Below are 68,207 nucleotides of genomic sequence, written 5' to 3'. Positions count from 1 at the left end.
CTGCGGGGCACAGGTGGGCGCCGGGCTGTCACCTGGGTCGCGTTGCGGATGCCGGGGTGCGGGCGCCGGCGGAGAGACCGCGGGCTGCGGGACTGCCGCACCCCGCAACCTCCGGCCTCCGCGGGCAGCTTGGGCAGGGTTATGCGGGGCAGGGACTAGGAAGTTGGGACGCGCTCGAAGTTCAAACCTGAAAGGAAACCACTTGGCTTTGTTTGAGAGGCGCGTCCATCCGCGGCCGCGGTCGCTCTGCAGGGTCGGTGAGCCGGGCGGGGGCTGGCTCTCCACGTGCCCTGGCACGGAGCACACTGGCGTCAGCCCTGCTGGGCTTTGCGCTTGCCTTTCTTTTCTTTTCTCGGCTCTGGGAGATCTTGTAGTTCTGACCTTTCTCCCGTAGTCTGAAGGCCGAGCATTGTCTACCCTCGTTATAGTCCCAAAACTGACTTGGATTCTGATATCCCCAGAGGTTTCTTAGACACGAAGGCTACTCTAGTGCGTGGTTACATAAAATATTTTGCTTTTCATGCAAAATAAATTCTTACTACTCAGCACAAAATCCAGTTAACAATCTGTACACTTTACAATGGGGGAAGTTTGTGGTATGTAAATTCTATCTTAAGAAGGCTGATTTTTGAAAAAGTCAACAGCAGTTTTTTTTTTTCTTCAGAAGTGTTGACCTTTGCTTTCCAAAACAGAACCTATTTTGAAACTCATTTTGAAGCCCGTGTAGATAGAAATAATGCCTGCACAAAATTTTTAAAAAGGTGGCTGAGGGGCGGGGAGGGATTGGAAACAGAATAGAAGTGCCTAAAATAAAAAGCGAAGTCCTCTTTCATTCCTTGTCTTCATTCCATTCTTCAGAGGGCAACAGTGTGTTTCCTTATAGAAGTGTTTACTTATGTACAAGCACATATATGTGCATCCTTTATTTTATGTAATATGTAATTATAATATATACATACTCGGCACAGTATTTTTTCACTTTATATCTGGGATACTTTTCCACATGTGGTCATAGAAATCCATTCATTCTGTTTGTAGGTATCTATTTTCATAATAGCTTTTATTTAACCAGTACCCTCTTTTTTTTTTGAGTTGGATTCTCACTCTGTCACCCAGGCTGAAGTGCAGTGGCACGATCCCGGCCAACCTACCCTTGATCTGTTGGGCTCAGGCCATCCTTCCACCTCTGCCTTCCAAGTAGCTGGAACTACAGGCGCATGCCACCACACCCGGCTAATTTTTTTTTTTTTAATCGTAGAGAAGAGGTCTCACCAAGTTGCCTAGGCTGATCTCAAACCCCTGAGCTCAGGCAATCCTCTCGCCTCTGCCTCCCAAAGTGCTGGGATTACAGCTGTGAGCCACCATGTCTGACCAACCAGTCCCCTCTTAATGAACATTTAGGTTTTTTCCAGGTGCGGTTGTTTGTCTGTTTAAAAACTACTGACACTTAAATGGGGGGAGAAGATCAGCCCCAGCCCAGTGTTTTTAGTTTTTCTCTTGGAGTTATTTGGTTTGGTATTACTGCTTTTTTTTTTTTTTTTTTTTTTTTTTTTAGTTGGCGTCTCATTCTGTTGCTCAGGCTAGAGTGCAATGTCACCCTCACGGCTAGGCAGCCTCAACCTGCTGGGCTCAGGTGATTCTTCTGCCTTAGGCTTCCAAGTAGCTGGAACTACAGGCATGCACCACGATGCATGGCTAATTTTTTTGATTTATTGTAGAGATGAGGTCTCGCCACGTTGCCCACGTTGGTCTTGAACCCTTGGGCTCAGGTAATCCTCTTGCCTCGGTCTCCTAAAATGCTGGGATTACAGGCGTGAGGCACTGTCCCCCGCTAACATTGATCTTTAAGAGTAGTAAAGTGACCAAGCATGGTGGCTTACACCTGTAATTCCAGCATTTTGGGAGTTGGAGGTGAGAGGATTGTCTGAGCGCTTGGGTTTCAGACCGGCCTGGGGCAACATGGTGAGACCTCTTCTCTATGAATAAAAAGAAATTAGCTGTGCATGGTGGCACGCCTGTAGTTCCAGCTACTTGGAACTCTGAGATGGAAGGATCACTTGAACCCAGCAGACTGAGGCTGCGGTGGCTGCAAGCATGCCACTGCACTCCAGCCGGGGCGATATAGTGAGATTCCAACTCAAATAAATAAATAAATAGCAAAGTGTCTTGTAGTAATTAAACTTCTTCAAATGGTTAAATTGTTCCACTGACTTGCTAAATGTTCTTGATGCAACACAGTGAAGTAGTTAGGTAACGGTAAACAGTCCTCAATCCTGCTATGGGGTAAGGTGATGCAAAGTGCAGGGGAGTAAAAAATCCTTATAGGAGTCTCTGAAAAATTACTGAGCGGTGAGGCAGTGAAGGTGTTGGGGAACACCTTTGGTGAAGACCCAAGGATATGTTAGTTTGTGAAACAAAATATTTTTAAAATGTCAGGTAGGCCGGGCTCCATGGCTCAGCCTGTAATCCCAGCACTTTGGGAGGACGAGGCGAGTGGGTTGCCTGAGCCTGCGGGTTCGAGAGCTGCCTGGACAACTTGGCAAGACCTCGTCTCTACACTAAATCAAAAATAAAAATAAAAATAAAGATAAAACATCATGTAAATGCCAGTTAAATAAACTTTTTAAAAAATTAAGAAATAATGCTTCTTGTTGATGATCCTTACCACTTGCTGACATTCCATTCTTGCTGTCCTCTTGCCTTCAGTTCTGCAGCACGAACGAGGCTCAAGGAAGGGAGGAAAGGAACACCTACAGCTATTTAGCTTGGCCCAGATGGTGCCCATCCTGGAGTCTTTCTGGGCAATTCTTTTTCTTTTTAATTTTGTATTATTGTGTGCACACACACACACATACACATATATTCTTTTATGAGCAATTCTTTAACAAGGAGAACTGAAAATGAAGCTTTGGGGAGGGAGGGGCGTCATGAGATTGCTATTACAGATGTTCTATACCTCAGGACTAAAAATGCATTCTCAATAAATATTTGTAAATGTATTGAATTATCAGAGCCAAAATCGAGGTGTAATCATTGTTTTTTTTTTTTTTGAGTCGGAGTCTCACTCTGTTGCCCCGGCTGGAGTGCAGTGGCATGCTCATGGCCACCACAGTCTCGACCGGTTGGACTCAGGAGATCCTTCCGCTTCAGCCTCCCAAGTAGCTGGAGCTACAGGCATGCACCACCATGCCCGGCTAATTTTTTTATATTTATTGTAGAGACGAGGTCTCACCAAGTTGCCCAAGCTGGTCTCAAACCCATGGGCTCAGGCAATCTTCTCTTTTTTTTTTTTGAGTTGGGTTCTTACTCGGTCACCCAGGCTGGTATGCAGTGGCACGCTCATGGCCACCACCGCCTCAGCCTGCTGGGCTCAGGTGATCCTTTGCCTCAGCCTTCCAAGTAGCTGGAACTACAGGCATACGCCACCACGCCCGGCTAATTTTTTTTGATTTATTGTAGAGATGAGGTCTCGCCAAGTTGCCCAGGCTGGTCTCGAATCCGTGGACTCAGGCAATCCTCTCACCTTGGCCTTCCAAAGTGGTGGGATTATAGGTGTGAGCCACCACGTCCGGCCTATATATATATATATTTTTTAGCAAATTTTTTAGCAAATTAAGTTAGGCCTTTTAAAGTCCCATGGCTAGAATCCAGAAGAATTCAGGCAACTTGTCTCCTCATTCATCTGTTCATTCACCCATTCTTCCATTCATCCATCCGTGGATCCATCAAGCACCTGATATATGCTAGGTAGTAGAGATACAGAAATGAATCAGCATGGGGGGCGTGCAGGTGGGCAAACAGGTATGTGTATTCGTCAGTTCAGGTGCCATAACAATACCATACACTGGGGGGCTTAAACAGATGTTTCTTTTCTTACAGTTCTGGAGGCTAGAAGTGCAAGATCAAGGTGCTGGCTGAATCGGTTTCTGGTTTCTGGCTTGTAGACAGCCACCTTCTCCCTTTGTTCTCACTGGGCCTTTCCTCTGTGAGCACACATTCCTGATGGCTCTTCATCTTCTTATAAGGATACCAGTCTTAGTGGATTAAGGCCCCACCCTTATGACCTCATTTACTCTTAATTACCTCCTTAAAGGCCCCATCTCTAAATACAGTCATACCGGGGGCTAGGGTTTCACCATACAGCTTTACGGGCACACAGTTGAGTTCATAGCAGTATGTAAACACGTAGTCAGCAGTGTGATACATGTCCCAATAGAGATAAGTTTGTTACATATGGAAGTCCAGAGGAGGAACTTCTGGTTGCCAAAGAGGCTGCGGGCCCTTTACAATGTTTGTTGAAAGATGAGTAAGAGTTTAACAGGCAAAACCGTGGGGCCTGGTACTTGTGCAAAGGCCAGGAGGGTCCAAAGTACATAGAGCTTCTTGCTGGGGTTACAAGTATAAGCCACTGTACCTGACCTCTCCTACTTTTATTTTGTCTTATTTTGACACATTTTAAAAGTAAATTTTATGTAGTTTATTATGTAATGATGCTAGAAATGATTTGGCAGAATCTAGTTTAATACTCTCTAGACCTTCCTCTTGGCACATGTAAAAGAGAGTTTTACAGGTTAGTCTTTTGTACTTGACAGCTGGTCAGACAATAAGCTTGACTAAGCTCATTCAGATAGGAGGTGATGGGTAATGTTGTGATAATGACCAGACTTTAAAAGGGGATACAAAATTTTTAAAATTGTTTTATATAATGCAAGCACTTATTTCTCATACTAATGTCTTCATGTTTTAGGATTTCTGGTTATTATTCATAAGAATTGTTTATGACCTTCTCTATTTCTTTTTCCACTTCTCCACTTTTTTTCCTTTTCCACTTTTTGTTTATAACTTTATAGAAAATTAGCTTATTATAAGCAATTTACTTTTAAACTAGGTTTTGTGTGTGTGTTTTTAAGCTGGAATTTCACTCTGTTGCCCAAGCTGGAGTGCAGTGGCATGCTCACGACTACCGCAGCCTCAACCTACTGGGCTCAGGTGATCCTTCCGCCTCAGCCTTTCAAGTAGCTGGAATTATATGCATGTACCACTACGCCTGGCTAATTTTTTTATTTATTGTAGAGATGAGGTCTCGCCAAGTTGCCCAAGCTGGTCTCAAACCCGCAGGCTCAGGCAATTTTCTCACCACGGCCTCCCAAAGTGCTAGTATTATAGGTGTGATCCACTGCACCCAGCCTTCTTTTTGTGTTTTATAGGTGTAGAAGTTCTCAAACATGTAATTTGTTTTAAATTTCCTTTATTTTTATCTATTTATTTATTCATTTTATTATTTTTTTTTAGTTGGAATCTCACTCTGTCACCCAGACTGGAGTGCAGTGGCCGCTCCCGGCCACCGCAGCCTCAACCTGCTGGGCTCAGGCAATCCTTCCGCCTCAGCCTTCCAAGTAGCTGGAACTACAGGCGTGCGCTACCACGCCCGGCTTATTTTGATTTATTGTAGAGATGAAGTCTCACCAAGTTGCCCAGGTGGGTCTCAAACCCACAGGCTCAGGCAATCCACTCACCTCTTTTTTATTTATTTTTATTATTATATTTTGAGTCGGAGTCTCACCCTGTCACCCAGGCTGGAGTGCAGTCGCACAATCAGGGCTCACTGCAGCCTTGACCTGCTGGGCTCAGGTGATCCTTCCACCTCAACATACTGAGTAGCTGGGGCTACAGGTGCGCACCACCACGCTAGGCTAATTTGTTGATTTTTTTGTAGAGACAAGATCTTGCTCCATTGTCTACAGTGATCTCGAATTCCTGGGCTCAAGCAATCCTCCCACCTTAGCCTCCTAAAGTGCTGGGGTTACAGGCATGAGCCACCACTCCTGGCCCCAAATATGTAGTTTTTTTTTAAATCAGAAAAGAAAATTCAGCTGATTCTTGAGCACTATAGGGGGTTAGGGGCACTGATTCTCATGCAGTTAAAAACCCACATATAACTTTTGATTCCCTGAAAACTTAACTACTAGTAGCCTACTGTTGATAGGACCAATAACATAAACAGTCAGTTAATACATATTTTGTGTGTTACATGTATATATTTTTTTTAGTTAGAGTTTCACTCTGTCGCCCAGGCTAGAGTGCAGTGGCACACTCACAGCCACCACAACCTCCACCTACTGGGCTCCGACGATCCTTCCACCTCAGCCTTCCAAATAGCTGGGACTACAGGCACATGCCACCATACCTGGCTAGTTTTTTTTTATTTATTGTAGTGATGAGGTCTTGCCAAGTTGCCCGGGCTGGTCTTGAACCCTTGGGTTCAGGCAATCCTCTCATCTTGGCCTCCCAAAGTGCTGGGATTATAGGCATGAGCTACCACACCCAACCGTTACATGTATTATATACTGTATTCTTAAAATGAAGTGAACTAGAGAAAAGAAAATGTTATTTAAAAATTATAAAGAAGAGAAAATATATTTACTATTCGTGAAGTGGAAGAGGATCATCATAAAGGTCTTCATCCTCTTCATCTTTGTGTTGAGTAGGGTGAGGAGGAGGGAGAATAGGAGGAATTGGTTTTGCTGTCTCAGGGTGGCAGAGGCAGAAGAGCCATGTATAAGTGGACCTTGTAGTTAAGACCTGTGTTGTTCAAGGGTCAACTGCAGTATTTTTATGAGGAGTCTATTAAGATATAATATTAAGCTACAGCCAATCAAGCAAATAAAAATTTACCAAATGTCCAAAGGTCTTACTGGGTGAAAGTCTTTGGATATAATTTTGAGAGGAAGTAAATATTTGAAATGTAATAAACAAACTGCTTAGATTTTGAAGTAGGGAGTTGAGTCATTTTTTAAAAAGTAAGCTTCCATTGAAGCATTACAGGTTCCAGGTTTTAATAAATATTGTGGATAAATGTTTATTGATGTAGAAATTTCATGATAATGAAAAACAAATTATTAGATAATAGCATTGTATCTATTATTAAATTATGTATAAAATATATTATTTTAAAACATTATATTTTAAATAATTTTATTATATATAATCTATATATACACAAAACTCAAAATATCTGGAAGTTTTTACATTACCTTTTACATTATTAGTTTCAACAGTAATTATCTATTAGTAGTTATGGGATTATGGGTGACTTTTTGTATTTTGCTTTTTTGTATTTTTGCTTACCAGGAATTTTTCATTCGTTCTTTAAAAAAAAAAAATCTATATTGAGATTTAATTCATATACCACAAAATTAACTTTTTTTTTTTTTTGAGCCAGATTATCACTCTGTTGCCCAGGCTGAAGTGCAGTGGCACAGTCACGGCTCACTGAAGCCTCGACCTCCTAGACTCTGGTGATCGTTTTGCCTCAGTCTCCCAAATTTCTAGGGCTACAGAGGTGCACCACCATGCACAGCTAATTTTTTTAATTTTTTGTAGTGACAGGATCTCAGTATGTTGCCTAGGCTGGTCTCAAACTTCTGGACTCAAATAATCCTCCTGCCTTGGCCTCCCAAAGTGTTGAGATCATGACGTTAGTCTCTGGACTTGGCCAGAATTAACCCTTTTAAAGTGTATGTATGGCTCAGTGGTTTTTAGTGGACCCAAAGCTGTACAACCATTGTTACAATCAATCTGAGAACATTTTTATCATCTCAAAAAAAAAAAATACCCTATTTTCATTATCCATCACTACCCATTTTTCCCTAACACTCCCAGACCTAGGAAACTACTAATTTTTATTTTGTCTTTATAGATTTTCTTCTTCTGGATATTTTATGTAAATTAAATCATGCAGTATGTTGTCTTTTGTGTCTAGCTTCTTTCACTGAACATAATGTTTTCAAAATTCATTCACATTATAACATATGTCAGTATTTCATTTCTTTTTACTGCTGAATAATATTCTGTTGTATGATATACTATATTTTATTTATCTATTTATCAGTTGATAGATATTTACGTTTTTTCCTACTTCTTGGCTATTTTGAGTAATGCCACTATGAACATCCATGTACAAGTTTTTGGGTGGACATGTTTTTATTTCCCTTGGTTAAACACCTACAAAAGAGTGGGGTTGCTAGGTCACACAGTAACTTTCTTCAACCTTTTGACAATTGCCACACTGTTTTACAAATGGGCTACACCAGCAGTCCCCAACCTTTTTGGCATCAGGGACTAGTTTTGTGGAAGATAGTTTTTTCATGGACAGGAGTGGAGGGATGTGCAGTCAAACCTCACTGCTAATGTTAATCTGTATGTGCAGCCACTCCCCAGTGCTAGCATCACCGCCTCTGCCGCACCTCAGATCATCAGGCATTAGATTCTCTTTTTATTTATTTATTTATTTTATTTATTTATTTATTTATTTATTTTTTGAGTTGGAGTCTCACTCTGTCGCCCAGACTGGAGTGCAGTGGCCGCTCCCGGCCACCGCAGCCTCGACCTGCTGGGCTCTGGCGATCCTTCCGCCTCAGCCTTCCAAGTAGCCAGAATTACAGGCGCGCGCTACCACGCCCAGCTGATTTTTTGATTTATTGTAGAGATGAGGTCTCGCTGCCCAGGCGGGTCTTGAACCCGCGGGCTCAGGCAATCCACTCACCTCAGCCTCCCAAAGGCGCGGGATTACAGGCTGAGCCACCGAGCCCGGCGGCATTAGATTCTCATAAGGAATGTGCAACCTAGATCCCTCACATGTGCAGGTCAAAATAGGGATCACATGCCTATGAGACTCTAATGCTGCAGCTGATCTGACAAGAGGTGGTGCTTAGGCAGCAATTCAAGTGATGAGGAGCAGTGTAAACACAGATGAAGCTTTACTCACTTGCCTGCCGCTCACCTCCTGCTGTGCAGCCCAGGTCCTAACAGACCACCAGCTGGTACTGGTTCATGGCCTGGGGGTTGAGGACTCCTGGGCTTCACTATTTTATAATCCTACCAGCAGTGTATAAGGATTGCAGTTTCGCCACATTCTTGCCAACACTTGTTATTAGAGGAATACTTTGTTTTCTTATGCTTTGCAGATATTGTATTTTTTATAAATTAAAGGTGGCAACCCTGCTTGAACAAGTCTATTGGTCCCATTTTTTCAACATGTGCCCACTTTACATTTCTCTGTCACATTTTGGTAATATCTGTAATATTTAAAATGTTTTCATTATTATTATATCTGTTATGGTGATCTGTGATTAGTGATCTTTGATGTTACTATTGTAATAGTTTTGGGGTACCGAGAACTGCATCCATATAAGACAGCAAGCTTACTGATAAATATGTGTGTTCTGTCTGCTCCACCAACCAGCCATTCCCCTGTCTCTCCTCCTCTCCTCAGGCTTACTAAGACACAACAATATTGAAATTAGGCCAATTATAACCCTACAATGGCTTCTAAATGTTCAAGTGAAAGAAAGTCACATAACTCTCACTTTAAATCAAAAGCTAGAAAGGCACGAGGAAGGCATGTTGACCAAGATAGGCTAAAAGCTAGACTCCTTGTGCAAAACAGTTAACCTAGTTGTAAATGCAAAAGAAAAGTCCTTGAAGGAAATTAAAAGGGCTACTCAGTGAACACAGAAATGGTATGAAAGTGAAACAACTGTATTGCTGATATGGAGAAAGTTTGAGTGATCTGAATAGATCAAACCACAACATTTTCTTAAGCCAAAGCCTAATCTAGAGCAAGACCCTAACTCTCTTTAATTCTATGAAGGCATAGAGAGGTGAGAAAGCTGCAGAAGAAAAGTTAGAAAGTTAGAAGCTAGCAGAAATTGGTTCATAAGTTTTGTTTTGTTTTGTTTTGGGTTGGAGTCTTACTCTGTTGCCCAGACTGGAGTGCAGTGGCATACTCATGGCCACCATAGCATCAACTTGCTGGGCTCTGGCGATCCTTCCACCTCAGCCTTCCAAGTGGCCAGAACTACAGGTGCGTGCTACCATGCCCGGCTATTTTTTTATTTATTGTAGAGACAAAGTCTCACCAAGTTGCCCGGACTGATCTTGAACCTGTGGGCTCAGGCAATCCACTCGCCCTGGCCTACCAAAATGCTGGAATTACAGGCTGAGCCACCGAGCCCAGCCGGCAGATGTTTCTATGTGCTGGAAGCCTGAGGCGGAAGGATTGCCTGAGCCCTGCAAATCAAGGTTGCAGTAGCCATGAGCGTGCCACTGTATTCCATCCTGGGCGACAGAGTGAGACTCCAACTCAAAAGGAAAAAAAATTGCAAGGTGAAGCAGCAAGTGCTGATGGAGAAGCTGCAGCAAGTTATCAAGAGAATCTAGCTAAGATCATTGATGAAGGTGGCTACACAAAACAACAGATTTCTCAGTGTGATGAAACAGCCTTCTATTGGAAAAAGACGCCATCTAAGACTTCTGTAGCTAGAGAGAAGTCAGTGCCTGGCTTCAAAGCTTTAAAGGATTGGATAACTCTCTTGTTAGGGCCTAATGAAGTTGATGGCTTTAAGTTGAAGCCAGTGCTCATTTACCATCTCAAAAGTCCTAGAATTCTTAAGAATTATGCTAAATCTACCCTGCCTGTGCTCTATAAATAGAACAACAAAGCCTGGGTGACAGCACATCTGTTTACAACATGGTTAACTGAATTTTTCAAGCTCACTTTTGAGAACTACTGCTCAGAAGGAAAGATTTCTTTCAAAATTTTACTGCTCATTGACAATGCACCTGTTCACTTAAGAGCTCTGATGGGCCGGGTGTGGTGGCTCACACCTATAATCCCAGCACTTTGGGAGGCCAGGGTGAGAGAATTGCCTGAGTCACGCTTTCAAGACCAGCCTGGGCAACTTGGCGAGATCTCATCTCTACAGTAAATAAAAAAATTAGCCGGGCATGATTGCGTGTGCCTGTAGTTCCAGCTACTTGGAAGACTAAGGCGGAAGGATCGCCTGAGCCCAGCAGGTCAAGGCTGCAGTGGCTGTGAGTGCCACTGCCCTCCAGTTTGGGTGACAGAGTGAGACTCTGACTCAGAAAAAAAAAAGAGCTCTGATGGAGAGGTACAAGGAGATTAACATTGTTTTCGTGTCTGCAAATACAATATCTGTTCTGTAGCCCATGGATGAAGGACTAATTTCAACTTTTAAGTCTTATTATTTAAGAAAATATGTTTTGTAAGGCTATAACTGCCATAGATAGTGATTCCTTTGCTGTACCTGGGCAAAGTTAGTTGAGAACTTCTGAGAAGAATTCACATTTTAGATGCCATTTAGAACATCTGTGGTTCATGGGAAGAGGTCAAAATGTCAACGGGAATTTGGAAGAAGTTGATTCCAACACTCATGGATGACCTTGAGGGGTTCAAGACTTCAGTGGATGAAGTCACTGCAGATATAGTGGAAATAGCAAGATATAGCTAGAATTAGAGATGGAACTTGAGAATGTAACTGAATTGTTGCAATCTTATTATAGAACATTAATCAATGAGGAGTTGCTTCTTACAGATGAGCAAAGAAAGTGGTTTCTTGATATGGAATCACTCCCAAGACACTGTAAAGAAAGATGTATCATTTATTGTTGAAACGACAACAAAGAATTTATACTATTCCATATAACTAGTTTATAAAACAGCAGCAGCATTTTAGATAATTGACTCCAATTTTGAAACAAGTTTCACTGTGGGTAAAATGCTATCAAACAGCACCACATGCTACAGAGAAGTCTTTTGTGAAAGAGTCAGTTGATGAGGCAAGCTTCATTATTGCCTTATTTTAAGAAATTTCCACAGCCACCCTAGTATTCAGCAACCACTACCCTGTTCAGTCAGCAGCCATCCACAATGAGGCAACACTCTCCACCAACAAAAAGATTAAGACTCACTGAAAGCTCAGGTGATAGTTAAAATTTTAGCAAACAAGTATTTTTAAGAAGTATATACACTTTTTTAGACAATGCTATTGCACACTAAATAGACTACTATATACTTTCTTCACAGTACAGTATATAAACATAACTTTTATGTGCACTGGGAAACCAGAAAATGTTTGTGACTCACTTTATTGCCATATATGCTTCTTGCAGTTATCTGGAACCAACCACCCAGTATATCCAGGGTAGGCTTGTCTTTTTTTTTTTTTTTTTTCCAGTTGGAGTTTCACTCTGTCACCCAGACTGGAGTGCAGTGGCCGTTCCCGGCCACCGCAGCCTTGACCTGCTGGACTCCGGCGATCCTTCCGCCTCAGCCTTCCAAGCAGCCAGAACTACAGGCGTGCGCTACCACACCCGGCTGATTTTTTGATTTATCGTAGAGATGAGGTCTCGCTGCCCAGGCGGGTCTCGAACCCTCAGGCTCAGGCAATCCACTCACCTCAGCCTCCCAAAGGCGTGGGATTATAGGCTGAGCCACCAAGCCCGGCTTGTCTTTTTTATTATAGCCATTTTTGTGAGTGTGAAGTGCTATCTATTTGTGATTTTTTAGTTGGAGTCTCACTCCGTCTCCCAGGGTGGAGTGCAATGGCACGCTCATGGCCACCACAATTTCAACCTACTGGGCTCAGGTGATCCTTCTGTGTCAGCCTTCCAAGTAGCTGGAACCACAGGCATGCACCATGGTGCCTGGCTAATTTTTTGATTTATTGTAGAGATGAGGTCTCGCCAAGTTGCCCAGGCTGGTCTCGAACCTGTGGGCTCAGGCAGTCCTCTCACCTCGGCCTTGCAAAGTGCTGGGATTATAGGCATGAGCCATCATGCCCAGCTCATTGTGATTTTTGTTTGCATTTTCCTAATGACTAATGTGGTTGAGCAGTTTTTCATGGGTTTTTTGTACGTCTTCATTGGAGAAATATGTAGTCAGATCCTGTGACCATTTTAAATGCTTTTTAAAATTGTTGAGTTGTAAAAGTTGTTTAGATATTCTAGACATAAGTTCCCTGTCAGATACGTAGTTTGCAACTTTCTTTCCCATTCCATGTATTTTTTCACTTTCTTGATATTGTTCTTTGAAGCACAAAGGTTTCTAATTTTAGTGAAACCTAATTTATCTATGTTTTCCATTGTTGGTTGTGCTCTTGTATCTAAGAAACCAGTGCCTAATGCAAAGTGATGAAGATTTACACCTATGTTTTGAGTTTTATAGTGTTACCTACTACATTTAGGTCTATATGTTGAGTTAATTTTTATATATGGTATAGGGTAGAGATCCAACTTCATTCTTTTGCATCTGGATATCCAGTTGGTCCAGCAGCATTTGTTGAAAAGACTATTTTTCCCCCATTGATTTATTTTGACATCCTTATTGAAAGTCAATTGACTGCAAATTTGTGGGGTTACTTCCAGACTCTTAATTCTTTTTTTTTTGTTTTGAGTTGGAGTCTCACTCTGTTACCCAGACTGGAGTGCAGTGGCACGCTCTCGGCCATTGCAGCCTCAACCTGCTGGGCTCTGGCGATCCTTCCGCCTCAGCTTTCCAAGTAGCTGGAACTACAGGCGCGTATTACCACACCCAGCTAAATTTTTTGATTTATTGTAGAGATGAGGTCTTGCCAAGTTGCCCAGGCGGGTCTTGAACCCTCGGGCTCAGGCAATTCACTCACCTCGGCCTCCCAAAGCGCAGGATTACAGGCTGAGCCACCGAGCCTGGCCAGACTCTCAATTCTAATGCATTAATTTATGTATCTATTCTTATGCTAGTGCCACGTAGTCTTGATTGCTGCTTTGAAATCAGAAGGGTGTATCTTCCAACTTTTTTTTTTTTAAAGATGTAGGGTACAATTCAGGCTTAGATATACAAATGGTCATTGTGTAGGTAAAGTTTGGGCCTCACTTGGTCCCCACTTCACCTGGTTTGAGATCAGGTACGCTTATTGATGAGGTGTGTGTCCCCCCCGCCCCCGCCCCAGCAGTTTTCCACTACTGCCAATTCCCTTCTTATAGTTTTATGATAATTTTTCAGGGTCCGCTTGTGAGTGAGAACATGTGTCTCCTTCAACTTAATCTTTTTTTCAAGATTGTTTTGGGTCCCTTGCATTTTCTTTTTCTTTTCTTTTTTTTTTTTTTGAATTGGAATCTCACTCTGTTGCCCAGGCTGGAGTGCAGTGGCACACTCAAGGCCACTGCAGCCTCGACTTGCTGGACTCAGATGATCCTTTGCCTCAGCCTTCCAAGTAGCTGGAACTACAGGTACATGCCACCATGCCCAGCTAATTTTTTTGATTTATTGTAGAGATGAGGTCTCACCAAATTGTCTAGGCTGGTCGTGAACCCCTGAGCTCAGGCAATCCTATCACTTCGGCCTCTCAAAGTGCTGGGATTGATTACAGACTTGAGTCACTGCGCCCGGTCCCCCTTGCATTTTCATATGAATTTTAGAATCTGCTTGCCAATTTCTGCAAAGACAGCAACTAGAATTTTGATAAGATGGCATTGAATCTGTGGATCATTTTCTGAGATAATTGCTATCTTAACAATGTTAACTCTCATGAGGCATGAATATGACATTTAGTTAAGTCTTTAATTTCATTTAGCTATTATAGTTTTCAGATTTAAAATTTTTAAAAGTGTTTTACTAATTTCTTATTCTTTTATGCAATTATTTTCTTAGCTTTTGAGATTGTTTATTGCTAGATTTTTATATATCGATCTTATACCCTGCAACTTTGCTGGACTCATGTATTAGTTCTAGTATTTTTTTTAGTGGATTTCTTAGGATTTTCTATGTACAAGATCACGCCATCTAGAGATAGGCTTACTTCTCTCTTTTTGAATGCTTTTGTTTCTTTTTTTGAATGAATTGTCCTGGCTAGAATCTCTAGTACACTATTAAATAGAAGTGACAAGAGATCATCTTTCTTTAAGGCTGTTTGTATATAGGCAAAATTAAATACTTTATTAATTAATCCCATCATCTAAATCCATTAGTTGCTCTTGGTTAGGGGTTTAGAAGAGGGTTTGCCCTATAGAGTGAGAAGTGAGTGGAGGAAACAATACCAGTTATTTTAGGACTCCACCATGGAAGATTGCAAGTTTTTATAGTTTTTTTCCCCAAATGCTGTTGAAAAGGTTGGAGTTCCACCTCTCCAGAGCTGTGATCAAAAGCCTGGAGACAGAGAGGTCCACACATTAAGCACATGAACTTTTCCAAAAGGCTATTTTAGTGAGTTCTGAGAGCTCTCTCTCGTACCCAGACCCTTTTCCAAAAGCAATCTGCTAAACCTGGGAGTACACCAGCAGCCAGTTTTCATGTAGTTAACGTTCTTGGTTTAAAATATAAAGTTTAATGAATTTGACAATTTAGAATCTGCTTTGAGGTCACTCATGAGGTATGGCAGTTCATACCAAGAGTTATGAAAATGTTCCTATGTACCATGATCTTTTATTCTGATTCCTGGGAGTTCATACATTAGAAATAATTAAGAAGAACAAAAAAAAAGAAAGGAAAGAAAGGTGCTAAGTTATTTAAAAGCATCAGTTATGGGCAACCCCCTCGGGTCCCCTCCCACTGTGGGAGCTTTTCTGTCCTCTCAATAAATCCTGCTTTCAAAAATAAAAAAATAAAAGCATCAGTTATGCAGAAAAACCAAATTCACATAATTTAAATGTCCAATAGTACCGTTGTGATAGTGCATTGTGTTTTACATATTTGTTTTATATGTTGATAGGGTGTAATATAGTTACCAAAAATTACTATATAAGATCACTGAATATTATTTACAAAATAATGCTAAATGAAAAAAATAATATACAATTTTATGTATACAGATTATATTAGTTATAATTCTGAATGGATATAAATAGTTTGGTAAGGGATCATAAGGAAATTAAAGTATTGTTGCATAAGAATGACATATAGTTGTGGGCAATATTTTTAAGTCTTTCATAAATCCTTTTCCAGGGTGTTTTATTACTAAAAATATAATATGATAACTGTACTAACCTGGTCAAAAATTGAATTGTATTATGACAGTGGCACCTATTTTACAGGATTGGAAAAAATCTCTACAGTGACATATGATAGCAGGCACTTAAACTGAGCCACTTCTGCTGGGCACAGTGGCTCATGCTTGTAATCTCAGCACTTTGGGAGGCAGAGGCAAGAGGACTGCCAAGCTCAGGGGTTCAAGACCAGTCTCAGAAACATGGCGAGACCTCGCCTCTACAATAAATCATAAAATTAGACAGGTGTGGTGGCACACGCCTGTAGTTCCAGCTACTTGGAAGGCTGAGGCAGAAGGATTGCCTGAGCCCAGCATGTCGAGGTTGCAGGCCGTGAGCATGCCACTGCACTCCAGCCTGGGCAACAGAGTAAGATTCTGACTTAAACAAAAGAAAACAAATAAAAAACTGAGCCACTTCAAAAAATTACTATTTCAAATTCTTATTTAAGAAGAAAATAATCTCAGTTATTTCATATATTTTTTCTGATAGAAAATGTAGAAAATACAGAAAAATGCAAATATGTAAAAAAAAATCACCATAATTCTGTCACACAGAGTTGACCACTATTAACAATTGGTCTATAGCTCTGTGTTATTTTTTTCTGTCTATACATTTACATTTATGCATTTTTCTCTAATGGAGAATTTGCAATAAGTTTAGATTATTTTGTAACCTGTTTTTATCAGAACAGTTAATTAATGATGCACATTTTCATATTGTTGTGCCATCCAGATGTTTCCACTTACTTATTTTTCCCCCCTTTGGTGTAGAAATTGGTGTTTTAGCCAAGGCTTTCATTGACCAGGGGAAACTCATCCCAGATGATGTCATGACTCGGTTGGCCCTTCATGAGCTGAAAAATCTCACGCAATATAGCTGGCTGTTGGATGGTAAGTGGATGTCATGAGCATTTCAGGTGCCCAAAATTATGAGTGCTGGCAGGAAAAGGAGCATTTCATGGACTTCATCAAGGATGGCAGACAGAGTGCTGAGTTCTGTCATTACTCTGAGACATCGTGCCTGTCATCTTCTCTGAATCTGGTTCTTTATCCAGATGGAGAAAGGGAAGTGGACTGCATGATTTCTAAGCTCCCTTCAGATGTAACTTTCGTTCCTTCCTCCTTTTGAGAATATTCTGTGATGAGGAAGGATCAGATCTAAAAGGAATTTATAGTAAGCTATGAGCTTTCCCTAGCCAAAGGTATGGTAGAATCCTTGAGGATAGGTTGATTTTCAGTTTTGTTATATAGAGTGGATACAAAAGAGATTTGTTTTATAAAATTGGCATAAGCCCTTTTCTTTAAGAAGATCTAAGTCATAATATTCTTCTTTTTAAGATGAGGGTACGCTGATCTATTTTTGCTATTTACATATTCTTCTCTCCTGCTCAATGCCATTCCCCCACCTTCATGCACACACACACATACTCACCACTTTCACGCACACACACACACATACTCAGTGTTAGCCTCACTAAGCGCTGCAGCCCTGTCGCCCGCTTTATCTAAGAAGAAGGCTCTAAAGTCCTTGCTCTCATGGAAAGTGCATTCTAGTAGGAAGCAAGTAGTATGCAAGTAAACAAAAACTTGGATAAGTGCAGATACTAAGTATTTGCGGTAAATTAAAAGTGGATGTGAATAGAGAGTAATGTGGTAGGGAAGTAGGCACTTTGTTACCTATTCTCTCTTTTTAAGATAGAAAGTACAGTTGCATGGTTTAGAATTCAAAATTTTATTTTATTTTATTTACTTAATTTTTTTTTGAGTTGGAGTCTCACTCTGTCACCCAGACTGGAGTACAGTGGCCGCTCCCAGCCACCGCAGCCTTGACCTACTGGGCTCCAGTGATCCTTCTGCCTCAGCCTTCCAAATAGCTGGAACTACAGGCACGTGCTACCATGCCCAGCTAATTTTTTATTTATTGTAGAGATGAGGTCTTGCCAAGTTGCCCAGGCGGGTCTCGAACCCACAGGCTCAGGCAATCCACTCACCTCAGACTCCCAAAGCACTGGGATTACAGGCTGAGCCACCGAGCCCAACTCAAAATTTTATTTTAAAACGTTGAATGAAAAGTCTTGCTTCTGTAAGAGAAGGGAGGGATTGAGGAACATTCCGATTTGTGGGTGGTCCTGAGGAATGAGTAGAATTACATGAGTGGAGAAATAGGTCAGTTTAAGCTGCAGGAACAGGACAAACAAAGGCAGAATGTTGATGCTGCCCAGCACAGGAAAGTGGAGAGTCATCCTTGAGACCCACCCACAGTAATCACTAGAGGGTGTAGGGGGAATAAGCCAAAGACCAGGCCAGATGGGAAGGCCCTGGAATGTGGAACATTTATTGTTTTGGTTCTATTGCAAAAATACCTTTTCCTTTTAAAAATTAAACAGGATATAAATGTATCAGAGAGAAACTCAAAGTCCTCAATGATCACATCCCTCAGGAACAACTGCTTTTAATTGCTTGGTATGTAACTCCAATAGACATTTTTTTTGAGTCAGAGTCTCACTCTGTCTCCCAGGCTGGAGTGCAGTGGCATGCTCATAGCTACCGCAGCCTCAATCTGCTGGGCTCAGGCAATCCCTCCACCTCAGCCTTCCAAGCAGCTGGAACTACAGACGCGCACCACCACACCCAGCTAATTTTTTTGATTCATTGTAAAGATGAGATCTCACCAAATTGCCCAGGCTGGTCTTGAATCCCTGGGCTCAGGCAATCCTCTCACCTCTGCCTTCCAAAGTGCTAGGATTACAGGTGTGAGCCACCATGCCCAGCTGGATTTTTTTCTAAAGTTAGTGATTTACATACATATACACACACATACTTGAAAGTATAGCAGTCCTCAGTATCCTCAGGGAGATTGGTTCCACAAATCCCCCCGCCCTTCTGCACGTGGCAAAATCCATGGATGCTCAAATCCTATGTAACATGGTGTAGTATTTGCATATAACTCCTGCACATCCTCCCATGTATTTTAAGTCATCTCTAGCTTACTTATAATACCTAATGCAATTAAATGCTATGGAAATAGTTTGTTGTAATTTATTGTTTAGGTAATAATGACAAGAAGAAAAGTACATGTACTACTATCTTCTTTTTCCCAAATATTTTTGTTCTGAAGTTGGTTGACTCCATGGATGTAGAACCCACCAATGCAACTATATTTGGTATAAGATGTTAGTTAAAGTTCTCTCTCTAATATTATATTTTTTTCTTTATATAATACACACACATGCACTTATACTACTTTTTACGTTTTGCTTTTTCATTGAATTTCTTTTTTTTTTTTTTCAGTTAGGGTTTCACTGTGTCTCCCAGGCTGAAATGCAGTGGCACCATAACATCTCACCGAAGCCTTGACCTTCTGGACTCAGGTGATCCTTCTATCACAGCCTCCCAAGTAGCTAGGACTACAGATACCTGTCACCATGCCAGGTCTGGCTATGTTGCCCAGGCTGGTCTCAAACTCCTGGGCTTAATCCTCTCGCCTCTATCTCCCAAAGTGCCTGGATTACAGGCATGAGCCAATGTGTATGGCCTCATTGAATATATTTAACAGATGAATTTGCCTCATTGAAATAAAGATGCATAGGCTTGCATTTTAAGTCTGTATCGTAATTTAAGTAATTTCCTACTGAGGAACATTTAGGTTAGACAGCTTGTGTTTCACTCCCACCTGCAGCCAGGCGTGGTGGCTCTTGGCTCATGGCTATAATCCCACCACTTTCAGAGGCAGAGCCGAGAAGATGGCCTGAATCCAGGTGTTCAAGACCAGCCTGGGCAACTTGGTGAGACCTTGTCTCTACAAGAAAAATTTTTAAAATTAGCTGAGCATAGTGGTATGCACCTGAAGTTCTGGCTACTTGGAAGGCTGTGGCGGAAGGATCACCTGAACCTCACAGGTTGAAGCTGCTGTGGCTGGTGCCACTTCTCTCCACCTGCACAACAGAGTGAGACTCTGACTCAAAACAAAACAAACAACCATAACAACAAAAAACCCCCACTTCCATCACTTAATTAATAGGTCTGTGAGCTAGAAAAAGTTACCTAACCTCACCGTGCCTCAGTTTCCTCATTTGTATAATGAGAATAATAGTACCTCTCTTAGGATAGTTATGATGGTTAACGGAGAAGTGATCCTTATAAAACATTTGGCAGGCTGGGCTTGGTGGCTCAGCCTGTAATCCCAGCGCTTTGGGAGGCTGGGGTGAGTGGATTGCCTGAGGCAGTGGGTTCGAGACCCACCTGGGCAACTTGGCGAGATCTCATCTCTACAATAAATCAAAAATTAGCTGGGCATGGTAGTACACGCCTGTAGTTCCAGCTATTTGGAAGGCCGAGGTGGAAGGATCGCCGGAGCCCAGCAGGTCAAGGCTGCAGTGGCCGGGAGCAGCCACTGCACTCTAGTCTGGGCGACAGAGTGAGACACCAGCTAAAAAAAAAAACAAAAAACTTGGCATACAGTGCCTGGCATCTAGAAAACTCTCAAGAGATTTAGCAATTACATTCTAGTTGTTCTCATTAATTGTACTAAAATTGTTTTCACCAGGATAATTACTTAAGTGTATATTTTATAATAAATACTTTATTTTGTATTTATTTCAGGGGCTATATATAATTTTAAAGACTGCACTTTTGCCATTATAAGCTTTCCCTGAGGGCTGTTTTTCTCCCAAATCCAAGTTTTAATATAGTTTTAGATTTTTTTTTTTTTTTTTTGAGTTGGAGTCTCACTCCGTCGCCCAGGCTGGAGTGTACTGGCACGCTCCCGGCCACCGTAGCCTCGACCAGCTGGACTCTGGTGATCCTTCCGCCTCAGCCTTCCAAGTAACCAGAACTACTACAAGTCTCGAACCGTGGGCTCAGGCAATCCAATCACCTCAGCCTCCCAAAGTGCTGGGATTACAAGCTGAACCACCAAGCCCGGCCGAGTTTTAGATATTTCCATTGTTATTTTAGCACATTATAAGGTCTAGGTCACTAGCAAATTTTTTCACATTTTCATTGTTAACAAGAAAATGTAATTTTTCAGACAGTATTTTTAACTCTAACAAATTAGAATATGTACAGTTTTAACCTTTGTCACTTTTGAAAATAATTATTTCTACCAATTTTAATTTTTCCCAGTGTCCTGGACAAAATGTCCTTAGAAACAACTTGCAGAGTCAAAAACTTGGGAACAAAGTATTAAATTCCCCAATATACATGATGGGTCTATTTCTGGATTCACTAATCAGCATTTGCCTGTCTCTGTATTTTTGAACCACACTATTTAGCTATATAATACGTCTATTTATGTGTCAGAGTTTGTTCTTTTGCATTAATAGTTTTCTATTAACTGAATTTTAATATTATTTTGTCATATTCCAAAAATAGACTCTTGAGTTTGAGTGATACTGATTAGCTCACTTTGAGTCCAAAGGCAAGAAAAAGTGCATGTCCCAGTTAGAAAGTAGTCATGCAAAAGGAATTCTCCCTTATTTGGGAGAAGGGTGAGCCTTTTGTTCTATCCAGATCTTAAAACTTAATTCAGGCCCACCCACGTTAGGAAGGGCAATTTGCATTACTCAGTCTACCTATACATGTTAAGCTCCTACAAAAACACCCTGACAGACACAGCCAGAATAATATTTGACCAAATATCCAAGTACCTCATGGCCCAGTCAGGTTAGCACATAGTTGAACTACAGCTGTGATCAACCTGCCTGGTGTTACTCATTTTGTTCAGATTGCCCAACATTAAGTTTTTACTTTATTCTCTCTGTCTCTTTTCCTTCTCTTCCTCCTTTGCTTCCTTTTCTTTCTTTTATTTTTTAAAAAACTTTATATAGGTTTTCCAAGGACACTTCCACAGGCAGAAGCCTTAGATAGAACTTATCAGATAGACACAGTGATTAACCTGAATGTGCCCTTTGAGGTCATTAAACAACGCCTCACTGCTCGCTGGATTCATCCTGCCAGTGGCCGAGTCTACAACATTGAGTTCAACCCTCCCAAAACTGTGGTGAGTAGTTGTCATACAACTGGCACGTAGCAGACTGTTCCCAAGTCTTCTTGCCTGCACAGACATATTTGTGAACCTGGGAATCCATACTTCTCCCTGACCAAAATTCCTGGAGATGTAATCCCAGGGTACTTGGATAGTTGACTGGTCTAGTCCACTCAACTTGGTGGCAAAGGTGCCCCAGGAGCAACAGGGGTATTCATTCAAAAACATTTACTGGTTTCCTACTCTATGCCAGGGAGTGTATTAGGGGTTGGGATGTGAGAGATTTATAACACCTTGGCTTACTTAGGGCTTTCAGTTAAGATTCCTGGTCTATAGCTGAATTTACTTAGAAGTTGGTTAGAAAGCCTTTTTATTAATGTTTATTTTTAAATAGAAATGAGATCTCTCTCTGTTGCCCAGGCAGGTCTCAAATTCCTGGGCTCAAGCAATTCTCCCACCTCAGCCACCCAAAGTGCTGGGGTTACAGACACGAGCCATCACACTCAGTTGGAAAGCCTTTTAATCTAGGGAGGAGGTGACTGATAACTATGAAAATGATACTGGGATGTCTCATCTCTGGGTTGCAATGATCTGTCTGTAGATTGGATTCTGTTTCTTTAATAAGCCCATTTTTGTGCTTGGTGCTGGCACAGAGAAGTCTGTTTAAAAAATAATTGAACTGCTTATAAAAGTATCCTTCAAAAATATGACATTTGACATCAGTCTCTTCTAACCCCCGTTTAGGGCATTGATGATCTGACTGGGGAGCCTCTGGTTCAGCGTGAGGATGATAAACCAGAGACGGTTGTCAAGAGACTAAAGGCTTATGAAGCCCAAACGGAGCCAGTCCTGGAGTATTACCAGTGAGTTTTTGCTTTTCTGACCTTCTCTTGTATACTGAAGCTTTACAGCTGAAATGCTAAAATACCAGAAGACTCCATTCAGATTAGCTTAAGCAACAAAGGAAACGTATCAGCTGGTGTATCAGAAGCCTAGAAGGTAGGGTGGGTGTCAGTCACTACTAGGCTCTATCAAGAGTTTTGCCACTCTCTTGGCTTTGCCTTCCTGTGTGTTGACTTTGTCCTCAGGCTTCCTGCATGGTTGCAGACATTAGCAGGAACAGCCCTCTTTTCTGAAAGGCTAAGGGTAACCTTTCTCCCAGTGAAATAAGCTCCAAGCATCACTCAGATTGAACCACATGAACATCCTTGTAGTCAGGGAGTGCCTGGCATTCACTGTTTTGAGCCAGAATTACTACCCATTACTGAACCAATCACTGAGGTGGGAAGGTTACAGTGATTATACTGCTTGGTTCACACCCAGAGCTGGGGTGGGTCAATCTCATTCAAACTCTGCTATGTACAGATAGATACCCCTCAATTTACAGTGGAATTACATCCTGATAAACCCATTGCAATTTGAAAATACCGAACATCATCGCTTAGCTTTTTCTACCTTAAAAGTGCTCAGAGCGCTCACATTAGCCTACAGTTGGCCAAGATCATCCAACACAAAGCCTGTTTTATAATACAGTGTTAAATAGCCCATGTAATTGAATACTGGACTGAAGGTAAAAAGCAGAATGGTTGTATGGGTACTCGAAGTACTCCTGAATGGGGATTGCTTTTGCACCAACTTTAAGCCGAGAAATCTTAAATCAAATAATCCTAAATCGGGGATCGTCTGTAGGGGAGGGAGGGCTAGAGTGAATGCTGGAGAGGAAGACCTAATAATGCCCCCACATCTGCCCATAGAGGGCGCCATAGCACAGAAAAATTTCAAATGGCAGCTAACCCCTAAGATCATGTATTTGGCTAGTAGTCTCTAAGCTTATATTCTAACATTGTTTTATCTGCTCTGCAGAGAATTCATATCAAACAACAAATATGAGAACCATATTGCCGTTAATACTTGACTCAGGCTAAAAACAGTGCAGTTTTTTACTCAGCCTTCTGTCTCTTTCCCAAAGACTGATTGCCTCTTTCATTCATTTGCTTAATGAATGATTCAGTGTCATGTTAGTGTTGTGGGCAAAGCATAGAATCTGGAGCCAGAATGCCTAAGTCCCAACTGACTACTTTTGCCTTTACCTCTTGCTTACTTCTGCCTGTTATCCCCTCTATAAATTGAGGGTGAGAATAAAGGGTTGAGAGATTGTGTTAGTATGTGTAACACTTAGAATTGTGCATGATACAATAAGCACTATACAAATGTTACCTATTATTATTATGGTTGTAATAGGGTAAGTATGCAGTAAAAATCTGAAGCAATAGTCTCCAAACTGTTTTAATGGTAATTTCTGGAGGGTGAAATTATAAGGGAGGTAGCAATTCATTTTTTACAGTAGCTGTTACTATAATTTTGTGATTGGTATAATGAGCCTGGCTCCGCAAATTACCAGCTTTGTGGCCCTGGGAAAAGTATTTAACCTCCATGCCCTAAATTACTTATTTGTAAAATCAGGCAATATTAAATAGTACCCGTATTGCAGGGTTGTTAAAGGAATTAATTGAGAGACCCTGGAAAGACAACAGACCTGGCGTCTATTCAGTCACTCAGCGTCAGCGATTATTATTTACTCTGTTGACACTGTGCTAGGCCTTTAATCCATATAGACAATTCGACCCAGTCCTTATCAAGCCCCATGAAACTCACCTTCTGTTTGTAAGGCAGTGAGCTAGGTAAATAGTATTTATCATACAATGTGGTACATGCTATCAGGAACCTAATTCACTCTTGTTTAAGTGCAAGGGGAACGTATGGGGCATGTAACTAAAAAGTCCAAAAGTAGATGGCTAGGTCTAGGTGTCCAAAAAGTGTCACCAGGCCTCAGCCACTCCTCTCCACTGTCCTGTGTTGGCTTCTGTCTCAGGTGGATTCTCCCTGTGTGGCAGCCCCTCAACACTCCAGCTTGTCTCCTACCAGTTCAGGGAGCCCAGAGAAAAGAGCCTTATTTGCCAACAAAAGTCCTGGGGTTGGTTGGCGCCAATTAGCTCTGATTGTGTTCTTCCTTGAAGATGAGGCGTGGAGGCACTCTCAGCTGAATTTACTACGGACTGAGTTTGGCAGAGAGATTGTTTCCCAAAAGTAACCAGGAGAAGGGGGAATGCATTGTTCCTGGGCAGGGTAACACCATTGCAAGGCTATGAATAGAGGTAATCCCCTGTATAGTGGAAGTATCAGGCCTGATTGGGATTAGTTCTATCAAAATGTGGGAAGGTTAGCCGGGCATGGTGACACGTGCCAATAGTCCCAGCTATTTGGGAGGCTGAGATGGGAGGATGACAGTGCTATAAATTCAACCTCCTGGGCTCAGGTCATCCTTCTGCCTCTGAACCAGGAGTTCGAGGCTACAGTGAGCTATGATTGCACCACTGTGCTCCAGCCTGGGCTACAGAGTGAGACCCTGTCTCAAAAAAAAAAAAAAAATTTTTTTTTTTTAAAATACGCGAAGGGAAGTTGGAGAAGGTTGCAGAAATGAAAAGAAGGATTCGGATGACTTTGTGTTTTTAGGCTTCCTCAAGTCTTTCTTTCTAAGCTCTCATGCACAGAACCAGGGTTGGATTTAACTAAACACTGAAAGTGGTATTTGCAAGAAACTTAGTAATAGTCAGGATTGTTATTTTAATGCTGACAGTTGCGTTATTGGCTTTTAAAAATCTCAGCTGTGGGACATTCATAGAGTAATTGGTCTATGTTTATCAAAACTTGATGCTCTCACTCTTTGGAGGACCAATTGTTGAAGTTGGTTCCATTTTATTACACAGAAATTAAAATGACAAATGTTCATCCATGATACAGCTTTGAGATTGAATAGGTGCCTGCAGTTGTGCCCTCAGTAATTAATCCACTTGTGACACTGGCTTGATTTTAAGTGGCTCTTCAAGAGGCTTTCAACAGTTAAGAAGCTTGTTCTTTTCAAAGCTTTACCAGGGGCTTTAGTGAATTTAGAAGCAGGAGGCTTTCTGATAGCCAAAGAGTACTGTATATGCATAATTCTCTCCTTAGCAGATGTTTCTTACCAAGAAAATAGTGGGTGTTAACTGTGGTAAATTTTTTAAGGTATCAAGAAAAAAATGCTTTTGTCCCCAGTGAAACCTCTGGAAACCTAGTAGGAAGGGTTGCAAAGGTATGACGGATCCTGTTTTCAAAAAGTAATAAACCAGAGTTCTTGGGTTGCTGCCCTGCAGCCTTTAAGCCCGTGTGTGTTAAGTGTGGGTGTGTGCATGGGTTGGAGGGAGGGCGGTTAGCAAGAGGAAGGCCAGAATCTCTGGAGGGAATCTGTGTGGCTTGAAAGGCAGCCCCAGGACCTTGATCCTCACTCCTCACCATGGACCCACAGGAAACTGGAATAAATAAGATAGACTTTGGCTGCTGTCTTGTGAAAAGGCAGACAAATTTGCCAAGGGAGAAATGGAGAAACTTAATAGGAAAATCAATAAAACCAATACTTTATTCCACTTTCTGTTAAAATTCAAAAAGGGAGAATAGAGGAAAAAATAAACCTAATTGAAAAGGAAGAATATGAAGTATTAGAAAGCTGTTCCTGCAAAGGAGTACGTAGGCAAGGAAAGCCAAGGGGGTGTCCGGGTGTCTCACGGCTTCTGTTTGGAAATCTACCAACTTAGTGATTTGGGCTAACGTACTTTACAGAAGAGACAGTTTTATCAGTAATAGAAGAAAATGTCAGCTTTGGGAAAGGATTAGATGAACTGTTATGTGTAAAGCACTTAGCAGGGGGTTGAACACAGTACATGCTCAATAAATGATAGGTGCTATTATTATTGAGTTTGGGTCTCACTCTGTCACCCAGGCCGGAGTACAGTGGCACAGTACAGCTCACCACAGCCTCAACCTCCTGGGCTCAGGCAACCCTTCCACCTCAGCTTCCCGAGTAGCTGTGGCTACAGGCGTATACCACCATGCTCGGTTAACATTTTTATTTCTTTTGTAGAGACAAGCTCTTGCTATGTTGCCCTGGTTGCTGGCCTTGAACTCCTGGGCTCACAATCCTCCCACCTCAGCCTCCCAAGTGCCGGGATTACAGGTGTAAGCCACCGCACCCAGCCTCAGTGCTATTAAGTGCCCACTTTTTTTTTTTTTTTGAGTTGGAGTCTCACTCTGTCACCCAGACTGGAGTACAATGGCATGCTCTCGGCCACCACAGCTTCGACCTGCTGGGCTCTGGCGATCCTTCCGCCTCAGCCTTCCAAGTAGCTGGATCTACAGGCGCGCACTACCACACCCGGCTGGTTTTTGATTTATTGTAGAGATGAGGTCTCGCCAAGTTGCCCAGGCGGGTCTCGAACCCGCAGGCTCAGGCAGTCTACTCACCTCGGCCTCCCAAGCGCTGGTATTACAGGCTGAGCCACCGAGTCCAGCCAGATGCCCACTTCTGTATGCTAGAAGTCACAACTGAAACCAAAATCTAGATTGTCCAATGCCTAGGCTTTCTCTCGGGATCACACAGCCCTACCCTTACAGATTCCTAAATCCACATTATCATCACTTACGGAAGAGTTGTGAAAAATTCATTAGGAAGACTCAGACCTGTGTTTATTTTTGTTTTGTTTCTTTGTTTTTCATCTTTAGGAGAAAAGGGGTGTTGGAAACATTCTCTGGAACAGAAACCAACAAGATTTGGCCCCATGTATATGCTTTTCTACAAACTAAAGTTCCACAAATAAACCAGAAAGCTTCAGTTTCCCCATGAGGAGAAATGCGTGGAACTAGTAAGATGGGCAGAGCCTCCTTGTCCTTGCAGTTAGAAGCTCCTTTTCCTAAGACTACAGCATGTAGGAATTATATGAAAATTATGTTACTTTTATTTCTACTGATTTTATTCTGGATACTAAGGATGTGCCAAATGAGTCAGCTACTAAGATTCATTTTTTGAAATGATCTAGTGTTTTATCCAGTTATCTTCCATGGATGTTCAATTCAAAAACATCAGAGCTATCTAAATTTTTAAAACATCTGTTAAGGCAAAATTAAAAGAGCAATTGGTAGTAATCTAACTTTTTGTTCAGTAAGAATAAGTGTTTGATAAACATTCCTATATTTTTCTGGAAAAGTTTTTTTAAAATTACATGTCACTTGGGGAAAATATCTCATGAGGTTTTTGCATAGACTGATGCCAAAAAAGACATTTCCAGCACTGTGTATTATGGTTTTGTGATGAGACACTATATACAATTCCAGAAAAAAACTGTATTATCTTTGTTGCGAGATACAAATTCACTGCTGCCTTTACACTAAAAAATGTATAATCTAGCCATATCTTGTTGTATAACCTAGTCATATTTTGTTGTTACACATACCTTCAGTTTACTCAGAAGTCTCAGTTTGCTATAAAAATGTATCAATTAGCATATAGGAAAAATATTGTTTTAAAATTTGTTTTCTTTTGAAAATACATACATACTGAGGGATATCACTTGTGTCATAAATGGACATTATAAGTTCTTGGGTAAGCACCAAAGTTGGATGAATTTTCAACAGAAAGATGTTACTCAGATTAATAAATGTTTTAGGATTTACTTGCCAGTTTCTCTATTTGATTCAAATGTATGATCTGCCTCGATAAATAACAAGTTACAGTACTGACAGATAGATAAGCAAAGGAAAACAGAAAGAGTAAGAGAAAACCTATGGCATTAAGCATACTTTGTCCTTAGGCAATAGACCAGGTATGCCTGGGGCATACTCCCTTGGCATAAATAGCCATAATAGGCATAAACAAGTATAGCAATAAAAAGAATTTACATGATAGGTTAACAAGGATAAATAACTGAATTTGCTGAAGGGGTTTTTTTTTATTCCCAAAGAAACTGATACGTACTAGTATTCACCTGCTCTGTCATAAGGGGAAAGAGCTCTGCTGGTGTCATCTGAGCAGCCATTTAAAAAACAATCCTTTTAGATTCATTAGAGGGGCAACAAGGATGCATGCTTATGTACTTTGGCCTGGTATAAGTGGGGCAATATGAGAGCTGGAAGAAAAATCCAACTATGACTTCTGTGGCATATTTACTTTTACTTCACTTGGTGCTAAAGCAAATGAAACAACCCTTGTACAAGCTGTTATTAGTTGCCTTTGAAAATGTGGCCCTATTGGGCGCAGTGGCTTACGCCTGTAATCCCAGCACTTTAGGAGGCTGAAGTGAGAGGATTGGCTGAGCCCACAGACTTGAGACCAACCTGGGCAACTTTGCAAGACCTTGTCCCTACAATAAATTAAAAAATTAGCTGGGCATGGTGGCACATGTCTGTAGTTCCAGCTACCTGGAAGGCTGAGGTGGAAGGATTGCCTGAGCCCAGCAGGTTGAGACTGCAGTGGCCATGAACATGCCACAGCACTCCAGCCTGGGCAAGAGTGAGACTCTAACTCAAAAAAAGAAAAAAAGAAAAAGAAAACGTGATCCATTTTATTCCAAGCACTTAAAATACAAATGCCAGCAAGTGGTTCTTAGTATTTTGGGGGGAAAAGCTTTTCCATTTCTTTAGATTTTAAAAAAATTCATTGGTCTTTCAAAACGAACCAAGGTTTTTAAGAAGAATTATAGTCAACACTTCTTTATAGAACTTTCTGTAATGCCTTAATTGAATCTTAGCATTGTGCTTTCTAAAAATGTTGTGAACTACTAAATGTATGGATTATCACTAGCTTATTGGGTATACAGTAGTCTTTATCAGAATACAATGAAATTTCCTAACTGTGGCTATTACTTTGTCTTTGGTCCTTCACAGGGCCTCCTCCATCCCACTTCCTTTCTGCCACTCTGATGTCTCACTGGTTTCTAAATGAATGACTGTGTTCTAATAAATTGTCTTAAAACAGTACTTTGGCTGATTTCATTTTATGCAATACTTGATCTCCTGTTACAGTAGCCATACTGGCCTTCTTGGTACCCTAAGGAGATTTGGAAAGCAAAGGGAGGAGTGGAAGAATATGGGTATGAAAAATAAGGCTCTTCCCTATAACCATTCCCTCCCCAGTCCCAAAACACTTAGCCTAAGGGTTTGCACATACATTCGTTACTTTGGGAAATGCCTATGACTTTTTTTTTTTTTTTGAGTTGGAGTCTCACTCCGTGGCCCTGGCCGGAGTGCAGTGGCACGTGCACGGCCACCCCAGCGTTGACCTCAGGGCTCAGGTGATCCTTCCACTCCAGCCTTCCACGTAGCCAGAGCTACAGACGCGCGACCACACCCAGCTAATTTTTTATTTATTGTAGAGACGAGGTCTGGTCAAGTTGCCCAGGCTGGTCTCAAACCCGCGGGCTCAGGCAATACACTCACCTTAGCCTCCTGAAGTGTTGGGATTACAGGCTGAACCACCAAGCCCAGCTGATGGTTTTTTTTTTTTTTCCTTTATTAAAACAGTAAAGAATTTGTTTTCTGCTGAATGTGTTGATGTCACAGACATCAACTGCCTAAGAATACTATTGCTGAGGGTATCTTGCTTTTTAAAAAAAAAAGGCTGGGCGCGGTGGCTCAAGCCTGTAATCCCAGCACTTTGGGAGGCTGAGGCGGGTGGATTTGCCTGAGCCCGCGGGTTCGAGACCTGCCGGGGGAGCTTGGTGAGACCTCGTCTCTACAATAAATCAAAAAAATTAGCTGGGCATGATGGCGTGTACCTGTAGTTCCAGCTACTTGGAAGGCTGAGGCGAAGGATCATGAGTCCAGCAAGTCGAGGCTGTGGTGGCCTTGAGCGTGCCACTGCACTCCAGTCTGGGCGACAGAGTGAGACTCCAATGCCCCCCCAACAAAAAGGCCGGGCTTGGTGGCTCAAGCCTGTAATCCCAACATTTTGGGAGGCCAAGGCCAGAGGATTGCCTGAGTCTAGGGGTTCGAGACCAGCCCAGACAACTTGGTGAGACTACAATAAGTCAAGAAAAATTAGCTGAGTGTGGTGGCGTGGTGGCGCATACTTGTCGTTCCAGCTACTTGAAAGGCTTAGGTGGAAGGGTTGCCTGAGTCCAGCAGGTCGAGGCTGCGGTGGCCATGAGAGTGTCACTGCACACCAACCTGGGCGACAGAGTTGAGACTCTGAGTCAAAAAAAAGAAAAAAGAAAAGCTGTAATGACCATAATTATGATTTATGATAATCATATGGAAATACACATCTGGAGCTAAATATCACAGCTGGGAGAAACTACTATGCATTAAAGGCTAATAAGAATAGTACCTTAAATCATTACCCTATTTTGTGAAGTAACAGTTATTTTGATACACCTTTTCTAAGCAGAAGTGTGCTATGGGACCTGCAAATTGGCAGTCATTAGTATCATCCAGAAACGTTACTTCAGCTCCCAATTCTATCTGAAATAGGTTAATACTGGCTCAAGTTTTTAAACCCCAGCCCTGTGGCTACTTTCCCTCAAGCTACATATAATGGCATTCCAACAAAATATTTTAGACCCTCGTAGCTTGTGACAAATTGCCCTATACTTAGCAAATCATTGTAATTACAGACCTCAAATTATATTAAATTGCTGTAATACTTGCAACCAACAGCAAAAATAAGTTTGTATTTTAAAACATGCTTATAAGTTGTGTCTTCTCATTGACAAAATAAATATCCTCGGACACTGATATCTTTGTCATTAAATATTTTCATCTTGGAACTTATGATTTAAAAAATTTTTTTTTTTTCCCATTGGAGTCTCACTCTCGCCCAGACTGGAGTGCGGTGGCCGCTCCTGGTCACCGCAGCCTCGACCAGCGGGGCTCCAACAATCCTTCCACCTCAGTCTTCCAAGTAGCTGGAACTACAGGTGCGCGCTACCACACCTGGCTAATTTTTTGATTTATTGTAGAGATGAGGTCTCACCAAGTTGCCCAGGTGGGTCTCGAACCCGCGGGCTCAGGCAGTCCACTCACCTCAGCCTCCCAAGGTGTGGGATTACAGTTTAAGCCACCGAGCCCAGCTGATTTAAAATTTTTTAACAAGTTAAAATATTCCAGCTGTGCTTAAACTTTCTAGTAAAAGTCAATATGCTTAGTAGAGTTCTTATCTTTTTTTTTTTTAGCCCACTATTGATGAGTTTTCCATATATAGCACTGAGTAAAGTTAAATTGTCACGCCAAAGTATAAATCACGCCAGCATTGTGTCATTTTTTTCCCAAAGGATTTCAAGTAAGTGTCTGAATTGTAAATAGCATGAATCATGCTGTCTAAAGAAACGAAGTGAAAGATGTGGGAATTTAAAAAATCATATTCTATATTTAGAAAAGACCAAACTTCAGGTCTCATTCTCCCAGGCTTATGAGAACTGTTTCAAATTCAAATTAAATGGTAAGCAATCCATAATCAACTGATATTCAACTTTGTGACCTCCTTCCCCCGCATCCCCCTGCCCCACTCAGTAAGCAAACAAATACTTATTAGATGGATCAGCTTCTCAGAAGACCTATGAAATAGGACAAACCTGCCCATTGCAGATGGGAAATGGATGCATAAGACTTAAGGGTATGTTTAATATAGTGGCAAAATTGAAATGGAATGCCTAACACACTCAGATAGCATTTTTGTCTCCCGTCAGTTCGAGAACTGAAACACATGACTTACTTTGAGAATAGTAAATTGACATTTTTTTGTTCTATGAAAATACCCAAGGTTAATTTCAGGATCATCCTGCCTAGACCACAATTTTTTCATCCTGTAAGAAAACCCATTTGCTAGAACAAATTCATGTTCTTTGGGCAGCATGTTAACTCAAAAGGGTAATATGAATGCTAGTCTAAAAGAAGAAGAGGGCCTGATTTTCCCAAAGAGAAATTATAAGACTGTGAGCTCCTTAGGCAAAATTTGAGAGAGCTCACTAATGGTATAATCGGAAGAGAATATACTCATCTATAAAGTAATTGATAATCAGTATTATCTCCAATCCACTGATAAAATGATAGAGTTAACAGAATAAATGGAGTGAAGTGATAGCTATCTGATTTTTAAAAGATCTTTTATTAGAAGATTAATTTTATCAAATGAAACAAGAATCTTTGATGGATATTTTGATGTCAAAGATGTTTCATTCATCTGTTTGCACTTTCTGTGGTTTCATTTGTTTAGGGCAAATTGTCCAACCTGAAATGTGAATTACGTCTTTGTTTAGTATCCTCTTCTTTGTTATTTCTTAAGAAACAAAAAAGAGTACATTTCATTTGGTAGAAATTAGTTCTTAGTACTAAAGCAAAATAAAGGATGTCAATTTATTGTTATTAGCAGTAAATAACTACTGTTATTAGTGCTATTAACTATTAACTATGCAAAAGTTAGTCTTTAAGTTTGGCATCAGTGGTTCCCAAAACAAACCCAATCACATGTTCATCTCAAATCACAGAACAGTGTCCTTAGAAAGTCAAAAAATATATATATAGTTAAAATTTAAAGAACAACTCTTCAGCAATTCCTGATTTAAAAAACAAAATCCTTCAGGAATATAGTTTGCTCAGTTTGTTGATACTTTCTCATCAGTCTTCAGTTATTAATACCTCTAACTTAAAGAAGGCAAAATGAAATTCGAGACAATTTGGATGCTTGCAGGCAAGTCCTGGGAAGCAATGGAAAACAAAGGTTCAAGTAACATTTCTGTGAAACCGGGAATTTTGCTCCTGTGTCTGCCCATTCTCTCAACTTGGCAGAAAGGAAAAACAAGAACTTGCTCCAGAACAGAAAAAAAAGGAAAAGTTTTATGACTAGGTCATTAGTATAAAAATAAATTACAAGCTGATTGAATACTACCATATAAATTAGTCAAACATTTTATTATAGAGTATATATTTATATCAAAAGCACAAAGACTTTCATTCTGAAAACTAGGAAGATTGTGATCTTACAGAGGAAGTATGATTCAATAATTCCAGTCCATTTCTATGGGTACTAAATGCCTGATCACCTCAGTTAAAACAAGGTACGAATGAGGCCAAGGTCACAGGTCTGATCACCATATAGGTCCCTTAGTATTTGGTTTCTCAAGTTGAGACACAAATTCCTAATTTCAGGTGGCCAGCTTCCACTTCCAAATGTTTGCTACTTGTCTTATTAATAGGCACTGAGCCAAAGACTACATACACACAACTACAATCAAAGCTCTCGTGATACCATCAGAGCTCTTGTTTCTTTAAGTCAGAGGATTAATCCTCAAATAAGGATAGCATAATTGGCAGTTATCTAATTCTAAATAAAATGAATCATCAAATATCCTGGCATAATTTATGTGAATTATATAGGAAGTAGCAAGGCTCAGAAACATTCTATGGTAACTGAGCTAAAGAGAGAAATGACAAATGCAGTAAATGCCATTACTACTAAGGTCACCAAATTCTTAGAAATAAGTAGGTGGGCAGCTCAAGACAGTTAGCTCTGCAAGATTTCTCAATGCGCCCCCCCCCTTTTGAGTCAAGGTCTCACTCTGTTACCTAGGCTGCAGTGCAATGGCACAATTGTGGTTCACCGCAGCCCTGAACACCTGAACTCAGGCGATCCTTCCACCTCAGCTTCCTGAGTAGCTGAGACTATAAGTTTGCATCACCACACCTGGTTAATTTTTTGTAGAAATGAGGTCTTACTATGTTGCCCAAGCAGGCCCGCAACTCCAGGGCTCAAGCAATTCTCCCACCGCTTCCTCCCATAGTGCTGGGATTATAGGTGTGAGCCAACACATCTGGCTAAAAAAGGCCTTTTCAAAGAGTTCTTTTTCAAAAGGCTGCATCAGAGTGAAACAATTATTAGTTTAAAAATCAGATTATTATTCCTATCTGTTATTACAGGCCATTAGTATTCTTTTGAAACTTATTCCCTGAGAGATCCCAGACTGTCAAGTAAAGAAATTAAGAATGAGCTTGAAGTTAATCTTATTTAAAAAGAAAATCTATAATAGCTCATCATTTCTGATTAACACTATAACCCTTAAGATTAAGAAGTCGACAGGGTAAAATCAAAAATTCAAAGGAACACAGTTTTAAGACTACTTGGGAGTAAATGTAATGTCTTTATATCAAATCTGTATTATAGTCAAGGATTTAACTGATGGTGCCGAAAATACAAATGTGATATTCTTTAAAGAGAAAAGACTTTTTAAAATTTGTACTACCCAACTTATTTAGTAAAATAGATTACCAACTACTTATTTATTGCTTTTAATATGATGAAACACCAGATTCGACAGCTAAATGAGCAGTGGGATACAAGTACATTTTTATCTTTAATCATTTTTTTGTAGAGTAGGACATGTATATATCCATAGAAAAAGAGACTGTAGCAGATGCCTCCTAAAATCAACCAGTTCTTGTAAACATTGCATTTGTGCAGATTTTCATACTTTGATTCCAAAATTGAGAACAATAAGATTAAAGGCAAATTTAGTAGCAAAAAAAAAGTCCAGTTTGACTTCCTGCAACATATGGTACCACTCCTCTCTTCAGAAAAAAACAAAACAAAACAAAAAACCTAGCAGCACATAAAAAAAAGTTACAAAACGTTTCAGTACTCTTTTTTTCCCCCTCCCATCAAAAACCAAACAAAAATAAAGTGCAGCACCCATAAAAGTGTCAATAAAATAGCCAAGTTCTTCCTTTCTTGTAACAAAATAGCACTTGGCCTCAGCAGTCTTAACCAAATTATACAGTGTCCATCATTTTGGGTTCATCATCATCTTTATGTACCACTGAGTTTAAACTGCAGAGAGCTGTATTAATAGAATACTGAAGATAATCTGGATTCTGAAAAAAAAAAGATGGAAAAATAAAGCATGATAACCAGTTTTATGCCAGCACATCCACACACATTCAGTTTCACATTCTCTTATTTCTCTGCAGTGTAGTCAAGTAGGAAAGAAGATGGACTTTAGAATCAGACTTGGGCTGAAACCCAAGAAAATAAAGAAAAAATAGGGTATCACTTAATCCAGAGATATGATAAAAGATACATATGAAAAACAGAAACGTAACAAACACCACACCTTTTTTCTCCTTTAAACAAAACTACAAATTAATCATACAAGGCTACAACTTTCATGTGATTACATGTACACAGCTACCAATAATTTAAATAATATGGCTTTAAGCTAGCAAGGTACTTTGAAGATTACTATCTAATTACAACAGTAAATACAAAAAATGCAAAACATTTGAATGAGCAAAAACTCAGTTTACTGAGCAAAAATTATGGTTATCTTTGGGGTCTGTTTTGATTTCCCACAGATTAAAACAAACTCAGTGAGAAACCTTTAATCTTTTTGAAAGGTACTTAGACCTCTATTTTTAAGATTGAGAATAAAACAACAGTGTAGGTTTTATTTATTTTTAAACAAGGAGAACTCATAAAAAGTATGTTTGATCACTTCTAAAACTAGGAACAGAAAACATAAAATCTTATTCAATAAATGTGAAAACAAAACCATTATTTGTTAAAGCGCCATGAATGAAGACAAGTACTTAAGATCCAGAACTTTAGGAAATTCATCCCCAAGAATTCAATTTTGTCTCCTAAGCTGTTCTGAATATCTGCTAGTTACTTAAGACTTTTACTCCTGTATTACCTAGTTTTATTTATGTTTATTTTATTTAATAAACAGCAATGAGGAAAATAGTCCAAATAGAATAGTTGTCTTAAACTTCCCCATCCCATAGGGAGGCAGGGTTTTCAAAAGAGCCTCCTAATAAGTACAATACTTTGTGATAGCCCTTTATTGTAAAAGCCAAAAAAAAAAAGACCTCAGTTCCTATTTCCTGCCTCTATTTAGTAACGCAATCCTCGGAGAAAAAAAATACATCACAATTTAATGAAATTAAAAGTAGACTATAGGATAGTCTAAAGGATAAATCTAAGTAACTGTTACTTATATCTATATCCAAGGTTAGCCTTCTGAAAAAATAATATTTGACTTATTTCACAAGATTGTTGTCAATTACAAAAAGAAAAGCTAAAGGGTTAAGCTTTATTAAAAAAGGATCAATATTGTTATATTATCCTCTTCTCCAAAAACCATGTTAAGACCTTTCTGACAATCCAGGCCTAATTCTCTGGAAGAGCTTATAATTACTCTACTAAGACTGGGTTTCAGAATCCATGACAGAATTCTAAGTAATAGAATTCTCCAAAACTACAATCAGTATACCTAACTTAATCTAATCTATGCTTCAGTTCCACTTATTGCCCCATATTCTCAGATAATAATATTCTCAACATATTTCTTGTCCCAGTGACAAGTTCTTCCCAAGAGTTCATGACTGTTTTTCCTATTTGTAGTACATGATTCAATAAACAGTCTATGGTGTGGGTGAGTAAGCAGTCACGTATAATAGAAATCCAAGATTAGAATATTATCTCCATCATTTATTCTGCTAACTTCAGATAAATTACTTAACATCCATGAGTTTCAGTTTACCCATCTATAAAAAATGATTGAAAATGAATCACAGGGTTTTTGAGAAGATTAAATGACATAACATATAGAAGTGTTTTGAAACCTATAAACTGATATAAAAATGGGATGTTATTATTATAGTAAGATTTTTCTTCCAAACGTCTACTCAAAAGCAGATACTCTCAGGAAGCTCCTCAGGGAGCCATCTTAAACAGTTTATGATTAAAATAACTGATAGGTAGTACTTGCCTCTAAGAATACTTAGGTACAACTTGTTTCTTCATTAAAAGGAGATGGAATTTTGTACCTTATCAAATACTTAAAGGTAGAAGAAATTCAGTGCCCAAACATGGCATGAAATGAGAATCAGAGTCATCATCTGGGGTAAGAATATTTAAAATGGTCACATGTATATAAGAAAGAGTGGGCCAAAATAACAAAATTAAGTGAACTAATACACTTACAAAATAATTATTTACTTTTCCAACTTACCTGTGGTAAGGATTCTAATAAACCTATAGATCCAACACCAGAATGGGGAACATGATTCTGAACTGTCATAGGTTGAAAACTTTGTGATTGAGAATAAAGTCTTACTCTTGACTTGAAAGCTTCAAGTTCATTTTTGAAAGCTTCAAAATAACCTTCTTCCTCTGCCTAGAAAACACACCAAAAAAAGAATTTCTCAAGACTTTTAGACCATACAGTAAATTCCAAACAGCATATAACAGGTTTGAAGTGGAGGAAGCAAAGATAAGGTAAATAATCTAAATATGGAAGCCACCATGGTCCCTATCACATCTGTGAACGCTACCAGATTTATAGGAACATTAATAATTGTTTTTTTCTATTTCCTTCTGCTTTAGCAAAACAAAACAAACTGATAGGAAGTAGCCCCTTCCTATATATACACAACGTTAAGATTGAAGACTTCAGTGTCTTTCAGTTTTATAATGTCATAAATTTCAAAGATTATATGTAATGTGGCCACATTCCATTATCTTATTAAGCATCAGTTTAGATACATCCGTTAATGTAAGATGAAAGGAAAGTATAGCTTTTATTACTCCTATGTGTCAAGGACAAATTCAGAGCAGTTACCATAAGCCTAGCTAAAATACTGTCAATCATTTCCTCATTACAACTCAACTGTTTCAGAAAAATTTCCTATTTGGTTGCACTTCACTTTAGAAGAGTTTAAGGTATTTAAATTAGGTCTACTGCCACCTTGATAGTATTTTTAAAACTTAAAAATATAGTATATATAATTTTTCTGCTTATAAAAGGAAATATGAAAAAGAAAATGAAAATCATTTACAATTCCACCACTGAAGTATAACTAAAGTTAAACTTTTGGTATTTTTCCTTTTAACTTCTAATCTTATGTTTCAATGTATCCTATGTTCAACAAAAGCATGTAAGATATATATGTACAAGTTATTAAGCAAAATCCCTACTATGTACCCACAAAAATTAGGAAATAGGTCATTGCTAGTATCTTTTTTCTTTTTTTTTTGAGTTGGAGTCTCACTCTGTCACCCAGACTGGAGTGCAGTGGCCGTTCCCAGCCACTGCAGCCTCGACCTGCAGGGCTCCGGCGATCCTTCCGCCTCAGCCTTCCAAGTAGCCGGAATTACAGGAATGCACTACCACACCCGGCTGATTTTTTGATTTATTGTAGAGAGGAGGTCTTGTCGCCCAGGCGGGTCTCGAACCCGTGGGCTCGGGCAATCCACTCACCTCAGCCTCCCAAAGGCGCGGGATTACAGGCTGAGCCACCGAGCCTGGCATTGCTAGTATATTAGAAACCAGTTCCCAAGAGCATTCCTCCTCCTCTGGTTACCACTAGTGTAACTTTTGTCTTATCATTCCTTTGCTTGTTTAGTTTTACTGCTTATACTGGGATTGCCAAAAAACTGGATACACATTTGCCCCAAAGATGGCATTAATCAAATGAATGCTGGCATCATGGCACAGGCAGGACAATAAAATTGGCAGCGCAACCAAATATTACTTTTATTCATCTTTTGTTATCGGTATATACTGATTATTAGAGCATTACAATTTTAATAAAGTGTTTTCCTTTCTTAAAATGTGTATACATTTTTTGGACACCTTCTGTATATGCATCCTTCAATGTGTTTAGTTCTGTTATAAAAAATACTTTATAAATAAATATTAAAAATATGAGCTTTATAAAAACGTTTTTTAAAATGATACTGAGGGTACATAATGAACACTTGTATCTCTAACCCTGAATTGTACCCCACATCTTTAAAATAAAAAATAAAATAAAATAAAAATGACATTGGATATATCACTGTGGCATATTTTATTCAGTCTCCTGGTTATTCATCCAGGCTGATGCTGAATCAATATACAGGTAGAGTGTCTCTTGTCTAAAATGCTTGGGACCAGAAGTATTTCAGATGGTGAATTTTTTGGATTTTTAAATGCTTGCATTACACTTACCAGCTGAGTGTCCCTAATTTGAAAACTCAAAATCTGTGAGCATTTCCCTTGAGCATCCTAAAGTTTCAGATTTTGGAGCATTCTGGATTTTGGATTAGGACACTTAATCTGTACCACAATTTAGTCATTGTTCCCAGGCTTTTTGCTGTTATGAACAATTCTGCTATAAACATCGCGATCTAGTGCAAACATGTAAGTTTCTCTAGGGCAGCAGTTCTCTTTGTGGTTTCAGGACTCTCACATTCTTGAAAATTATTGAGGAACCTATTAACAGCATCTATTTATGTGGGTTATATTTGTCAATATTTGTGTTAGAAATTAAAACTGAGAAAATTTAAAACTACGAACTAAAAAATAACAATAACAAACTCATTACATACCACTGTTAATAACTTTTCTTTTTTGAGTTAGTGTCTCATTCTGTTGCCCAGGTTGAAGTGCAGTGGACAATCACAGCTACCACAACCTCGACCTGCTGGGCTCAGGTGATCCTTCCACCTCAGCCTCCCAAGTAGCTAAGTTTACAGGCATGCACCCACGCCCGTTTTTTATTTTACTGTAGAGATGAGGTCTCGCCATGCTGCCCAGGCTGGTCTCAAACTCCTGGGCTCAGGTAATCCTCTTGCCTTAGCCTCCCAAAATGCTAGGATTATAGTGTGAGCCACCATGCCTAACCCATTAACATTTTTATTTTAAAAAATTATTTTCCAAAACAAAAAAGTTTAGTGAGAAGAGAGGCACTTTTTTTTCTTCTTTTTTCATTTTTATAAATCTAATGACTGGCTTAACAAAAAACAGCTAGATTCTCACACATGCTTCTGCATCAATATTTACTGATACTCATAAGAGAATGAGAATGAAAATGGGAAATAATATCTTATCTTGGTATTGTTATGAAAAGTTCTGACTGAAGTCCTCATAAAAGGTGGTAAATACTCTCTAGAGTATATACTTGAATTTCTGAGTGTTAAGGTGTGTTTGTTCAACTTTACTAAGAAATTTTGTACAGTAGTTGTTCCCGTGCATACTTTCACTAGCAGTGAATGCAAACTCTTGTTGCTCTACTTCTTGGGCATCTTTTTGCTCTACTTCTTGGGGAACTTCTAAATTACTACCAATCTAGTGAGTGCAAAATGGTCCTTAATCTTTCTAGATATATATATAGATAGATAGATAGATAGATAGATAGATAGATAGATAGATATAGATATATGTATATATATATGTTTGTTTTTTTTTTTAAACATGGCAAACATCATCTTGTATTTATTATTTCTTTTGAATTTATACCATATGTATTTTCTCGGATCATTAGAAGTGTGTTTTGTATCACAACTATTTTTAACCATTCTTCTTCTTGTTGAATTTTTAGGTTGTTTCCTATTTTTTTCATTATAGAAGTCTGTTTCTCATTAGACTATGAGTTCTATACATGGAGAATCCAGTATCTATTTGGCTCAATGATGTATCCTACCCATCTGAAGCAGCTGTGCTTTGGTCTAGTAGGCACTCAATATTTACTGAATGAATAAATGATGGAATACTACAAGTTTCCTGAATACACACATTCATTTGAATGGGTCTCAATTTCACATACATGCTATGGCACAGTCTCTTATATAGCTCCTTTAAGTCTAAATTAGCATGAAATTAAAAATATAAATTTTGTTTTCACTAGAAAATCTACAGAATTTAGTCCGTGGCTTCCTGGTTGGATGGTTTCTTTTGATGTGACTAGAACAAAGAGGTCTCAGCTAAGGTCTAAGCTTCCCATTTGTCAACATCAAATCACTTACTTTGGCTTTCTGGAAAAATAAACGAAAACACCCTCTTGGATCCACATTACAGTTTTTGGCCATTTCCATAATAAACTGCATTACAACAGCTTGATGTGCTATTTGTTCCATTAGAGCCCCTTTCTGAAAAGAAATAGATTAAAATGACAAGAAATACCTCTATAAAGATATTCAATTGGTACACTGATTCAAATTTTGCACTTTTACAATACTTTTGATTTTACCCTTTAGCTTTAAGTCAAGTAGTTTGCAGACATATAAAGAATATATCTTAGTTTTGATTATTTGTATATGAACTAGAATAACTAAAGGAAGACCATGCCATGAGCTTGATTTAATATTGTGATTACTGTGTGATTTTTAAAATACAACTTTCTAATTAGTTAAAAACAGAACAAGGATTATATTATATGAGAACACAACTGTGCAATGGAAAAGTTTCCGTATGCTAACTGAAACAACTAAAAAAAATTCCCACATTAAGCTCAAGTAGATCTGAAAAACATAATATTGCAATTCCATCTAATGATCTTTCTGTTTTCATTTAAAGGATGTGATACAAAAGACAAGACACCAATAAAGTATGAAATCAGAATTTCACTAACATTCCAAAAAACTCAAGGTTCACACAATACCTGCTCAGCTTCTAGGTGAAAACACCATAAAATAAGATATTTAGCAGTTTCTTCACATACAAGGTATGGATGGTCAGACAAAAATCTCTGACTATCATCCCATCGACTCAACATACCTGTAAAAACAGAATTAAACTATGACTGTGAAATATTTCCTTTCTTCCTGTAAGGGAAGAAATACACTCTTAATTAATAATTAATCTCTTGATTGAATTTTAAAATGTTTCTCTTTAAAGACAATTCATGTTACCAGAGCATTATGTTATGGTACAAGAGCAAATGAAGGACAATACCCTTTAAAGCAATACCCAGTGTACTGGAAATAATTTCTGAAATTCAGTTTTATTACAGATAATTAGGCTAAAATATAGTGGTCAGTTTAAAGTAAAAAAAATCCTGCATCTGGGAACACCCACAGTATTGGGCAAATTGAGACAGTTGTGTCAGCCATTTATTCATGATGTCTGTTATATACAAAGTAAACAAAATCTTTTAAAAGTCAGTTAAACATATTTGAAAATGGCTGCCATTTTGTTTCAAGATATCAAAGGAATTCAAATCCTATTTAAGAAATTCAATATAACAATGTTAGGTTTAGACTCTTTAGACCCATCCAGGGTTGTTTGGATGTTCAGATGGGAAATTTTATACATCTGTCTCAACAGTTTAGCAGTAAGCCTTTCCTCTAGGTACAAAATGAACTCTTATACATTAAATTCCATATTAGAACACAAGGAAGAACAAAACTGAAGACAAATGTCTTAGAATACAAAGCAACACATGGGAGTCACTGAAAATAAATTATTCTTTTTCCCTTACCTAGAAAAAGGAGGGTCAGGCACCATGGCTCATGCCTGTAATGCCAGCACTTTGGGAGGCAAAGGTGAGAGGACTGCCTGAGCCCAAGGGGTTCGAGACCAGCCTGGGCAACTTTGTGAGACCTCATCTCTACAATAAATCAAAAAAGCCTGTAAACTCAGCACTTTAGGAGGCCGAGGCAAGTGGATTGCCTGAGTCTGCGGGTTCGAGACCAGCCTGGACAACTTGGCGAGACCCCGTCTCTACAATAAGTAAAAAACTAGCCGGGCATGGTAGCACACGCCTTCCAGCTACTTGGAAGACTGAGGCGGAAGAATTGTCAGAGATGCTGGGGTAGCTGTAAGCATGCCACTGTACTCCAGCCTGGGTGACAGAGTGAGACTCCAACTCAAAATATCAATCAATCAATCAATCAATCAAAAAAATAGCCAGGCGTGGTGGTGCATGCCTATAGTTCCAGCTACTTGGAAGGCTGAGGCAGAAGGTTCACCTGAGCCCAGTAGTTGAGGCTGTGGTGGCCGTGAGCATGCCACTGCACTCCAGCCTGGGTGACAGAGTGACACTCCAACTCAAAAAAAAGAAAAAAAGAAAAAAGGGAAAAATATTTTAGCATTTTCTCAAAGAATTTTATAAAGCTATTTCCCCTACACTTTGGAGACAATCATTAAGTCATTTGAAAGTCTGAGAAACACAATGATTATGAAAGTTACTTAAAACTATTTCTCAAAGTATAGTTAAAGAGTCTAATGACTCCTGGGGTCAGATCTAAAGAAAGCATGATTCTTATTCCTTATACTTGAAACTATAAAGTAAATCCCATAAAGCAGTTTTGCCTTAGCTTCCTTACACTTCTGAAGAGGTAATATTTTCAACTCTGTCTACTATCCATACAGCATTTCTCCTCCTATTTCTCTATGGCAGCATTATGACTCACTGAAATACCAAAATCCTAACCATTTTTGTTTCTTTTGTAGGAAGGGTAACAGGAAAGGGTTAGTGATGCTTGCAGGAGCCAAGAGGAATGGTATCATCAAATATTAAACTTTTCTAACTACTTGTTTAATATCTGAGACAAAATTAATAGTTGAGATTAAACATAGGCTTTCTTTATCTGAGAAATACTTGTCATCACTTGACTTAAAAAATGCACACTGAATTAGTATGAAATGAGAAGTTAAGTTACAGGTAGTCCATACAGACATTTGTGGATGAGTATGGAATTTTATGAGCAAAATACTTAAAGAGAATCAACTGCTTGGTGAAAGAGAACACATGTGAAGTTACTGATGTTATTTTGGAATTTATAAACACACTTGTAAACAAATGGAAAGTAACACAATGGCTAAGAAAGCAGACTCTACAGCTAAACTGCCAAGGTTCGAATATTGGCTTCACCACCTTCTACCTTGGGGAAGTCCCTTTATATGAGTTCACTTCTGTAAAATAGGGCTAAAAAAGAGGCCAAGTGTAGTGGCTCACACCACTTTGGGAGGCTGAGGCAACAGGACAGCATGAGCCCAGGAGCTCGAGACCAGCCTGGGCAGCATTAAAAAATAAAAATAAAAAAAAAAGCCGGGCTCGGTGGCTCAGCCTGTAATCCCGTGCCTTTGGGAGGATGAGGTGAGTGGATTGCCTGAGCCCGTGGGTTCGAGACCCGCCTGGGCAGTGAGACCTCATCTCTACAATAAATAAAACAAAAAATCAGCCAGGCGTGGTAGCACATGCCTATAATTCCGGCTACTTGGAAGGCTGAGGCGGAAGGATCGCCGGAGCCCAGCAGGTCGAGGCTGTGGTGGCCGGGAGCGGCCACTGCACTCCTGTCTGGGTGACAGAGTGAGACTCCAACTCAAAAAAAAAAAATTAATAGGACTCAAAGGAGTACCTAACTCTAAAAAAAAAAAGTAACAGGACTCAAAAGTACCTAACTTACAGGATTTTTGTGACAAGTAGATGCTATTAATTCACACAAAGCACTTAGAACAGTGCCTGATACACAGTGAATACTTGATAAATGATAGTTATTAACACAATAGTGAACATTTGTTAAACAAATATTCAGTTAATCCTTTTTTTTTTTTTTTTTGAGTTAGAGTCTCACTCTGCCACCCAGATGAGTGCAGTGGTCGCTCCTGGCCACTGCAGCCTAGACCTGCTGGGCTCTGGTGATCCTTCTACCTCAGCCTTCCAAGTAGCTGAAACTACAAGCATGCGCCACCACGCCTGGCTGATTTTTTGATTTATTGTGGAGATGAGGTCTTGCCAAGTTGCCCAGGCGGGTATCGGACCCTCAGGCTCAGGCAATCCACTCACCACAGCCTCCCAAAGCGCAGGATTACAGGCTGAGCCCGGCTACCTAATCCTTTGGTTAAGGATAATCCAGTCACTTAAACTAGCCAACCAATTTATCTGAATGGTGGAAAAACTTCCCTTTGACAAATTTAAATATTTTAGTTATATGCTTTAAGCTATGTATTTCCCTTGTGAACATCTAAATCTCAATCCATTCATCAACTCTCAATATTCTACCTGATCCATAAATAGTTCCCAAATACACGTCCTTATTGACTTTCCTTTCCTCTCTACATTATACTTATAGATTGATACATTTTAGCACTTTGCACTATTCATTTTAATTTCTCTGGGTGCTAAAAAAAACTCCAAGTTAGGTTGTAAATTCTGTGAGAAAAGTGTTATGACCATTTTCCCTATATTTCCTGAGATCCAGATCACCTATATTTCTAATCATCTACCACTGTACAACCATTTCTCTCTACATGCCTGCACATAAACTCATCTTATTTGAAACCAAACCCATTCTTCTCTCTTTGCCTTCTATAATGCTTCCTAGGTTCCATGTCACCAAATCAAGCATTCTAGAAATTCCTCTGACATTCACATTTCTCTCACATTAAATTGATCATTAAATCCTGTAGTGATATACTACTATAATCTGTTAATAAAGTGAATCACATTAATGAATTTTCTAATGTTAAGCCATCCTACAATTAAGTCCTTTAAAAATCTTTTTTTCAGGCTATAAAATATATTAATTGTGAAGAATTTGAAAAATATAGAAAATAAAAATCATCCGCAATTTTACCACATGAGATAATTATTGTTAACACTTTGATGTATATCCTTACAGGTGTGTTTTTTAATGACTTTTAAAGAAACAAAATTAAAATCATATCACACATTTTCACTTCATATTCTATTCAAGAGTATTTTACATTAAATGTTTTTCAAAAATAGAATGTTTTCAAAAGCAATATACATATGTTTTCAAAAAAGCAATACATAAGTGATTACACTGAAGACGTTGTAAATATTCATCTTCAGTACAAATGAAAAAACCCTATCATAGGATTTGTGCCAGTGTTTATAGCTTTTGGTAAAATTTCCAAAAACAACATCCTACCCAGATTCAAAAATTGCTGAATCATGGCTAACTTTGGGTGGAAGTGAAAATGATGTATTCTGAAATATTGCATTAGATGATTCAAAAAATAACTCTTATGAGTCAATGATGTCAAAGAAGTATGTAACTTTAAATATAAATGTGAAATTTGAGAGACAATAAGCTTTGTTTTATAAAATAATTAACTAAATTAATAAGGTAAATATAAATGTTGGAAAAATATCCGATTTGAATACTTCACAAACTCCATAATATAGTGTATCAATAGATGGTAAATTCCATCTAATTATAAGGTTAAAAGCAACACAAAAAAGGTAGTCAACAAATAGTATAAGGGAAAATGAGGAGAAACTCTGACAAATATAAGCACACACGAGACACAGAAAAGTACTAGTGTGAAGCCCCTGCACCCCTCCACAGCCTCCAACATACCAGGCCCATGTCTTCCAAGAATCTGGAATGCAATCCAAGTTTAGAAAGCCTCCAGTTGGAAGCTTTAATTATAACTCCTACTCCAGATGTGCTTAAAGGTATGTATCAATATAGTCATTCTGGCAAATGTTTTCTTCCTTAATCACAATAAGTACGCAATTTCAGAAACAACTGCTTCCACCAAGCAGGGACAGCATCGAACTTTCACTGTCTTGCTTCTTGCCTCTATACTCTGTGCCATAATTTATTCCACAGGGATTTTGATTATCTCATCATCCCACATGACTACAAATTGGTCCAATCTATATTGACAGAATTTAGTAGAAAGTAGCAGGTACCCCAGATGCCTTATTAAGATACACACACGCCAAAGAGTGGGAAATGAAAATGAAAATGTTGGGAGCCTACTACCTTAGTAACATTTCTGGGGATCCAGTGTGCTGCAGCAAGTAGGATATCTCCTCCAAAATGAAAAGTCAATGTGCATTTCCACTAAGAAACAGGCACAATGTGAATCTGGGAGTGGCTATCATGTCTGGTTGGGTTTGAAGACAGCAAGGCTCTGGTTAGTATTACAAGGTAGTACACTGGAAGCTCACAACACATAATGGCAAAACAATTGCTTATTAATCACCTGTGGATGCCAAGTCAGCCTTTCCCCACAGCTATCTTATTACCTGCACAATAGTTTTATAAACTAAGGAGCCGTGATGACACAGGTTTGAGATCATGCATAGATTCAACAGTATGGGCTCTCCCCATCAAAGGTGTTCGAGAATCCCAATCCAGTTTAGCCAGTAAACATTTAATCTGCCAGTTGCAACAACCAATGCTGAAACCAGATATCAAGTAGCAGATTAATTATCTTGGTCCTATTTCATCTTGGAGGAACCAGTAATTCCTCACTTGAACAGGCCTATTCTAGCTCTGGAATTGCTCTCCCTGTTTTCTATGCCTCTACCAGTAATACATCTGTGGGCTTTCTAAATGAATTATTCACCATACCACATTATTTTTTGACCCAGAAACTCCTCTTACAGAAAAAGAAATGAACACTAAACTGGTCTCATCATAAACATCACTACCTAGAAACAGCAAGTTTTGTAAATTCGTTTACTAAAAACTTAGTTATAGTGCCAGATGGGTTACAACATCTTGTGAGATTCAAATATTTTCCCCACACAAAGCTGTTTCCAACCAAGGTGAAAGTGAAGAATTGTTTCTCACCTACTAAACTTCCCATGGTTCCAAAGCAATCAGTTTAAAGAATGCCAGCTGGATGAAAATACCTTGAGGGATGTTTTATCAGATGTAGTAAATGTCTGAAAAAGTAACCAGTATGTGGTACTATTTTTCCTACATCAGAAAAACATGGGCCTAGAAAGCAAGGACTATAGGTGGAAGTGGCCACTCACATGTCACCACTAAGATTTACTTGCAAAATTTTTGCCTTGTATCCTTTACTCAAGTCTCTGCTTATTTAAATATTTTAATATCTGTCCAAAAGAGAACTGTTTATTCATTTTTTTCTATTCTAAATAATACTATAATGATAATATGTAGAAAAACTTTGTCTATGTTTATTTCTTCAGGTATTATTTTTGAGTTAAATATAATCTATGGACAACCCTCTTTCAGGTCCCCTTCCATTGTTGGGAGCTTTTCTGTCTTCTAATAAATTCCTACTTCTCAAAAAAAAAAAATACAATCTATTATCTTTCCTTAAAATAAAAAGTATGAGGAATATGAATGTTTCATGAATAAACTGCATAAAATGAAGGGGAAAAAGTAAAAGTATTATTCTTTGTCTTAAAATAACTGATGTATAAGTGAAATTGAAAAATTTGGGGGGAACCAATAGAAAAAATATTTCAAAATGCTATTGTAAAAGTTCATGAACATACTACAAATAAAAACCATGTTTACTAAATTAACATATTACTGAGGGCTTTAAACCCTAACTCCTACCTTCCCAGTAGCATTTTCATACCAGCAGTATTACATTGCTTATAATACTCAGAATACACCAGGCTTTTCCTTACTCTGACTCTCTACATGCTGTTGCTCTTGCCTTGCCTCCCATGTCTACATGAAAAATTATCTGTTCCCCATAATCAAGCTCAGATGCAACCTTCTCTGGGAAGCTTTTACTTATATCAACGCCCAACCTACCCATTTTCTCCAATAGAAAAAACTATTTTTCAGGTCTTTATATACACATTTCTATTACGATATTTATCTGAGTAACAGTTCAAGGATTTGCCTGAATTATATAGAATCATATCCAAAATCTTGAAAAAATGCTAATCTTTTACTATAAGATAACCAGATACCAAAGAGGTAAAAAGGAAAAACAAAAGCAAAGTCTAGGGGGGAAGTGGAAGAGTCTATGGAATAAACAGGTGCCAAGTGTGTGGTTCATGCCTATACTTCCAGTACTTTGGGAGGCCAAGGCAGGAAGACTGCTTGAGTCCAGGAGTTCGAGGTCATCCTGGCTATCATAGTGAGACCATATCTTTACAAAAAATTTTTGAAAATTAGCTGGGCATGGTGGCACATATCTGCAGTCTCAGCTATTCAAGAGGCTGAGGCAAGAGGATCACTTGAGCCCAAGGAGTTTGAGGCTGCAGTGAGCTATGACCACACTACTGCACTGCAGCCTGGTTGGAAGCACAAGACCCTGTCTCTTAAAAAAAAAAATAATAAACCAGACTGTATTGGAGGATAGTATTATACAATAATAGATTAATTTTGCTTCTCTTTACAATTTGGTTTGCTGTCTATTTTATCTATAACCAAAAAAGTTCTAAAACAAGATCTAATCAACTATGCCAAATGTACTACAAAACTAGAGTTTGCCACTTTTTGGCTCCCATTTTATAAACCTATTTTTTGCACACATACATGATAACAAACATTACAAAGAAGAAAACTTAACTAGCAGACTTACCAAAATGTCTTATTTTTTGTTCATATTTTTGCATAAATGATTTTGATTTATCTTCATCTTCTGTTTCTTTTCTTTTATCTTGATTAATAAAACTCTACAAAAAATTATAAAAATCAAAATCAGATTTTACATTCTAAAATCTGAATCTTCTTTCTTGGATACTGCCTAGCAATCCTACAGACAATATAAAATGTGGTATGATACCATACTGATATTACATCATTAAATTAATCTGTTAAACTTTTTATTTAAAAAATTTAAAATATTGTATGGGAATTTCATTAGTTTTGTTTCAAATGATATATGTATGAAAAATTATAGCTTTATCTAAGAAATCATACAATGAAACAATTGAATTAAACTTTGTTAAACTGAACTTCTCTATTAAAGGTAGGTATAAAAAGATCCTTTACATGTACAATCTACATTTGCATTATTCCTTTCCTATAAATATGTGCAACTTTACCCTAATCTTTGGAATTCTTGCTGGAAATAAACTCAAAAACTCAAAGCATAAAGAGAATAAAGCATATTTACTATAAATTCTTTAAGACATACACCAGAAATAGACCTTTGCTGCATTTCTAATCAACCTTTCTTAGGAGAGACCAGTTTGATTCCTAAAAATCAAGTACAGATTTTGATTAAGGCAGTGCTTATTTTCAGTTAACTAAGTCATAGAACAGACCACAAATGAAGTTTTTATCTAGCCAGAAAAACTGGCAGAACAGTTTCTCAGAACATTCTGTGATCACATTTATACCCTGTTATCATCGCTGCCAAAAATAAAAATTGCAAGCTAGCTCACTGCCAGTTTACAATCAGGAAGCATGTAAAAGTTTATGTATTTCAAAATAAAAGCATTTTTTTCCTTTATATAGTCTGTCATCTAGACCAGCTCTGTCCAACAGAAATATAATCCAAGTCATGAACATAATTTAAAGTTTTCTGTTAGCCACATTAAAAAGCAAAGAGCCAGGCATGGTGGTTAATGCCTATAATTCCAGCATTTGGGGAGGCAATGGTGAGAGGATTGCTTTAGTTCAGGGGTTTGAGACTAGCCTAAGCAACATGTTGAGACCTTGTCTCCACAATAAATTAAAAAATTAGCCAGGCGTGGTGGTGCATGCCTGTGGTTCCAGCTACTTGGAAGACTGGGGCAGAAGGATCACCTGAGCCCAGCAGGTCAAGGCTGCAGTGGCCCTGTGTGTGCCACTGCACTCCAGCCTGGGTGACAGTGAGACTCCAACTCAAAAAAAAAAAAAAAAAGCAAAAAGGAATCCCACAACTAGGTAACTACCCAAAGAAACATAGTACCAAAAAGACACTTGAATGTGTATGTTTACTGCAGCACAATTCACAATTGCAAAAAATGTATAACCAGCCTAAGTGCCCGTCAAGTGATCGTGACAATGAAAACGTGGTGTGCGTGTGTGTGTATGTATACACACAAAAAATAAAAATTGCAAACTAGCTCACTGCCAGTTTACAATCAGGAAGCATACACATATACACACACACACACACACACACACACACACACACACACACACGCCATGAAATACCATTCAGCCATAAAGAAAGAATGAAATTACGTCTTTTGCAGCAACTTGGATGGGACTAGAGAACATCATCTTAAGTGAACTAATGCAGGAGGAATGGAAAACCAAACAATGCATATTCTCACTTGTAAGTAGGAACTAAACTAAGGATCTGAAAATAGAGAATGGTATAATGGACACTGGAGACTTAGAAGCGGGGATGGAAGTGGGGAAGGGATGAAAAACTACCTACTGGGTACAATGTGCACAAGTTGGTGTAGTGAGTACACTTAAAGACTAGTTTTTTTTTGCCACTGTATAATATATCCATGTGATCGAAAACCACTTGTACCTTCTAAAGTTATTGAAATAAATTAATTTTTAAAAAATTCGCTAGGCGTGCAGGATTGTCAGAGTCCAGGAGGCTGACCTGTGATGAGCCGTGATCCTGCCACTGCACTCTAACGTGGGTGACAGGGTAAGACCCCCCCAACTCAAAAATAAATAAATAAAAGCAAAAAGAAAGAGATAACATTAATAGATTTGATTTAACCTAACACATCAACATATTAACATTTCTTTTTTTTTTTGCTTGCTAATTTTTTTATTTGAAAGATGTGGGGTACAATTCAGGGTTAGGTATACAAATGTTCATTAAGCAGGTACCTTTGTTGATGAGGTGTGCCCCTCTCTCCTGGCAGTTTCCCTCAACTGTCAATCCCTTTCTTATAGTATTATGATAATTGTTCAAGGTCCACTTATGAGTGAGAACATATGGTACTCTGTTCTTTGTTTCTGTGATAGATCACTGAGTATGATCAACTCTAAATCCATCCAAGTTGCTGTGAAGTCCATGTATTTGTCCTACTTTACAGCTGCATAATATTCCATTGTGTATATGTACCACTCTTTTTTAATCCAGTTCAGTTTCAATGGGAAGCACGATATATTATCATTTCAACATGTAAGCAATACAAAAATAGTACTAATAGAATATTTTACTTTTTTGGTACTAAGTCATTGAAACACTTACTGCACATCTCTATTTGAACTAGCCACATAGTGGCAGTGGATATTGAGTTGGACAGCACAGATCTAGATCAGTCCTCCCAAGTCTCAAGCTCTCAGAGAAAACTAATGTACAATTTTGAACAAATGACTGGAACATAAAAATACTTCTAATTAATTTGTGATATATGAATGCAGGCTATGTTAAAGAAAAAATTAAAAGCAGAGACAAAATGAAAAAATATTTTTGTGGCCAGTGTTAAGAGACAAGGCTGGGTGCAGTGGTTCATACTTGTAATTCTAGCACCTTCGGAGGCTGACGCAAGAGGATTGGTTGAGCCCAGGAGTTTGAGACAGCCTAGCTAGGTAACATACTTTTTGTAGAGACCTTATCTCCACAAAAAATAATCAAAAAGTTAGCTGGATTTGCGTGGTAGCACATGCCTGTAGTCCCAGGTACTCAGGAGGCTGAGGTGGAAGGATCACCTGAGCCCAGAACATCCAGGCTGTGGTGAGCCATGATTGTGTCACTGCACTCCAGCCTGAAAGACAGAGTAAGACTCCAACTCAAAAAAAAAAAAGAGACACAACTTTACAAAATAAAGGAACATTACTTAGAAAAATAAAATTATTTTAAATAGTTCTGGGGTATAACTACAAAGCAGAAAATTATACCCCTTAGAACAATATATATAGAAACAGCAAATCAGATAAAGAATGTTCATGTATGGGGGACAAAAATATATATAAATTAGTACAGGCACAGAGAAAGTCTAGAAAGATATGACTTACTGTTAACAATTCCATTTATTTGGGAAATAGAATTGCAGGGAAAGGGAGGCTTTCAATTTCTATTTTAAATATTTATGTATGTATTGATCGACTGACTTTACAAAAAGCATATTATACTCTTAAAATTTCTCAACAAAGAAGAAAGTACTGACAAAGCTAGTGGTGATGTAAATTTACCTATCCTATGTACGTTACTGATAGCTGTAGCAGAACTAGAGCTGATCGAGAGAAAGGCAACTAAGAATGGGTACTGGGCACAGTGGCTCAAGCCTGTAATTCCAGCACTTTTGGAGGCTGAGGTGAGAGGGTTGCCTAAGCCCAGGGGTTCAAGACCAACCTGGGCAATTTTGTGAAACCTCATCTCTACAATAAATCAAAAAATTAGCTGGGCATGGTAGTGCGCGCCTGTAGTTCCAGCTACTTGCAAGGCTGACGTGGAAGGATTGCCTGAGCCCAGCTGTGGTGGCTGTGAGCGTGCCACTGCACTCCAGCCTGGGCGACAGACTCCAACTCAAAAAAAAAAAAAAAAAGAATGGGGAGGTGAGAGTGGATGCCAGGAAGACAGTAACAAGTAGGTTATAAACCAAGTAGTCAAGAAAATGACAGTTAAAGGTCAATGTGGATTTAGACAGAGAATGAGCAGTATATTCCTGAAGCTAGAGGGTTTAGTATGAAGAAGTATCATTTTACAAATTAATAAAAAATTAATTTAATTGTCCCATAGTTTTTTTTAAAAGTTCCTTATTACATATCTTGACAGGAGTGTGGATTACACGATTGTATTTATTTATTACAACTGTACACTTGAGATGTGTGCATCTCAAAGTATATAAATCTTACCCCCAAATGTAAAAAAATTAATAATCAAGCAGAGATGGAGAGCAGGGGAAAATACAGATGAAATGAGAATAGGAGAATGGTGATTGCTGTTAATGTGGAACAAGGGGTTAATCTGCTTACTTTGTAAATGTTGATATTTTCCATATTAAAAAGGCTAAAAGCAGTTCAAATTCACACCTAGATGATATGTCCATGGATTAATGAAAGGAAATGGTAACATTTGAAGGCCTAGTTCTTCCTATTCTCTCCATGTTTCAGGCCTAAAGAACACCAATACTAGTGGATAATATACAAAATCCACCTTTGTTGTAAAGCTAAAAGATTTTAGCTCCTGAGAACTGTTTCTTTTAGCCATTTTGTCTAGTAAAAAAAAAAAAAAGAACGCAAAAATATCTGTGCTTATCAGCATGTTCATACACTCATTTATAAATGTTTCTCCAAAATAAGGCTTAATATAGACTACTATTTTTCAATATATAATTATGTCATTTTACTCTACACTTAATACATTAGCTCATGAAGTTATTAGGCTTTGCCTTTTCCCTCTTTTCATGCATTTGGAAATCAATCTCTAGAAACTCTTGTTTTCAAATGAAAAATAAAGGTATAAAACCTGAAGTAGCCGGGCTCGGTGACTCAGCCTGTAATCCTGCGCTTTGGGAGGCTGAGGTGAGTGGACTGCCTGAGCCTGTAAATTTGAGACCCACCTGGGCAACTTGGTGAGACCTCATCTCTACAATAAATCAAAAAATTAGCTGGGCGTGGTAACGTACGCCTGTAGTTCCAGCTACTTGGAAGGCTGAGGCGGAAGGATCGCTGGAGCCCAGCAGGTTGAAGCTGTGGTGGTTGGGAGTGTGCCACTGCATTCCAGTCTGAGTGACAGAGTGAGACTCCAACTCAAAAAAAAAAAACCAACCCTGAAGTTTGAGAAACACAGGATTTTAAAAGCTTAACTAGGCCAATAATGTTCACTGTTAATGGAGACAGCACAAAAAACTATTATCTCCATTAATACTGAACATCATTACATGGATATCACTTACATTCTTAAAGACATCTTTAAAAAGGATATTCAATACCTCTCTTTATCTAGTCGCTCAGTCTCACAGTCAGGAATTTCTTCCTCATATTTAATCCACCATGGTGTTACCAAGTCACTCTACTTACCTTTCAGTTTCCTTATTTATAAAATAAAGCGGTTGAATTAAAGGAACTCTAAAGCAGTGACCATCAATATGGGAGATATAAAATATGAGATATGAAAGGAAGATATGTTATAACTGTGATGTAGATATTTTCTCATCCTTATATATTTTTGTGACTGCTTTTTAATATATATAATATTTGTTCAGTAGTACATGTACATAAATAAGTATTTGAGACTGGTTAATTATGCCTGGAGTCTGCTCCTCTAGTGTAAGAGCTTTGAAACTTTTTGACTGTTATAAACTTTTCAAGCACTTTTCATAAACTGTCAAAATTGAACACTATTTAAAGGCATTTTGTTGCAGTGGTTTCTCTAGCCCATGCCAGCTCTAGCATGTCTCCCTTTCTTTTTGCTCTTCCTTCTCTAATCAAACTTGGTTTGAAAACTTAAAAAACAAAATTAAAAAATTTTTAAAAATAGAGAACTCTGTGCAAACACTTTAGTTTTTTCTTCTTTCATTATGGCCCAATAAAAGGTCATACCTTATTAAAAACATCCTTGCTAACGGCATCCATGCTCCACAAACACGTCCTCTCTCTTTGTACCAGAGCTTCTTCTTTCTGTCGCCATTCTTCTTCCCGCTGCCTCAGTTCTGATATTGCTGTTTGTGCTTTGGCATGTTCCTGATCCAAGGATTCAGAGTTATGCAGTGCTAAGCTACCAAGTTTCTGCTGAGCTTCAGCGAGATTCCATTTGCAAGCCACAGAGCTCTTCACAAACTCTTTCTGTTTTTGGCAAGCCAGTTCAATCCCATGGCTATACATCTGGATGAAAAAACAATATTTGTAAGAAATGAAAAGGGCAATGGATATGTTTGTACAGCACAGTTCAATTTTTTAATTCAGAGGATTTCTGTACCATGTTTTTGGTACATAGCATTTACTGTGTTCTGGTTCTAGTTACTTTTTATATTTATATTTATATTACAGGCCTTGTTTCATCAACTAGATTCTAAACTTCTTTGTTAATCTATGCCACTCCCTGACAACTAACAGTAACAAAAAGCCTGGCAACTATCACAGTGTTTTGCATAAAACTGGTGCACAACAAACACTGATTGATGGTCTTTATAATCCTGAACCAGCAGAATAATGAGAGCAAAGATTAAATCTAGTTCATCACCTCAATACTCAACATGCTGACAACCAGACCTTTAAAGTTTTGTTCCACAAGCTCTCCACTGCAAAAACCTCCTTTTATTTAAAAGTAATCATTTCTTGGTTTCTATTTTCTTTCTGTGTTTTCCCACTCCTTGGTGATCTGAGAAGTTCTTATTGGAAATCTCTTATTTGTAACTGGTATCAGATAGTTATCTTTTAACATTTTCCTAATCAAAATAGGCAGTTATTTTTATTGAAGTGCCAACAGGTCTACCATGATGACTCTGTACTATTCAGAAGCAGTAGTAATTAGTTTAATATTGACTTGATTACTACATATCACAGTGCTTTAGACAGAGGTGCCAAAAAATATGTACACACATTTTAAGAGATGTTTTCTATGTATTACTTTTTTAAGTTGAATTGAATTACGGTAGCAATATGTAGTATGACGTTCACTCAAAAGACGGCAATAATCAAATGAATGCTAGCATGGCCATGAGACAGGCAGGACAGTCAAAGAAAATGGCGGAAGCACGGTTGTCATTCAAGGAGCGCAAGACCATTTTGAAGTGGTATTTGAAATTTGAGAACGTTGTGGAAGTACAACAATGGAGGCGTGAGTATGCGACAGAACCTCCAAGATGCCTAACAACTGCAAGCATTCATAATAAGTTTGAGCCACATGGTACTGTGTGTGATGTGCACAAGGGAAGATCCACGAGGCCTCGCACAGCAACAAGTCCTGCAGTAGTTTTCCATAATCAGAGTATCTATATGCTGACAGTAACCACTTTGAGCACCTCTTGTAATTGCAGAAGTCAAATATGACTTGTATTCATCTTTTGTTATCAGTATCTATTATTACAATTTTAATACAGTTTTTTTTTCTTTCTTAAAATGTATGTATATATTTTTTGGCATCCTCTGTATAAAGCACTGTGATAGGTGTTTCATTCCCTGTATTCCTTAGCTCTATGAAACAAAAGCTGAAGGCACATCCTTTATGATTTTTTTAGGTAAATATAGATCAACTTCAAACGCCTTATTCAGAATAATTCTCTCCAATCTGTTCCCATATCTGCATCACTATCCGGGCCCTTATAATTTCACATGTGAATTATACAAAGACAATCTGTCTTATCCCAAGCCAATCTTCACTCCACTAGACTGGAATGATCTTTCCAAAAATAAGTCTTATCATTTTATTCATTCTTACATCTTGAGATAAAGCGCAAACTCTGTGGCATGGCCCTCCATGATGCCATTTCCTAATATTCCTACAGACTTAGTTCCAGTTACTCTTCTAGTTGTTGGCTTATTATTCACATCCCTGCCCTCATCCCCCCTAAAATTTGGCAATCCTCCTTCCTCTAGGTAACTCCTAAGTCCATCTGGATTCCGGTACCCACTAAATTTTTTCTTATCCATTTTCTTTTTTTCCCACCCAAGTTATCCTATTTCTATCATGGTGTCTTTCAAACAATATCATGCTTATTTGTTAACTGTCAGCTTTTTGAGGGGCTAGAATTCAATAAATGTTTGATGAATGAATGAATCTCTATTTTTGGGAACAGACTGGCAGTGGTAAAGAATTCTGAGGCAAGTAGCAAGCAAGGCCCCTACTTTCTAGCTCAGTCTTCATATAAACTCAGATTTCTATTGGGGCAAATGTGGACACTGTTGCTATTCAGATGATTTATTTACTCATTCAGCCGGTTTGGAGCCCAAGTACTACATACCATGTCCCTAATTAACCAAGTAAAATATTTTACTTTTTGCTATCTTATAATAGGATCAAGAATATCTGTAGATTAGCTATGCTTTAAACGGGGCCAGGAAAATAAGAAAAATTAAGTTATAAAACGTGTTTTGTAAGACAACAATATACCAAGAAAGACAAGATGGATCAATGGTAGCGTCTTGCATTTTCAAATTATGTGGAAGCTAATATTCATTTCTCAAATCAAACAAATTCTAAAAATAATTTATGTTTAAATTCTCCACAGACTACCAGACACTAGGCCATTTGGACAAACTATCCAACACATATTCAGATGAATAAATAAAATATTCGGTCTTTTTTTTTTTGAGTTGGAGTCTCACTCTGTCACCCAGACTGGAGTGCAGTGGCCGCTTCCGGCCACCGCAGCCTCGACCTGCTGGGCTCCGGCAATCCTTCCGCCTCAGCCTTCCCAGTAGCCGGAATTACAGGCACGCGCTACCACGCCCGGCTGATTTTTTTATTGTAGAGATGAGGTCTCGCCTGCCCAGGCGGGGTCTGGAACCCGCGGGCTCAGGCAATCCACTCACCTCAGCCTCCCAAAGGATTACGGGCTGACCCACTGAGCCCGACGTTTGGCCTTTTTATTTTTTATTTTTTGAGTCGGAATCTCACTCTATCACCTAGACTAGAGTGCACTGTTATAATCACAGCTCACCACAACCACAACCACAACCTCAACCTCCTGGGCTCAAGCGATTCTCATTCTCCTGAGTAGCTGGGACTATAGGCACATGCAACCAAGTCCAGCTAATATTTTAAATTTTTGTAGAGACAAGGTCTCGCTATATTGCCTAGGCTGGTCTCGAATTCCTGGGCTCAAGCAATCCTCTTGCCTAGGCCTCCCAAAGTACTGGGATTACAGGTGTGAGCCACCACACCTAGTTTATGTCATATATTAACCTATGAACACACTGAAGTTTGAGATAAGCATTAAGCATAATTATATTTTAATAAACACAAATTCTAAAAAGAAATTACTAGCATTAAAGCATACTAATGTAAATTTATGTTGAGATTCCCAAAAAAGATCTCTGTCTTCTGGTCTATCTTTACATTAACTGGAGCTCAGAACAGTACGTCACACATTACATTAAAATGTCTAGATCCCCCATATTGGACAAAATTAAACCAAAGTTGTTTCTTTTAAAGATTATAAAACATTTCTCAATTAAGATTAAGCATTTTATTCTTTCCAACTATCCCAAGTCAAAAATTTAAGTCTTAAAGCCAGCTAGACAAGTAAGTTTGTAATAAACACATGACTTAGAATTAGTAATCACTTTGCAAATTTTAACACCATTTAAGGTAGTTTCAGTCAAAGTTTTACAGTACTTCACAGAACAGGCAGTGCAGTAGGTGGGAAAATATACTGGACTAAGAGTTATAATTGAGTTCTAGTTTTAATTCTGCCACTAACTAGCTATATGGCTTCAGAGAAATCACTTTTAATGAAAGAGATAAGCCTATTGACTTCTAAAATCATTTTCAGCTTAACAAATTATAAATGCACAAGTAAAAAATTAATATACAGGTTTTTAAAACTTCAGTATTTCTCTACATTACTTTCATGATTCAACCACAATGCAATGGAATTCAAGACATTTTTTCCTCTCCATATGCCTTCAAAATTGACAATGGCGGCTGTTGTTCATTCTTTTTTTCCCTCTCTAACATGTTATGTGCTTGTAACACATTTTGTATATAAAGATGACACTAGTGATCCATAATTAGTGGGTGACTACTGACCCATCAACTCTCATTCTGCCTTTCTAAAAAAAATGTCTTGCACTTTGCCAGTGACTAGCTGGCCGAAGTATAGTCTGTGATTATGAAACAGCATTTTTCTCTGTGTGAAGCCGACTAACCCCATTAGCTGGGCATATGATTGATGATCTTAAACTTACTGGCAAATGACTTAAATCATTCATCTTCGTTAACTTTTAGCAAAATGAGTTCAGATAAAAACTACTATTAATTCTGTTATGCCCTTAAGGACCTCATTTTGCAAGAAGCCTAGAAGGCAGACACCTATAATGCATTACTAGTGTTTAGTATGTAACCCTGAAATATGCTCCCAAAGCAAACTCAGTTTGGGAGAAAAACCATGACAAGATGATGTGACTACGCAAGCACTCCCTGAGATAGGACCCCGATAAAACCTTATGGTATATCACATTTGAATAAGTTTCAAGAGGCAAGAAAGCCGGATTGAAACACAAGTAGCATCAAGAACCTAAAAGAGAAGTGTGAAGGAAAAGGCAAGTATATGCCTGTATGTTTTTACGAGGGAATGACGTGAAGCAAAACTAAAAACAGTAAGGCAAAGACGAACATGCGAACGGAGAGGCGTGCGCCGGCATCAAAAGCGAGGTTTACACAATTTGCTCAAATGTCAACGTGGGTGAATTAGCTTGTGAAATCTTTCTGTCAGGACGCAGTAATACTGAACTACAGTCAGTCGCTGTTCCTACTATCAACTGTGCACTAGTATGTTGGAGCCTTTAACAGAAGAAAGTGCTCGGAGAGAAAGCACGCACAAGAGGACAAAGGGTCAATGTTACAGCGTCAGCCGCCCAAAATCTGGGTGCTGTCAAGAGGAGGAACGTCTTCCAAGGGGGAGAAGGAATCAGCCAAGCTGAAAGAAAAGGTGTGCGTGGAGGTGGAGGTTGGTAATAAACGCTCACCCCCGTCTCCCCTCCCAAGATGTTCCAACAGCCGTGGGATGGCATCAGGCCCCTGGGAGTGAGGTGGGCACAGAAGAGGGTCGGGGATACGCGGCACTCTGGAGGGCTTGGCGACAGCACTCCTCCATCCCCCTGCAGAACGCGAGCCCCCTCTCACCTGGGCGCCGCCGCCCGGCAGCTGCGGGCGGCGGGGAGAGCCGGGGGACACGTCCAAGTCACTCTCCTCCTCAGCCTCACCCTGGGCCCGAGGGAGGCTCCAGGGTCCCGGCGGCGGCCACGGTTGCTCCATATGCAGCTGCCCCTGTCCCTACAACCGCCAGTGCCAACAGACTTGGCGCGAGCGGAACCTGCTGCGCGGAGCCAGCCGCTCCAGCCGGCCGGGGCCGTTACCCAGAATCCCTCTGCTGGCCGCGACGCCGACGTACACGCGCTATAGCCCGGGCCGCGCCACCGGCGGACGGCGGAAGAAGAAGGAGTGGGCTGGGTGCGCCACTTCCGGTTGGGGCGGGGCCGTGGAGGCGCGTCCTGGAGCCTGCGTTGTAGGGGGTGGGTCTGGGACGGCGTCCTTGTTTAAAACTCGGACCTCTGAAGTCGTTCTGCGCTGCCGACTGGCGGCTAAAGGCGCTGCTGGTGGTGGGATATCTGTTAAGTAGTGTTAGATACTTGCTGCCTAGTGTTTCCTGCAATGTAAACGGGAGTTCCTGGCCGCCGGGAGGTGCTCGGACCGAGCGTCCACTTTGCGTGTTTAAAAACGGCAACTCATTCCTCTAAATTGACATATAAACCAGGAGTTCTAAGGCGGGGTTGGGACGGGCGGAAGAGGATTTTGAAAAGCAGAGCCAGTTTGCCTTTCATTTCTATTGATACATAACAAGAGAGTTCTGCAAAATTTGGTGGAGTGGAGGAAACAACAAAGACACAGTATCGGAGTGAGCACGGCTTCAAAAAATTGAGACCGGCACCGCTAATAGCGAAAGTAGAGAGAAGGCTGCCGGGATTTCTACGTATCTTGTTTAATACTAAAGATTTGTGCTCTAGCATCCCCTTTTATTAAAAGAGGCAATAGAGCCAATATGCCCGAGGTCACACATTTTAAGACGAAGAGGAAAGATCTAGCCTACGGAGTCTAACTTCAAAACGTGCACGTTTAACAATCGGGTCTTACTGCCCTAATCATAATTAAAGAGACCCAAATGAAAACAAGGGGACGCCATTTTTCCTCATGCATTCGGGTTGGCAAACTTGTGAAGTTGGCTAATACCAAATGTGGACCAAGATGTAAGGAAATGATGTTAGAGAAATGTCATCTGTGTAACCTTTGGGGAGGAGTAATTTGACAATATGAGAGGCTTAAATGCTTTGATTCAGCAATTTCACTACAGGAAATTACGCGACAATTATTTTTGCACCACTATCCAAAGATTTACAATGATTTTTTTTTTGCAGCATTTTTCATGGTAAGAAAAAAAACAATCTAATTGCTTATTAATAAAGAGCTCTAAATAAATTATGGCATATCAGTACAATAGGGTATTATCTTTTAAAAGAGTAAAGTAGATCTAAATATACTGATGTAGAAATATCTCCAAGTTTTAAGAAGGAACTGACAGAATTAGATATGTGTATGTATATAAAGAGAGAGAAGGGGAGCAATCTTATTTATGTAAAAACAAGTCGTGTGTGTTTGTGTGTGTGTGTGTGTGTATAGAGCATTCCTGGGGGGTATACAAGAAATTGTTAATAATTTTCACTGGTGGGTAAGGCTGGGAGGAAAGTTTCTGAGGATCTTTGCTTTCCACATTTAGCTTTCCTGTGTTGTGCTGTTTGAATATTTTCTAATGAATCTATATTATAACTTAAGAATATTTATAACATTACAAATAAATACAATGAAAGTATATATTATATGTTATTATAAATAATAATTTCAAAAAAAAGTTGAGTTTCACCCAAACTTTTTGAGTTAGGGGTGAAAGCAACAGGAGAAAAGGAGAAAGAAAAAGAAAACAGTTTTTCTCTTTGCTTCTATGAAGCCACAAAGTGCTTTGAACAGTGTGTAACATAAAGTAAACTCAGATCACCGGAGCCCAGCAGGTTGACGCTGGGGTGGCTGTGAGTGTGCCACTGCATTCCAGCCTGGGCAACAGAGTGAGACTCCAACTCAAAAAAAAAAAAAAGTAACCTCTATATAAATGCTAAGTGTTGTCACTGCTGTTGGTTTTTCTCCTACTCTCTCACTGCTTCTCCTCAATCTCCCTTTTAGGAATCTCTAGTTAGAACTCTAATTTTAGGGTTCCTCAGATTTTGGCTAGTGGGGAGAATCTTATCAGGATATATTATTAACAGGAATAATATCTGACTTTAAATACTATCTGTGTATTGGCAATTCTCAAACTGAAATCCAAGCCATGACCTTACCCCAGTGCTTCAGACTCGTATGTCTTCCTGCTAATATGACACCTCTTTTTGAATGGCTTATGCACATCTTTAATTCAACATATCCAAAAAGAACCCTTGATCTCACTCCCTTCCCCAAACTTCTTTCTTCTCTTTTCTCCATGTGAATAAGTGATACCATCATCAAGTCCAAAACCTAAAGTTCAGCTTTAATTCCTTGCAATCCTTTGCCTCTCACACCAATAGCAAGTTCCTGTTGTTTTCACCCCCAAATACATCTTGAATCTATCTACTTCTCTCTAGCTTTACTGCTTCCTTCCTAGACCAGGACACTATGATTCCTCCTCAGGACCTCTGTAGTATTTAATAGTAATTTTCCATGTTCTGTTTTACTCTTGCTCCTTACAATCTCTTCATGCAGTATTTTTTTTTTTTTTAGGAATGTTTTATAACATTTCTGAGGGGTAATAAGTAACTGTTAAAAGATTACCTCTAGTGTGTAAGGCTGGGGAGGAAAGTTTTTAAACATATATAAATTAGATCATGTCACACCCCACTGTATCAATTTATATGCTTTCAGTGCAAATAACTGAAACCCCAGCAAAAAGATGCCTAAATCATAAGAACATTTTTGGTCTACTTAACAAAAAAGGATTAAGCTAAATGGTCTCAGGATAAGCCTCGCAGTTTGCCAATATCATCAATGATGCAGACTTCTATCCCTCATCTCCACCATTCTAAATTTGTTGAGTTTCATCTTCAGTCTTGTTATGTCATGGTTGCAGGATGACATCACACCAAAACATGACAGCAGCTAGGGCAGAAAGGGAAAGAAGTAGGCAAAAACAGCCTTATTCACTTGTGAATTTCATATTAGGAATAAAAATATTTCTCAAAAGCTTCTCTGTTTTTTAGATTGGAAAATATAGTTTATTTAGAAAGTAAATTAGAGAGAGAATTCATCTCCCCAAGGTAGTGGAGGGGACCAAAGCCAGGAAACATGACCTGGCCATAGCTCAAAGAGCACATGGCCACACCATAGTTTAGCAAGGTACTGGCCCTCTCAAAAGCTTCTAGTGACTTCCCCCTTAAATAAATTATAATTCATTCCTTGTAACTGTGTGCATTGCCACCCAAACAACACTGGGGTTCTGTTAGCAAGGAGGAAGAGTTTATAGCAGTTAGATAGGCAATCATATTCTCTGCCATAACTCTAAGTTCCTGTGCAATCTGGTGTCATCTCTTAGCTTCTTGCCCCACCTACCACTCCCTCTCCCACCCAAAGTGTCTCTTAGTATGTTAATTAGCCTCCTTTTAGTTCCTCAAACAAACTAGCTTCTTTCCTAAATCTTGGCCCTTTGCATTTGCTGTTCCCTTTGCCTTGATATCTTTTCTCTTCTTTGAAAGTCTTGCTAGTGGTCATTCTCTTCTTAGATCTCAGATCAAATGTCATACCTTATTAAGAGAGGTCAATCTGGCCACTGAGTCTAAATTAGGTTATTTCTCCTCTAACCTGTAACCTTCTATGTTACCACATTGAATATTTCCTTCCTGCTACTCATCATACTGTTACCACCTTATATTCACTTAGTTATTAAGGTTTTCTTTCCCTGCTAGAAAGCTCTATGAGAGCAAATGTTGTTTCTTATTCACCCTTACACCTGCATTGCTCAGAAAAGTACCTGCCATATCATAGGTACTCAATAAATATGTGTTGAACAAATGAATAGGGAATGAATGTATAGAAACCAGGATAAGAGAAAAGGTACAAAATTAACTAAAGGTAGAAGAGGGTGAAAAGGGAACAGAAGGAGGTATGTCTTGATAGAAGATAAGAGGTGGATATAATGACTTCTTGTAACTTAATCACAACTTTTTTTTTTTTTTTTTTTTTTTAGTCAGTGTCTCAGCCTAGAGTGCAGGAGTGCAGTGGCATGATATCAGCTCACCACAGCCTCGACCTGCTGGGCTCAGGTGATCCTTCCAGGAACTACAGGCATGTGCCACCATGCCTGGCTAAATTTTTGATTGTGTATATAGACAGGGTCACACTATGTTGCCCAGACTGGTCTCTAAATCCTGGGCTCAGGGAGTCCTTCCACGTTGTCCTCCCAAAATGCTGGGACCACAGGTATAAGCCACTGCACACAACTCTTCTACTTTCTCATGTTGGATAATAAATAAAATTCCTTGTAAATTGCTTTGGGTCATAGTATGTCTACCAGTCCCATAGATGTAGAGCTATCCAGCAGAAACTGAAAGGAGCAAATTACTTTTTTCTGAATAGAAATTACTCTTCAGTGGAAGGACTATGTAGTCCAAAATGCCCAAGGGCAGTCCTTGTAGAATGACTTATATGATATCAGTATGTAAGTATTGAGCCTACAAATGCTAGTAAATCAAAGCATAAGCCAAAGAGTAACATATGAGTCTGACTCATGAACTCTAATAAAGTTTCGTGAAATAGATCTAGATCCCAAATGACTTCAAGATTGCTTAAAGCTGTTCAAAATACAGTTTGATTTCTTCCTTGGAAGTATTGCTGATACTTGAGAAAAATTCTTGGGAAGTGTATATACTTTAAGAAATATTCAGATTGCCAGCTTTTGTTTACATATTCGTGCAGTGATCACTATTCTTACAATACAGAACTACCGTTTCGCTTTAAATAGATTTACCTCTGAATTACTTGTAAGGTATTACACACCACAATGATTTTTGTATCTCCTCTGCATCTGAGGTGAATAGGTTCACCGTATTTTCTGTTTAAGTGTATGTAAGACTTCTATTCAAGAGAATTTTATAGTAATGCCACAGAATTCTCTTGTGGGGGCTATTTTAGAACAGAAGGAGGTCTACATAAGGATATGATAGCTTTTCTTCCTTCCTTCCTTCCTTTCTTTTTTTTTGAGTTGGAGTCTCACTCTGTCAGTCAGGCTGGAATGCAGTGGCATGCTTATGGCTACCGCAGCGTCAACTGCTGGGCACAAGCGATCCTTCCACCTCAGCCTTCCAAGTAGTCAGAACTACCGGTATGCGCTACCACGCCCGGCTAATTTTTTGACTTATAGTAGAGATGAGGTCTCGCCAAGGTGCCCAGGCTGTTCTTGAATCTGTGGGCTCAGGCAATCCCCTCACCTTGGCTTCCCAAAGTGCTGGGATTACAGGCTTGAGCCACCGTGCCCGGCCTGAGAGCTTTTCTTATTTAACTATATGCTAAAGATTTTTAAACATTGTTATTATGAATATTTTTAAGCACACAAAAGTATAGAATTACAGAACCTCCATACATTAATCAGCTAGATTCAGTAATTATTAAGATTTTGCTACATTTGTTTATCATTTACTTTCGTTCATTTGCTACAATACATAAAAGCACACTCAGGCCTTAGATTATTTTATACCACATACTTAAATTTTTTTTTTTTATTTTAAATATGTGGGGTACAATTCAGGGCTAGGTATACAAATGTTCATTATGCAGGTACCCTTGTTGATGAGGTGTGCCTCCGCCCCCAGCAGTTTCCCACTACTGCCAATCCCTTTCTAATGGTATTACAATAGTTGTTCAAGGTCCACTTATGAGTGAGAACATGCGGTACTCAGTTCTTTGTTTCTGTGATAGATCACTCAGTAATATAGACTCTAAGTCCATCCAAGTTGCTGCGAAGTTCATAATTTTGTCCTTTATAGCTGCATAATAGTCCATCATGTATATGTACCACATTTTTTTTTATCCAGTTCTCTTTCAATGGGCAGCATGGTTGATTCCATGTTTTTGCTATTGTGAACAATGCTGCAATAAACATGCATGTGCAGGTATATTTTTCACAGAGTGATTTGAGCTCCTCCAGGTATATTCCCAGTAGGGGGATTGTGGGATCATATGGGAGGTCGGTTTTTAGATCTTTTAGGAATCGCCACACTGTTTTCCACAGAGGCTGTACTAGTTTACACTCCCACCAACAGTGTACACGAGTTCCCTTTTCACCACATCATCTCCAGGATCTGTTGTTTTTTGAGTTATTGATGATGGCCATCCTGACTGGAGTTAGGTGGTATCTCATGTGGTTTTAATTTGCATTTCTTTGATGACTAGTGAGGCTGAGCATTTTTTCAGGTATCTGTTGGCTGCTCGTATGTCTTCTTTTGAGAAATATCTATTCATATCTTTTGCCCATTTTGTAATGGGGCTGTTTGTTTATTTGTTTTTGGCACGTTTGAGTTCCTTGTAGATCCTAGATGTTAGGCCTTTGTCAGGTATACAGTTGGCAAATATATTTTGCCAGTCTCTGGGCTACCTCCCTGCTCTCTCAATAGTTTCTCTGGCTTTGCAGAAGTTTGTCAGTTTGATGAGGTCCCACTTGTCTATTTTTTATGGCATAGGTACTTGCGGTTTTGATCAGGAATTGGTTGCCGGTTCCAATTTTCATAAAGGTGTCTCCTGCATTTTCTAAGGTTCTTATAGTTTGAGGCTTACGTTTGGGTCTTTGATCCATTTAGTTGATTTTTGTGTATGGTGTTAGGTAGAGGTCTTGTTTTAATCTTCTGCATGTGGTCAGTCAATTTTCCCAAAACCATTTACTGAATAGGTTTTCCTCTCCCCAGTGGTTGCTGATGGAGGCTTTGTCGAGGATTAGTTGGTTGAGAAATTGAGGTTTTGCCTCTGGAATCTCTATCTTACTCTATTGGTCTATATGCCTGTTCTTGTACCAATACCAGGCTTTTTTGATTATTGTAGCTTTATAATAAAGCTTAAGTCTGGGAGTGTGATGCCTCCCGCTTTTTCTGTTTTGCTGAGGATTGTTTTGGCTAATCATGGTCGTTTATGTTTCCATATGAATTCCTGTATTGTCATTTCCAGGTCTGAGAAGAAAGCTGCTGGTAATTTAATGGGTATAGTGTTGAATCTGTAGATTGCCTTTGGTAGGATGGACATCTTAACAATGTTGATTCTTCCAATCCATGAGCATAGAATATTTTTCCATTTTTGTGTCATCTTTGATTTCTTTTAGTAGCGCTTTGTAGTTTTTGTCATAAAGGTTTTTTACTTCTCTGGTTAGGAAGATGCCAAGGTATTTCATTTTTGTGTGGCTATTGTGAATGGGATTGTGCTTTTTATTTGGGTTTCTGATTGTTTATTGTTGGT

At 39.1% G+C, this 68,207-nt stretch overlaps 2 protein-coding genes across 2 annotated transcripts; one reads left to right on the top strand and one right to left on the bottom strand.

Moving 5' to 3' along the window:
• The first annotated feature begins 6 nt into the window (after positions 1–6).
• AK3 (adenylate kinase 3) lies at positions 7–28,349 on the top strand. The gene is made up of 5 exons (XM_008049295.2): positions 7–13; positions 16,596–16,715; positions 21,653–21,825; positions 22,555–22,673; positions 27,403–28,349. Exons 2-5 carry the CDS (start codon positions 16,655–16,657, stop codon positions 27,521–27,523), a joined length of 474 nt encoding a protein of 157 aa, XP_008047486.1. The 5' UTR covers positions 7–13; positions 16,596–16,654; the 3' UTR covers positions 27,524–28,349.
• Positions 28,350–34,937: 6,588 nt separating this feature from the next.
• Positions 34,938–61,147, bottom strand: CDC37L1 (cell division cycle 37 like 1). The gene is made up of 7 exons (XM_008049294.1): positions 60,819–61,147; positions 55,574–55,855; positions 49,704–49,797; positions 42,085–42,200; positions 41,450–41,572; positions 37,674–37,838; positions 34,938–35,535 (listed from the first exon to the last, which is right to left on the bottom strand). The coding sequence occupies exons 1-7, from the start codon at positions 60,948–60,950 to the stop codon at positions 35,434–35,436; spliced, it is 1,014 nt and encodes a 337-aa protein (XP_008047485.1). The 5' UTR covers positions 60,951–61,147; the 3' UTR covers positions 34,938–35,433.
• Positions 61,148–68,207: the final 7,060 nt, after the last annotated feature.

This window comes from Carlito syrichta, unplaced genomic scaffold (genome assembly GCF_000164805.1).
Source record: "Carlito syrichta isolate Samal-C Ts95f unplaced genomic scaffold, Tarsius_syrichta-2.0.1 Scaffold131632, whole genome shotgun sequence".
NCBI lineage: Eukaryota > Metazoa > Chordata > Mammalia > Primates > Tarsiidae > Carlito > Carlito syrichta.
Note: the sequence above shows the minus strand (reverse complement) of the source record. Positions and strands in the feature narration are given on the sequence as shown.

Excerpts from the sequence above, each read along its gene's own strand:
- AK3 (XM_008049295.2), top strand. The coding sequence starts at position 16,655 with ATGACTCGGTTGGCCCTTCATGAGCTGAAAAATCTCACGCAATATAGC. Across the intron at positions 16,716-21,652 it reads ATATAGCTGGCTGTTGGATG|GTTTTCCAAGGACACTTCCA; the intron begins GTAAGTGGATGT and ends AACTTTATATAG. Across the intron at positions 22,674-27,402 it reads CCAGTCCTGGAGTATTACCA|GAGAAAAGGGGTGTTGGAAA; the intron begins GTGAGTTTTTGC and ends TTTCATCTTTAG.
- CDC37L1 (XM_008049294.1), bottom strand. The coding sequence starts at position 60,950 with ATGGAGCAACCGTGGCCGCCGCCGGGACCCTGGAGCCTCCCTCGGGCC. Across the intron at positions 49,798-55,573 it reads GCAAGGATGTTTTTAATAAG|AGTTTTATTAATCAAGATAA; the intron begins GTATGACCTTTT and ends AATTTTTTGTAG. Across the intron at positions 42,201-49,703 it reads ACAAAAAATAAGACATTTTG|GTATGTTGAGTCGATGGGAT; the intron begins GTAAGTCTGCTA and ends CTGTTTTTACAG.